The sequence below is a fragment of the Siphateles boraxobius genome, unplaced genomic scaffold (assembly GCF_051911475.1).
Source record: "Siphateles boraxobius isolate OS27281-9 unplaced genomic scaffold, OSU_SipBor_1 8, whole genome shotgun sequence".
In the NCBI taxonomy this organism is placed as follows: Eukaryota; Metazoa; Chordata; class Actinopteri; order Cypriniformes; family Leuciscidae; genus Siphateles; species Siphateles boraxobius.
In genome coordinates, this window is record NW_027509208.1 from 1342238 (window position 1) to 1414326 (window position 72089).

The following is a 72089-nucleotide window of genomic DNA, read 5'->3' on the forward strand; positions in this document are numbered from 1 at the left end:
CCTTCTACAGACAAACTCCAACATACCAGTAACTCACTTATCCAGAGAACATCAGTGAGACAATGAGAATAGATGTATGTACATTGAATGTAGGAACCACATTAGTTGAAAAACAGCACTATTTCTGAATAACTAAACTATATTAAGTACAAAATTAGTTGTTCCAATTTAGCAGACTTTAACTGTACCAATTTAGTATACTAAAAGTACAATTGCAGGGTATTTATATTAAAGCTGCAGTCCGTAGCTTTTCCTCTCTGTCGCCATCTCTGTTCGAAATCTGCAATTGCAGTTATTAGTGGAATTATCAACTTTACGTGGTTTGTGCCTCGGCACGGCACAGCGCGGATGAACCGATGTTTTGAGGAGACTGTACGGCTGTAAGTCGCCGCCGGTCTGGAGACTGGCATTTGCAATCACAGATTATACTTTTTGGAAGTATGACCAACATATGAAATTTTCACCGGAAAATGTCATCTGAACAAGTAAGTAACATCCACATGTGTTCTGACCAAATAAGGCTGCCCCGCTGCCTTCGACTTCAGGCAGGAAATGCAGATCCGCTACCCTTGGATTGCACACTACGAACGGGGCCTACGCCAAAGAACTTTATAAATGCTTGCTGGGCTGTTAATAAATATATGCTTTTGTTACATCATTTTATCTCCCGAGTCTTTCTGGTAGAAATCTCCACCTCCAACATCCTCACGCAATATAGCCTACAAGCCGAGACTCTTCTTTATGTGTACAGATGTGACGTAATGACGCAAAGACATGCTTGAATTTCTCGGAGAAATCCACCAGTACCACTGGAATTAAAAACATTATTACAAGCTTACCGTTTTGAATCGAGCTGAGGCAAGCAGAGAGTTTTGAACACTGGCTGGTTATGTTGAACTTGCTCAAATTTATTTTGGATAATTTTTAACCCAAAAAAGTTACGGACTGGAGCTTTAAGTACATAAATACAGTATGTATTTGTAGTATACTTAAAATAAATGTATTTAAATTATATTTTAGTATATCTATTTTCACTACGGAAGAAGCACAGTTGTGATGATGTTGCAAATAGCCAACAATTGCTTTAGTGGAATTTAAAGGGTTAGTTCACCCAAAAATGAAAATTAAGTCATTAATTACTCACCCCCATGCTGTACCAACCCCGTAAGACCGTCGTTCATCTTCGGAACACAAATGAAGATATTTTTGATTAAATCTGAGAGGTGGATCACTGCTACATAGGCTGCCTGAGGGAATGAAACTTGACGGCCCAGAAAGTCATTAAAGAACATGTTTAAATATTCCATGTGCCTACAGTGGCTCAACTATAAGTTTATCAAGCGACGAGGCTACTTTTTTTCCTTTTTTTTCTCTATTCACAAATCCAGAACAGGATCACGTCCAAAATCGCATATTCTCTGTAGGTACTTCTTTTGTGAACAGTTAGTATTCTACATACTGTAGTATGATTGTGTGTGAATGTAATCTGAACATACAGTAAGGGTGATGTTTAGTTCTAGTTCAACAATGTTGTACTAAAAACTGAAAAGTTTTTACTTTGCGTTTTTCACGAAGTAAATGTTGTCAAAATGATCCGTTCACACGGATCCCCGAAAACGATTAAAAACGCTGTATTCTGCTGCCAGGTCAGTAGTTGGCGATGAAAGAAAAGCCATGCACCTATAGACTTATCATTTTCAAAAACTTCCACTTTGAAACCCGTTTTCAAAAAGTGAGCGTTTTTAGGTCCCCAATTTTCTATGGTTACCAATGAGTTTATTGATTAGTCTCACCTGTCTCTTGTTCAGTTCCTTGTTACCCCTGAGTATTTCTAACCCTCAGTTGCTTCAGTTTTTGGTCTTGCATTGTACCTCTTTTACATGTTCTCCAGAGTAGGCTACTCCTGTGTGGATCTTCCTCATTGTTTTGTGTTTATTAAAAGAAGCACTGCAATAGATCCCTCTTCTCTTTATTTGTTTACCCAACTGTGTCACACACTACATTCGTCAGGTTTTCATTGTCATGTGACTTACAGCTTCAGTTGCGTTGCCTCACTGCCATTCACAACAACCGGTAGTAGTTTTTGCCAGCTGTGTTATGAATACTGTGAATTTGGACATACTACTCTTTTGCATACTGTTTTTCACATACTATATTGTAGGGACGTATGCATATTACTACCTGAGCTTCATGCTCTTCCTCCACACCAATAGATCTGCTTCCAATAATTATTATTATATAGTCTGACAATTGAAATATTAATCTGAAAAATATATATTGTTTTAAATAGAACCATCATTTGAACCTTTAGGCAAAATAAAAAAAAAATACTAAAAGAAAGTTTACTTGGTAAAAAGTCTAAACAATCAATGTTTAAACTCTTTTTTTCTTCTATTCCTTTCTATTTTGATCATTCCTCATGCTCTGTCATTATTCCTCATGGTTTTATGTTCTTTACATTGTGAATTGAAGCACTCAGCAGTGTTAGAGCAGTAGGTGTGAGTTATTTGGTCAGTGTCTGTGATAACCCACTGTGACAGCTTGCTAGTTGCCTCCTGATAACCATTCTGAGAGCTGGATAATGACCACACACACTATGTGTCTAGAGAGTAAAATATCTCTGAGAAAGAAAGACAGAGGGTTTCAGATAGAGACAAAAGCCTTTCTGTCGATTGCACGAACTTACAAGAGGAATGAAACACCTGCTGCTGTTATTCAGTGATTACATTTCATTTTCATGCGATGCCAAGGCTGGAGTAATTGTTGTCCACTGAGACACAATAAAGCTGGTTAATATGTTTCTCTATCTGGACTCTAGCCCCTTTCCTTCGATACAGTGGAAGTTAATCCACCTTGGTTGAATGATGTTCAAGGTTGTGGCAGGGGCTGCTCTCTCTATTTAGCATCACTGAATTTGTCTTTATCAGGCTAATGCAGAGTTGCAGTTTCCAGCCCTCCGGTGAGGCAGTGTTTTCTCTCTATATCATGAAAAGTTTACAATCTTTTAAGCTCAACACACTGGATATTTTGAGACATTATAATTATCTTAAAGCTTCCGCTAAGACAAAATAGTCCACTATAATGTACAAAAGGATTGACTATTGGCAACAAAGTGTACAATCCAACTATATTATTACATTAATATTAAATTGATTATGTCTTTTAAGGTTATTTTCACTTGTCAATAACTGGGATGCAAGGTGGCTTTGTGTTAAAGGAGGGAGAACGAGTCCGTAATGTGTTACGAGAGGCATGAAGTAGCACCAGCAAATTTTAATGTGTGGTCATTTAACATTGGCAAAATAAAGAGTTATAAACCATGAACGAAACCTACCAGCCACAAGGTGAATCACAACATTACACAATTATTTGAAGCAACAACAACAAAAAGTATTTGAAAATCAGACAAAAAGACAAAAGTGCAAGACTGTGCACTTAATGGATTTGATAAGAGGGGAAACTACAATACCATGATTATATCTTGATATTTTAAACAAGATTGTTTAAAAAATAAGAAAGGCAGACTGATTGCTTCAACAAAACTATGAACAATCTCCTTGCACATAGCAGGTCTATCTTTAACAAGTTAGAAATTATCTTTAAAAATCAATACCCCTATGGAGAAAGTGAATGGGGTTTTTACTTCTGGAAACCAGAAATCTTGTTTTTGGCTGGTTGTCATGTCCAAAAAGTAAAGACAAACACTTTGATATCACCACCATAGAACCACAGCGATTACACAGCACATTTCAGAGAAATCAACTTATAAAAGGCTCATATTTGTTTCTTCACATTAAGCTGTGATAAAAAGTATTGTCAAATTGAGAAAATTACACACTTCTGACGCACACTGCTGATGCAATTTGTAGTTGAAAGAAAGGAACCTCAATGATATAACGTTTTAAATCATAAAGAAGCTCTTCTGTTGTGACGCATCATTCTTAACCATCAGGATTCCGAGATTCCCTAAAAATAGACTATTGACTAGTGCAGCTCTCCTACACATATCATTAGATAACATGTCTGAGACAAATCTCTCTGCTCTCACCCCTCTCATCTCCATCTTCCCTCATAATGACTCATTCTTACTGAAACAAAGTAGGCATGTGGAGACTCGTGCATCCAATTCAGTGCACACTTTTTGCATGTCAGGAAACACATAATTCTTTAAAGCTTTTAGGTTCAAACTCTGCGTGAAAAAAAAACAGTGGTGAAATCAGGAGGCATCTTAAGCATCAGGAAGTTGTGTGTAAGGAAACAGCAGAATCTAATTGGATGTAATTGCTGGGTTAGTCTAGACTACAGCAAGCGATGAGGACATTTGAGCTGTGCCATGTCTGAGTCTCAGTATTCTCCCAGCTCCTGCAGAGCTCAGCCTTCTAATGAGAGGAGGAGGACAGTCTGAGGAAGTGGTAATTGGATCCTCCCTGTCATGTCGCCTGGGCATGTGTGGCGATGGGGCTGTGCTTTATTTAGATCCTCTAGGCAAACAGTCTCAGTTCTCCACTTACTAGCAGCAAACACAGAGCTTGTGAAAACAAACCACTCCTGACCATCTTGAGCTCATTTACTTGCAGAACAGAAGTTTGCTCTCTGCAACAGCTATGCCATTGCATTATGGACTAATGAGGCTGTGGTGACATGCTAATTGAAGCAGACGGCCTCTGCAATCCGTTTGGGATTTGTCAATTTGTGATGATCATGTTAGCAAATACCTTAAATACACTTGGATCACTCTTTACTTACGACCAGGAATAAATGCAAGCAGCAGGCCATTAATAAAAAATAGGGTATTTATTGTATATCGATGTGCTAGATGATGTATCTCACAAGTGCTTCGTATTGGGGTAAATTCAAGCGAAACAGAAATAAAAATGTGCGTTGTTCTCCAGTGTGAGCGTGTATCACACTCGGTGAGTGCCCCGCAAGTTTGTGTGTCCAGCTGCCAAACTCTGTTCTGGAGCGCATCGGAATGATTGACACTCTGGGGAACCTTGAAAGAAGGACAGAAGAGGAGATCAGCCAAGGTACAGTCACGAGAGACTGGGTAGTCTAGACTGGTTACTATGTATGTATGTCAAACTTTAATATGAGGCTCATCATTTTTTTCCAATTGAGGCTGTCCAAAACATTATACTGTCTGATTAGGCAGTATCCGAAGGTAGGAAAGCATCAAGTTGAAGGCAACCTTAATGTATCTTGTGCTTTATTAACTTATAAATTAAATGTATTTTAATTTCTAAACTACACATTTTATACATTTTTTTTTTTTACAATCTAAGACTGTATTTGTACCAAAAAGTTATTCGTAATAATCATACAAAATAATATTACAAACACGTTACATATCAAGATTATGTTTTGGATGTAATGAGTAAAGTTACGTGATACTTCTTGAATGTATAATACAACACCAAAACTACTTTTTAACTGTCTACCTTCCACATAATGCAGTTAAGTAGACTTGCCCATTGCATGAGAAAAAGTGTTTACACCGCAAAGCAACAAAACTAGGCCACCCCCATTATAATCAACAAAGCTGTCTACACTGCAAGTTGTCAGGAAGACAAACACAGCAAAAAACACCACACACCAAAAAAAAAAAAAACCACGCAAGCCAGAAAAACCCTGCAACGTTGTCGATTTGGAAGAGGAGTCGTTTCAGTCAACTGATTGTTAGAGCTAAAGGTAGAAAAATAGTAACTAATACATTATTTACATAAATAAATGTAACAATTACTAATTCATTTTAATTTTAGTGAATTTAATGTGCTTTTGTCATTTTTAAATATTTATCTTTAATTTATTTGAGCAATTCTTATACTTTAGCTTAAACGTCTTTTCAGTTGCATGTTCTTGTCTTGTTTTGTTAGAGCACATGGCTTGTGATTGTGTTTGCTGGGCATGTGCTCTTTGACGTGAGCACATGGCTTGTCATGTGTGTTTCCTTGTGCCATGTGCTCCCCTGTCTATTGTCTAACCCTGCCCATCTTGTTACCTGGGGCACGTTCAAGCTCAAACCTCGTGCGCAATGTTTTGCTACGGTTTCCGGGTTGAACGACAATGTTTCCTGGAAACGGTGTGCAATGAGGTTTGAGATACGTTTTCTCTTGTTTGGTGGGTCTGTCAAAAATGTCAGCCCAATCAGCAGCAACATGTATATAAACAACGTGGTATTAAAGGGTCATGAAACCCTAAACCAAATTTTCTGAGATTTTAACAGGTATGTGGGTTGACAGAGCCGTCGCATAGACTGTGCCAACTGTGGGGGCCACTAGGGGTCCTCGCAATCCTGCTACCCCCCCCCCCCCCCCAACAAATTAAGCGGGTTTTTCATTGTCGTTACGTAATGCGTCCTCACTGAAGACGGGAGAGGGGGAATGCTAAAGCGAGGGAAAGCCAACATGTCAGCTGCAAGAGAATGTGACCAATTTGGCAAGCACGAATCAGGTTCTGAGAGGCAGAGGCCCATTTAAGTTGCATTTTTCAAAAAGATTGTGAGCAAGACTTGAGCTGAAAGAGGGGGGTTTCATGACCCTTTAAAGAGACAGCTCACACAATGGGTCCAAGTCGTTTACAAATGTGTCCGCTGCAGCTCGGTATACGCAACAACTGAAGATATTAGAAGACATGTTTGTCGTAAGTAAGTTTTATAGTAAAAATATTGCATATCAACAGTGATCAGCAATAATGATGAGCCTAATACTCACAATAAAAATAAAAAGGTCATACAGATCATTACACAGTCTCGGAGGTAAGAAGTGGACTAACCTTTACCTGAAATGCGAGGCAAATGTTGGATCACAATAATTAGGAACCAGTTTCCACACATCCCTTCACTCGATTGGGATGTTCTCTTTTATTCTGGATAATAATCAAGGGCAGTGACTGTAACATTGAGCGTATTTTGCAGTATTAAACACGTATTTATACCGATTTCATCAGGCGTTACCTGCCTTGTTAGGTCCATTTTTAGGGTACGTTTACATGACAACGATATGTTTAAAACAGAGAAGCTTTCTGTGTTCAGACGACACCATTGTCAAAACAATCCCCATTCACACGGATCTGCGAAAACGACTAAAAACCCTGTATTCTGCTGCCAAGCCAGCAGATGGCGATTAGTAGTGGGAAGTTTGCATCTATTAACCGACTCGGATCTTTGAATCTCGTCAAATTCCCCAAACACATCAAATGTTGATCACATTTAGAATAAGAAAAAAATTGCAATGCAAGGAAAAGGCCAAATTATAAGAAAACTGAAATGATTCATTCATTTATCAGGGTCTTCAGGCTATGCAGTCTGTTAGTTTACCTCAACTCCCGAAGCCGTTCGTTCATCCCGTCACATCCGCATAAACTGATTTATGCAGTTTGTAGTACCGTTTACAGAATTGATTAGTTCACGTTTAGAGTATATCGATTTCGGGTTCAAGTCGTTCGTTCATCATGTAACAGCCACATAAGCTGAGCTACGCAATCGGTACCGGATACAGAATTGATTAGTTCATCTTTTGAGTCTTCAGTTCAATCCATTCGTTCATCACATGACAGTCCCATTGGCTGAAGCTATGCAGTCGGTACTGGATACAGAATTGATTTGTTCATCTCTCGGGTTTGAGTCCTTTCGTTTTATGTCACGTAACTGCATGTTGTTATTAGGCTATATATAGGTATCTTTATCAAAGTGATTTTCCCCATCATTGATCAAGTTTAAAGCATTACCAACTCTTTAGTACCACATTCATATGAAAAAAACATGAACATGACAGAACTTCTAAAAAATATAAATGGAAAGAAATAAAAAAGCTATAATTTGAGACCAAAAACGCAGCGTGTAACTGTTGAAAAGAACTGACTACACGCTTGTTTATGAGAAAGTTTGGGAATTAACAACTCATTTATGCGTCACATCAAGTCTTGTGACAAAAGAACAAAAGACTCTAAGTGTCTTAACCGGTACTGCCAGCATAGCCTCTATGGGACTGACAGGAAGAACAAAAGACTCGCACCCTACCCAAACCCGAAGACTTGAGAGATGAACTAATCATTTCTGTTTCCAGTATAGAACCTATAGGATGTTGCGCATGTGCGGTCAACACAAAATGAAAGAATCACTCTCTGAGACAACTCGATAGTCCCGAGTCATATTAAAGATTCGTTCAAAATGAACGAATCGTTCATGACCGACCCATCACTAATGGCGATGAAACACTATAGACTGAACACATAATACGGATGTGCATGACATCATCATCTTCAGAGATTTGCGTTTTTGTCGTTTACATGGAGACCGTTTTCAAAATCTTGCACTTAAAAACCCGTTTTCAAAAGTTCACGTTTTCAGGCACCCAAAACGCATTAAAAGTTGTTAGTTTTTAGTTGAAAACGGTGTCGTGTAAACAGCCCTTTATTCTCCTTGTGTTTATTGTCCTGTGCGAGATCGACATGATATGTTAATCATTGAACGTTCCCTCATGCGCTGTTTCCCTGCGTCGAGTTTCCCTGTTTTCCTCGGGAAAGTTTTATTTTTTGCATTATTGCATTAAGTCTTCGACTCATCCCTTACCACAACCCTGACAGATCATATAGAACATTAGTACCAATAATTTCTAGGGATGTCCCGATCCGATACTCAGTATCGGTATCGGCTCCGATACTGCCATTTTTGCCGGATCGGGTTACTTCGGGTATCGGTCAGACGAGGCCGATCCAAATCCGATATTGTGCGTTTAATATTCTGTGTTATTGTTAAGCCCCACAAAAGCATAAAGCACCATAAGGTTTTCGTGCACTATATTATAAGTGTTCTAAAGCCATACTATAGTATAATGTAAGATAGAAATGAATATTTAAGTCATTAAATTCAAGTTCACGTAAACGTTTCCCTCCGCTGCAGCTGCGAGTCATTCTCCATTCAGCGTTCAAACAGCGCCTTGCGTTCGGTTAAGACAGTCAACGATGAAACGCTCTCCAAGATGATTCAATTTTTATATTATTATACTTATACTATCAGCCCTATGGTTTCGCATAAAATTACTATCTTGCTGGACTGTATTGCTGTGCCTTAATCATGTTACTTTCTACCGTGTGTCTGTTAGATCACAACACTGGAGAGCACAATAATTCTTCTTCAGGCGTACATTAACTGAAATTTAAAACTGTTAAAAGAAAAGGCTCGATAAACTATTGCATAGATAGATACTGTATAATACACTATGCATCATTATGTTTTTCCTTTGTGCTTTGAACTTGTCAATGCGGACTCGACACGCTGCGCGGTGTGACTCTGTGTTGCTTCAAGCGCATCATTCTGCGCTCGGGATGCGTGCTTTGTGCCGCACTGTATTGCAGCCTTTCATAATCATATCATAATACTTTTGCACAATGGAAGATTATTAATAGCCTTTTTTGTTCTGTCCTATCTATCATATGTTGCTGCCTCATTAAACAGCTGTGCTATACATTTAAAATGTCTTAATTTTATAGTAGACTATATATAAAATAATTGATCATTTTGATTTTTGTTATCTAGTTTTTCATGAATGTATTTTACAACAAAACAAACAGCAATGTGTAACGTTTTACCAGATTTAGTGATACACTTATTGTCTCTTATTTGTTCCCCAATAAATAATGTATTTTTTCACTAAATGTTCAGATTTTTTACAATTATTGTGCACTTGTGATTTTTCTATACTAAATTTTACTGCTGAGTTATCCACGAATCTAGTTTATAATAGAATTTTTGTCATAGGTTATGATCATATTTTTTTTTGCTTTGTTGTTTTTCTTTATAATGATGTTGTCTGTATTAAGTAGATTGTGTTTAACACACAAAAGAGTGATTATCAGTTCAACACACAGAGTTATAGAAATTCTACTTGATTTAAAAAAAAACTGCGCTGGTATCAGATCGGTATCGGTCGATACTCAGAATTTTTGGTATCGGATCGGATCAGTTCAGAAAAAATGGTATCGGGACATCCCTAATAATTTCTAAAGTCCACTTACAAACAAACAAACAAACAAGCAACGTTTTGATATTTACAGTGTCTTCAGGGGAATCAGCTAACAAGCACCTAAATTATAGTTGACTTTGCATATTAAGCTGGGTCATCACCATTAAGTATTAAAGAGTTAACATTTAACTCTGACAGTAATGAAGTAATTTCATTAAGTCAGGATGTTCTGCAATCCAAGCATACCTGGGGTGTGCGGAAGAGACAAAGGGAGTGGACATAGCAGAACAGCAGGACACAGATGTAGCCCCTTCCTGGAGGTACACACTCGCTCTTTCTGCCTCTCTATCCATCTTTGATTCCAGCTGAGCTCTGAAAGGTGAGGAGAGGCCAAGGAGGAAGGATCACGAGAAAGGCATCTCCCATCTCTGAGTGTGTGCTGACAGTTCGCATGGGCTGATCACCAGCATTTTACTGCTCTCGATGCCGTCCAGAGCCATCTCGCTGTCCACGCAGAAACGAGACGCCAGGTGCTCCAGGTGAGTGCCAGATTTTTGCCAACGCTGCAGTAACACAGGAGACAAATGCGTGGATAAGTACACATTTGCTGCACACAGTATAAAATATCATGCATATAATGTTTAGCTTACATTCATACATTCGTAAGCCTCCCTGCACAACAAACAAAATGTTTTCTGATGCTACAGTATGCTGCATGTCCCAGACACTGACATGACAAATGTGACGTGTGGAAACACTGACATCGGCCTGAGAGTAAAGCCTCTCCTGAGGGGCTGTCTAACACAGGGACTGATACTCATAGAGCTGATGTCAGTGGGTTCCTCTGGGAGATTTCTAAGTGCGGCCTGATTTATGGTCTGTCACAGATGTCTCCTGTGCTCTCGTCTGGAGTGACTGCAGTGGAGGTACCTGCTTGCCGTCGCTGATGTTGCACGGCACAAGCAGGATCTGGGAGGCAGGGAAAGTGGTGGAGACGGAGAGACAGTGCTGCTGCTGGCGGATTTGCTGTCCGTGGGTGTAGATCCACTCCTGTGCAGGAAAGAACACAGGCTTTTCTGATGCTTGAACCAACATATAATGAAATGAAAAAGCAATAGCAATTTTCTATAGATTTCAATAGATAGCATGGCATTACTGACTAGAACAGTAAACAGACTGACTAACACAAAAGATCTTCCAGGTGTTTTGTGACAGATTGGACTGGAAGCTAAATAAACCTCAATGTTTTTAAATCAAGTATCCTAATTTTTAGTGTAATTTTTACTATTCTTAACAGTAATGTCACAGGTTTACTTCACAATCCATCTTTATTAGGTTTGCATTTACATTTACATTTGTGCATTTAGCAGACACTCTTATCCAAAGCGATTTAGCAATAGAGGAAAATAAGCAATTTGTCACATAGAGCCAACAATATTCATAGTATACAATGCCAGGTTTATTAGAAAACTAGATTAACAAGCTAGAGCATTCCCAGACTTGTTCATTTAAAGATGTCTGTTCTAATCTATCACCTCCACTTAAATGGTAAACAGAGAGAGAGAGAGATCTTGGAAGAAAACAGATACTTTTTGCTTTCCTCTGAGAAGGTGGTCTCATTTGTTGTTCTGAGACATGTAGAGAGAATGACACACGAGGGCAGTGTGAAAATGTGCTTTTGTGAGCCATGTTGATGAACTGCTTTCCATCTGGGGAGTCTTACAGACGCTTAACAAGGTCACACGCAGCATGCATCAGGGAAACATGCTCTTGTGGTGTTATGAACACACTTAAGTGCTCTGAAATCACTTTTGGTGCCTGAACAACACATCTACTGTCTCTCATCGTGAAAATTTTATTTTTCAAATGTTTATACCAAAATAAAGGCTTTATGGCTGTTTGTTCATGGCTTTGGTTTAACCAAATTATAAATTTAATAAAATATAAAATATAAAATTATTAAACATTGATTACCATTAAAAAAATGTATTGTTCATTTTAAAATACCCCATACATTATGATTAATGAACAGTGGCAAAGTTTAAGTTATGCAAATTTATTTGAAATTTATTGCACTTTAATACTATTTCCTTAAATTCAAAATTCAGTTCTGTATCCTGTTTGCTGCCTCAATTAAAATTCAGGAGCTGAATAGACTTTAATAGCCATTCATGGATTCAATTCTGAATGACGCATAACGCTGTTTTTTTCCAGGCTCATGTGTAGGTGAGGGAGCCATGAAGGGTGACAGTAGGGCAGATTAGCTGCTCAGAGACCAGAGGGCACCTCTTTGTTTAATATAATTACACAGCAGTGCATAAATGTGACCTGAATTAAATCCCATTACCCCGCTGTAAAAGCTGCCCTTTCAACATGCCCCTGGTTGCATAGCAGTTAATGTAATCTAGCATCTCAGAGTAGCAGCCTAACTGTGTGAGATGTCACCGATTCTTGGTGTGAGAGTAAAAATACACACTACCTTTGCTCCTTTACTAATCTTAATAGAATATAATTCCTCCAGCAATGGCAGTACCAACACTGATTGATGAGGAAAAATAAAGCTGCTCATTTAATGCTTTATATTATGCCAGAAAGTCTTGTACCTGGTTGGCTACTGGTATGTCTTTGGTGTTGGTGCAGGGTGCGAGGGTGAGCACTGGGACATCCTGAGCCTCAACTATTCGAGACTCTAGACAGTTCTGTCTCTGCCGAATTACACCAGACTTGGCATCAGAATCATCAGGAACTCTGGATTTGGAGATAGAAACACCATAGTGTAATGATAATAAATACCCCATATAGAGAAAAAAAAATGAATTCTATTATTTAAATACATTACATGTTTCTCCAAGAAAGCAATGAGTATCAAATTAAAAAGTCAGCATGAAATAAATATTCACCCCATCAATTTTGTAAATGCATGTGGTAGATCTGCATGTGGTTCATCCATGTATATGTGTAACTTTATTTTTTTTATCTTGTTATGTTTAACCAAAATATTATAACGCGATCTTCCAGTGAAAACAACAGACTTCTCTCTGGTGATGTATCCTGGACTTGTGTCAACTTTTATTTCCCAAATTAATAAATATAACACAAATAAGAATCGTCATTTAAGAAAAACAAAACAACTTAATTAATTCTTAGTAAATCTGCCATAGTGGGTGGAAAGTCTTTCTCTCAGGACAGATGAGAACAGATGGTCAGCAGCTAGTCTACAACAAACCAGCTTTAGACACAGAGAGGCCATAAATTGCCATGCTAAATAATAACATGGCACTTTACTATGGCGGCAAATCAATGCCTAAAAGAACCGAGCGCACAACTGATGCTGGCGCGTGCGGGAAATGACTTCCGCGAGAGGATTACAGATCCACTCGCGAGCTCATTCAAACCCTGTGCGGACACATGACATCTCCTCTGCACGCAATACAAGCCCTCGTGTGCGCATGAGCATTCCCCACGCTCTCGCGCTTGATCTCGCTCAAACAATTTTATTTTTGGCAGTCGAGGGGCGGGACTTACTGTTTTAATAACCTCAATTGTCATTGGTTACTTCCCCTTTTCCGGAAGCGAGTTGTGATTGGACCCGTAATTCACTTCACTTGAGACATGAGACATCTTTTAATTTGTTTTATTTATTGTGGTTTATTAATGTGTAATGTGATTTAATGCATTGTTAATATAGAATAGATTCTTACCAGATACTTTATTAACAGGAAGTCTTAATAGTGATTGCATTGTGTTGTTAAGAGATATTTACAGACTGTAATGACGCATTTCCATGGTTATTAGCATTGTAAATCTACCAACATTTTTATAATTTTTTTATGTAATGTAAGTGGTTCATTATATTTTCTATTAAATGTAAAAGGGATTCTGGCTTCTCAAGTTAAGATACAGTACACAGCATTAATTATAGCCTACAAATGCCTTTTCAGAATTTGCAACAGAATACAGAGGAACACAATTAAACCCAGCAAAGTTTTAAACCCAGCAAATTAGATATGAAAATATTATATAGTGATCTTAATCATCTGACTTTTTGTAAGCTAATAACTAATAAGAGGAAGTAAGCAAGTACAGTACACCGCATACATGATTACACCCCATCTGAACATATCTTAAAAAAAGGGTCTTAGATGTAAAGACAAATTTCTAAATTTGTTGGGTTTCAGAGGGGTGTAACCATTCATGCAGTGTACTGTATCTTAACTTGAGCAGCCAGAACCCTTTTTACATTTAATAGAAAATATAATGAACCACTCAAAATTGACATAATAGTAATACACAGGATGATAACAAAAAGCTCTTGCTTATTGATATAAACAAGTAATTTATCTTTCATTCAAAGCCCTTATTATATTTACAACTATTTAATGGACACTTTTTACATTTCTGAGGTTCTCAGAACCTATATAATTTTGGTTGGGTAACTAAACGTAAATAGTGGTAATGTAGTGGTGAACTACAGCAAATATGACTTTGCATTCCCATTTTTCTCCAATTTCTTTTGGATATGTTAATGCCAATAACACAAACCATAGTGTTATAAATATAAAATGTAAAAATTCATATGAATTTTGGTAAATTTACAATACTAATAACCATGGAAATGCGTCGTTACAGTATGCAAATATATCTTAACAAAATAATGCAATCACCAGTAAGACTTCCTGTTAATAAAGTATCTGGTAAGAATCTATTCTATAAATCACATTACACATTAATAAACCACACTAAATGAAACAAATGAAGTGATGTCTCATGCCTCAAGTCAAGTGAATTACGGGTCATTGGACAGGCGTCCAATCACAACTGACTTCCGGAAAAGGGGAAGTAACCAATGACATTTGAGGTTACAGTAAGTCCCGCCCCTCAACTGCCAAAAATAGAAGGGTTTGAGCGAGCAAAAGCAGCAAGCGAGAGAAGATCAAGTGCGAGAGCATGGGGAATGATCATGTGCGCGCGAGGGCTTGTATTGCGTGCAGAGGAGATGTAATGTGTGCGCGCAGGGTTTGAAAGAGCTCGCGTGTAGATCTGTTATCCTCTTGCAGAAGTCATTTACCTCGCGCACGAGATCCAGAATCAGTTGTGCGCTCGGTTCTTTTAAGCTTTGATTTTTCCGCCATACTTTACAATCATCCATCACCACCCGCAGACACTCAAACACACACATCACACTGACTCACTTGAGCTCTGGGTAGACATTGTCCAGATACCACTTGAAGGATTTGCACTTGAGACTCTTGCGGAGCTCCTGCCTGCCGTGAATGCTGATAAGACAGGGAAGAGAATGAGCGGAATAAGAGATGAACTTTTCCCTAATGCCTCCCCATTATAGATACACACATAAACACACACATGCTATCAGTCACTCACTCTCCATAGGACTTCCCCCGAGCAGCCGGTCGAGCTGAGTAGTAGAACAGTTTGAACTCATCCATCCAAACCTCAGCAGTCCTTCTGGTGTTCCTGAAACAAAGAGCATTGAATGTGAACACCGAAATGTGCTAAACACTTTCCTCAAAATACGCACTTCAACCTCAAGAAGATCATTAGGATGACGTGCCAATTCATAAGTACATTTACTAAAAATATTGTCTATACAGCCAGGTATTGAGCAGACAGATTCTGAAGAATATCTGAGTGGAAAACTCACAGTCACATTCTAGGGTATTGTGGGTGTTTGTCAGGTAATTGCTATGCAGTTGCTAAGGTATTCAGAGTTTTTTGTTTTGCACATTGCTATGCAGTTGCAAGGATGTTCTGGGTGGTTCATACTGGCGAAAGTCAAAAGATTGTACCTCTCTCAATATTCTGAGCCCTAGATATCACTCATGTCTCTCCCCGTATGTGAGACTTTCTTTTAAGTCCAATTGCTTAAAAAAATTGCACAAGTCACAAACTGAGCTCTCATTCATGTCTATGGCATAAGCAGAGCAGGATGAATTCCACTGTTAAGTGTAATATTATTAAGGGGTTTATTGTGAGGAACTTTAAGAAAGCATCTACTATAATACAGTTACTGTGAAATTAATATCAAGATACTTTAAATTTTTAATTTTAAATTGATCGTTTTATTTAATCAATTTATTTATTTACTTCATAATACTTGATTTATTTAAAGTGTGGCATGATTGATGCCAACAGCTGTATAAATTATATTTAGAGGGAGTGGAGGTGTTGTATAAATATCAATGATTTGTTTCTGTATGAAAACTGACAATATTTTGCACGACTCAGTTCCTCAAGACATTTTATTGCAGGCTATGAACTAAATCTACACAAACAAACCATAGCTGATTGTAACATATCTAACAACTAACTTTGCTAACATGTAAAAGGACATGGTTTTAAAGAGTATATAGGAAAGCCAGCTAATGCCTTCAGCAATTATTCATTAGAGCCTCTGAACTATATAAGGAAACAGATTTTGTTGACTGAGCACACTGCATAGCAATTCAGATTCAGAAAGAATGTTTTGCTTTGCTCTTAATATTTCATTCGGTTTCATACTGAGTTTTTTTCCCGGGGGCAAAACGTGATAAAAGAAAACAAATTTTACACTGCAGATTTTCTTCCAGGCAGAAGTTGGAGTATTATCTCCATCTTTCGCAAGAAAAATCCAACAAATAACACAGGAAAACATTCAACAGAGATAAAAATAAAAATGATTAACATATTCAAATTTACAGGTTAAAACCCCTCAAGGACAAAACAAAGTCTTCCAATGTTAAAAAAAAAATGTTACATCCTTTATCAGCCGGATTATTTTATTAAAAACTCAGATGGATAGGAATTTATATTATAAGTATGTGCACTGCTCAGGACTCTTACTTAATGTATGTGTTGGCGTTGCCCTCTGGGAAGATGTAGGGATGTTTCTTGCGGAATACGTGGCCGACTCTGCTACAGGGAATTATTTCCAAGCTTCCTCCACACATCCATACTCTGAAAGAAATCTCTACAAACACAATACAATAAACACCAATACAAAAAAATTAAACGTTATGCATTAGAGCATAATGCTCACCATTATGCTCACCAAGACTGTATTTATTTAACCAAAAATTATAAACCAAAAAAAAAAAGATAAAACAATGTCTTTACTGTCACTTTTGATCATTTTAATGCATCCTTGCTGAATAAAATTATTAATTTCTTTAAAAAAAAAAGTAGTGTACATTCATAGGTGGCTCTCCTGACACAGCATATAGCAGAAAATGTTCAGTATAAAATATATGTGCATATTATGTCATGTAGAGAAAAATAACTTGCTGACATGTGTATATGTGATTTACAGTAGCCCACCAGTAAACAGCCTTACTCTCGTGCTAAGAATTAGATCATGTGGCTGAAATCTCCTGTCTAAATATACCACTGCCCAACGCTCATTTGCAATTATGAGCACAGTAGCATACTTGAGTCTGAAAAAAACAGAGCTGCAACAGCTCCAGTATAATTCTGTCTAAATACATGGTTAGTGATGGGTTAACTCAGCCCAGAGAACCATCCAATTCCCCACAGTACATTGCTCTTAAGGATTTTACAAGGTCAAGAAAAGAAAACCCTTAAGAGTTAAATAAAAGCACCAAATAACTGTAGATACGGTTTGAGAAAATTGATTCCAGAGATCAATAGAAGCTATTTCTACGTTCAAATGTCATTGCGAGCCATTTCCTCTCGGTGATAAGACAACAACACTAAGTTTCCTCCGTCAGTACTCGATCACGGGAGAAAAGTGATTGAAGGTTTATGTGCCATCAGACAGGTGCTCTCATGCATAGTAATAACTCACCAAAGTTCTCCCCTCCCCAGATGTCCATAGCTGTGTCATATTTTCCCAAGCGATTAAACCAGGATCTGTCAATCACAAAAAGTCCACCTGCGATGATGGGTGTTCTGAGGGTTGAAAGAGTGAAAAAAGAGTGAAACATTAAGTCTCTCTTGACATTAAACACTTCAATCCAGGTGACTGCTTAAAATACTGCTGTCACTCAGGATTGATGTCAGAAAGCATTTCTTTTTGAATGTGGTTTGGCTGAAAAGTCTTGGAACGAGAAAAGAGGATAAAGGGTCACTGAAGTGGGGGTGTGTGGCCCATTTCTCATTCTCCTGATGAAGCTCACCTTGCCCTTCAAACTCACTGTACCCAGAGAACTGCTTCAAGTGCTAAGGAAGGACACTAGAGGAAGTGACTCCGGTATTATCAGAAGCATTTGAATAGCATCAGCCATAATCTCTCATTGTGAAGTGATGGGACACATCGTTTCCTCTGCCTCTCCTCGGGGCCACTCACGTACTTTCATTTCAGATTCATTTACTTTTCACAAAGCTATTCTCATCTTATTTTAGTAGGCAGAAACAAAGCCCAAAAGCTTCAACAATTGGGCTCAGTGTATGAGTGTAAAGTAGAAAAACCTGTGAAGGGCTGTAAAGATGAGAGAGTGAGAATGAATTTTAAATAATGCAATAAAATTCATTTCTAGGATAAAAGGTATGCAAATAAATGAAATGCATACGTCACTGCCAGATTTGAAAAGATGTAATAATCCTAAATCGAATCACTTGGAAGGCATGATTGGAGGTGTCCATAGCTCAAACATGTGGGACCATTTATGAGTTTAAACAGACATTGATCCCAAGTATGCCTTAGCGAATACCTCTAATAATAACTATGTTATGGAAAGGTCATAGAAGAACATAACCTTTAAATCTACTTTAAGTGTCAACAAACCCACTCTGGATGCTAACTGCACACTCCTGGTGTGTTTGGATTAATTTCCTATACATACATTAGCATTCAAATGTTTGGAGATAATACGTTTTTTTTTCTCGTTTTTTTTTTTTTAAAGAAATTAATACTTTAAATCAACAGGGACACATTAAATTAATGAAAAGGGACAGTAAATACATTTATAATGTTACAAAAGAATTTTCTTTAAAAATATGCTGTTCTGTAGAACCTTTCTACTCTTAAAAAATTCCTGCAAAAAAATATTTTCACAAAAACATTAAGCAGCACAACTGTTTAAAACATATTAATTAGAAATGTTTCTTGAGCACCAAATCAGCATATTAGAATGATTTCTAAAGGATCATGTGACATGTTGAAAATTCAGCTTTGCCATCACAGGAATAAATTATATTTTATATTAATAATATTTATAATATTAATAATAGTATGTATAGTAAAGTTATTTTACACTGTAATATTTCATAATATTACTGTATTTTTGATTAAATAAATACTTCATAATAATTACTGTATTTTTGATTAAATAAATACAGCCCCATGAACATAAGACAATTCTCTCAAAAACATTTTTAAAAAATCGTACCGACCACAAACTTGTAATGACAGTGTATGTAACACATACACACATACTCTAGCCAAGAAAACAACTCGCTGTCAGTCAGGGTCATGCGGTCTCTCTCACATATCATCTTGATATACACACCACTACTTCCCATCAGTGTCAACACACACACACACACACACACACACACACACACACACACACACACACACACACACACACACACACACACACACACACACACACACACACACACACACACACACACACACACACACACACACACACACACACACACACACACACACACACACACACCTCTCAGTCACTCAGTTATCATCGATCTCTTCTGCATCTGTTGGCGGATGGGCTGTGAGAGACCCAGGCCGGTGCACAACACACGCAGGAGCAGACGGGATCTGAGCCGCTCTCAGCCTGACTGCATGCTTATCTGAGCTATTAACAGCCTTCATTGCAACAGCCTCTGAGAGAGCTAGGAACAATGTGGATTACACCACAACATTAGGAGAGAGATTGAGAGAGAGAGAGAGAGAGAGAGAGAGAGAGAGAGAGAGAGAGAGAGAGAGAGAGAGAGACGATTGAGGAGAAGGAAAAACAACCAGGATTTAAAGGTTGATATTGCATTGTTTAAACATTCAAAAATGATGAATTACATAATTTTATAGCAACTCAATATTTTAATTATGATATAATGCCTCAGTTCTTAATGATCAGCCAGACTGAACTTCTCAATGAAAATCAATGCTCTAAATGCCCTTTTCTCCCTTCAAAGACATGAAATTAAATGTTCCTAATAAATGCCTCGGCTCTAACTAAGGATGATTTTCAGCAAGTTTCTTCTGCAGACTTTTTGATTGTTTGTTTTATTTAAAATGTAGTACATTTTTCTACATCTGAAATAACTTAAAAATAATATTAACCAACCTATTTTTAATATTTTCTGAAGAAAATGCAAATGATGCTTTCCCATGTAAATTAAAATTCGCCCCCACGATGTAAGTGTAAAAGAGGATCCATTCTTCTCAATTTCTGTGTATTTGAGACCATGCCAATTCTCACCAATCACAAAAAAATAATCATCAATTATAATCAAAATAAAATTTATCAGTACATCAAACTGAGACTGAAATGATTCACTTATTCTAATCAAACATACAGTAAATATCAAAATAGATGAGACCCAATAGATTTTTTGGTAACACTTTACGGTAAGGGTACATGAATTATCATGAATTCATGTATAAATTCATGCATTAATTCTGCATTCATTCATGCATTAATATCTCATGAATCATCAGGAACTAACACGAGTTCAACGTTTTTCCTTCATGATTTCATGGATGAACAACACCTTAATTAAAACATTAACTAAGATGAGCACATCATCATGAATTATGATTTACTACGCATGATCATTATGTTTTCTTTGTTCTTTGTCTAGGTCAGTGACCTAGTCACCACTTTAGTTGAGGGGCCACACACATGATGAAGTCATTGGTAGATAATGCTTAGTTAATGATGACTACTGTATTGGACAGACCCCAAAATAGACCAATCACAACTCATAGCACACAAATTCTGTTAACATTCAAATACAGTAGTCATCATTAACTAAGCATTATCTATCAATGACTTCATCATGTGTGTGGCCCCTCAACTAAAGTGGTGACTAGTCCTTTGAAACACTGATGAACAATGTGCTATTAATGGTGGCATAACTGTGAACAAAGAAAACATCATGATCATGCGAAATAAATCATAATTCATGATGATGTGCTCATCTTAGTTAATGTTTTAATTAAGGTGTTGTTCATCCATGAAATCATGAATGAAAAACGTTGAACTCGTGTTAGTTCCTGATGATTCATGAGATATTAATGCATGAATGAATGCATAATTCATGCATGAATTTATATATGAATTCATGATAATTCATGTACCCTTACCGTAAAGTGTTACCGATTTTTTTTTGTCACGGCATTGCTATGAAGTTTCTAAGGTGTTGTGAGTGATTTAAGCATGTTGCTTTGAGTTGCTAGAGTGTTGTGAGTGGTTTCTAGGGCGCTTACAGGTAATTATTTGTTGGCCCAAGTGAAAAGAATCTCTATGAGATTCTGGACCCTAGATGTGTGAGATAGGCTATGGGTCCCGTTCTTCTTTTAACGTTTTTAGATTAAAGTTAAATTTTGGATTAAAGTTAGATTATTATAATATTAAATGATACTGTATTAATTTAAATACTTTTTAGTCATCCTGTGGCCCTCTTGGAAGCTTGCCTAGGACCCCTAGTGTCCCCTGGCCTCCTAGTTGAGAACCAATGTGCTAGTTTAATACTTAGAAACCGCTAACCTTTAGTCCAAATGCAAACAATGTTTACAGTGATGCTAACAAACGCCATTAATAAAATGAATAAAATATCATTCATGATTCAATCAAACCCTGATGGATAAAAATCTCACCCTAAATCATTTTCAACTGAAAATTCTGTTTCACTTACTGTAATTTTACAGAAATTAAATGTGAATGCCATTTCAAGTTGTTTTTAAACCTTTTAAACGCTTTTCGAAAGTAATTTGAACAAACAAATTAAAAAAAACAAGAAGGAAGCCCAATTGATGTTAGACCAATCCTTTGTCCTCATTTAGCAGAATGTTTTTTTTTTTTAAATCCCCTTTGCTTCTCTTCACCTACTTAATGGGCTCTGTAGGGTCAGCTCTTTTGGCTCGCTTTTCAGCTGATAGTTGCTCCCATTTAAAATGCAAACTCCAGTCGAAGCCTGCGGCAGAGATGGAGGGAGAGACAGGAGAAAGACAGAGAGAGATCAATAAAGATCTTTTTGCTCTTATTTCTTGTAACGTAAAATTTTGAGTCATAAAAAAAATATGAGTCATAATTATACAGTACACCTTAGTGGCGATGATGATTAAAGTGTACAGCTGATGATAGGCTAGGGCTTTCATCATGGATAATTGTTAGATTTGTTTCTTTGTGACACCGCTGATTGGGGAGTATGACCGACGCCCCTTGATGTCAGGGGTGGGACATTGTGTGGAGGATTGTAATTGCAGTTTTTACCTCCTCGCAAGTCTGAGGAAGCAGCAACATAGGCAAACGTGTCCATATTAATGATGTCAATCACAGGACTTGCGACAAAGGTCGGGTCCTGAAAAATGAAAATATTACAAATTGAGACAAAAGAGCACAAGACACTTGAAAGGGTATGTGGATGGCTCGAGTCTCTATCTGTTCAGCTTGATTTCACAACAAAGGAGGTGGAAAATCAGCGAGAGCTGGGATTATGTGTGTTACTAAGAGTGAGTGAATGTGCACACACACTCATCCAACATCATTACACAAGACACTCTGACCTCATCGCTCAATCCTCTCATGCCTCACAAAATAGTCCTGCTGAAGAAAAGAATACTTGAGATGTGTCAGCACTAAAGGCTTTCAAACTACTTCAAACTGCTAATGAAATGCATTTTAAAAAATGTGATTTTATTCATTTTGTTCTAGGTAAGAAAATCTTGTCACTTCTGAGTTAACATATGAGTTCTGAGTTCACACTTGAATTACAGGTTAAAGGGTATTTTTCACACCACACAATAGATGGCAAGCTTTGCTTGTGATCAAACATAACTAAACGACATTTATTTCTCCATAAAATGTGTCATATTGCTCAGAGAAATTAACAACAGTTCTTCTCAGTGTTGTTTTTTGTGCCAATAAAAGCTAAATGCCAATTGTTTGTGAATAAAATCACCATTTTATTGTTGTGAAAAGAATTGTATTGATGTGGAAAAAAAACATTTCAATTTTTGCTGTGTCGTTTAATGTTGTGCACTACTAAGATATTTCAAATAAAAGTTTATATATAGATTTTCTTCAAAATATTTTTAATTTTTGCTGCTAAAATATGTCAAATGACATATGTCAAATGACAGTGCTGCTAACAGTCACACAGAACAAAGCGGCAGGATTTCCGTGCTTGTGCTTGGCAAGCGGTGCTGCATTCAGTGCCGCCTCCATTCTGCCTGCTAACTCTCTCCCATTGAAAATGAACTGAAAAAGGAGACAATACCACAGAAGCCAGGCAAAAATACTCAAAAGATCACGGCCACAATAAGAATGAGTGTAAAATTGTACCTCTTTGACCCTCTGCAGCAGTGGAGGCAGCCAATCTTTGTTGACCTCACAGTGACTGTCCAAAAAGGTCAGAATCCCGGCTCCTGCAGCATCCGCCCCTCGAACCCTGGACCGGATCAGTCCTGTGAAACAAACACACACACACAGAGAGAGAGAGAGAGAGAGAGAGAGAGTGGGTGATCAGGGGCAATGGAGAATTCAAGCAACACATTACATCTGTTGAGAAGCCTGTTAAACTGACAAATACTCTCATCTCAACAATCTCATTCACAGAAAAAGATATGAGAAGAGCCATTTAAATCTGATTAGTTGAAGGGACAATTAAAGCCTTATGGTTATTATCGAATCAGAGCAAGAAGCTTTTCCATGAAGTCAAGTCTGTTAAATCGGTAGAGCCTGACTGAGGATGCATAATAATTGTAAACGTGCAAGACTCGTGCAAAGTTTCACGCTGCATGGCAACTTCAGCCAATTAAAAATCCCATTTCATCCGCAATAAGGCTGTATTTTCCAGATGGGTGAGTGCACCCTCTACAGAGTTGTTGAGAGCAGGCTGTGTTTGTGTGTGCATGCATATCGGGCCAGTGTGGCCCCTCTGTGTATGCGCTGGGCAGATGGAGAAGGAAAGAAAGAGTGAGAAAGACAGACAATGAAAGAGAGAGAGAGAGAAAGTGAGTGAACGGCAGTGATTACATTCACCTACAGCTAATAGAGTTAACATAGCAGAACCGCACACCCTGTTTGTAGCTCCGGGACGACAATGAGGTTTAAATGCCTTAAACCTTTTAACAATTTTCTCTTGTACAGAGTTGGCTGCACAGGGGTTTTATGCATTAATCAATGCTGTCTAAGCGACAACGTGTGACAGTGTGTAATGGAACCTCGGAGCACTGGAATAAACAGGGAGGGGGCAGGAAGTGGATTATCATTACTAATAAGAACTTTGCAATGTTACTTTCTTCACATTTTAGGTGACAGTGATGAGTGAATGTTATATTATCATTCTTATAAAAGCTGCAGTCTGTAGTTTTTCCTTTTTGTCGCCATCTCTGCTCGAAATCTGCAATTGCAGTTATTCACGGAATTATCAACTTTAGTGGTTTGTGCCTCGGCACGGCACAGCGCGGATGAATCCAATGTTTTGAGGAGAATGTGCGGCTGTCAGTCGCCGCGCCGGTGTGGAGACTGTCATTCGCAATCACAGATTATACGTTTTGGAAGTATGATGAAGTATGAAATTTTCACTGGAAAATGTCATCTGAACAAGTAAGTAACATCCACTTTTGTTCTGACCAAATAAGGGAAAAAAGCATTACAGTAAATCGCGCTGATTAACCATCGCTTATAATATCACGATAAACTTTGCAAATTATACTTTGTTCTCAATTTTTTTATGTTAACATCAGCATTGCGTGACTACATTTAATGCCCTTCCGATATTTATCCTTGTTTTAGCATGGGCCGGTTGCAGTCTCTTTTTTTCTGTAGCCACTCCGAAGTCTGAAGTCTTTTGCATTTTACAAAGGGTAAATCTCCAGTTGTCACTGGTGATTGTCGTTTGAACCTTTCTGGATCCGCCATCAAATTGATAAGTTTAATTATATCAAGTGCGCGGTGAGAAAAGGCTATAAATCTCCACCTCCAACATCCTCACCCAATATAGCCTACTAGCCGAAACTCCTTCTTTATGTGTACAGATGTGAGGTAATGACGCAAAGACATGCTCGAATTTCCCGCGGAAATCCACCAAACATTATTAAAAGCGTACCGTTTTGAATCGAGCTGAGGGAAGCAGAGAGTTTTTAACACTGGCTGGTTATGTACTGTACTTGCTCAAAAATTTATTTGGGATCATTTTTAACCCAAAAAAGTTACAGACTGCAGCTTTAATATGATCATTATTAGTGGAGCTTGCAGCTGCTCTTACTTTGGTTTAGGGAACAAACTTCAAAAGCCCTGGTATTAAACTTTCGGGCATAACTAGCTAGGGATGCGACTGATTAGCTTATTTGCATCTTATTTAGAAGAGCTGCACTATTAGTTGTATTAGGGATTGGACTTTGCCTGGCAGATGATGAAATTAGCAAATAAATCCAACAGATGTAAAATGAAGGAGGGAATCGAGCCTTATCTATGGAAAAGAATATCATAGCAACTTGGGGACTTTTGACGGCCTAGCAACCATTCAGAACCAGAGTTGTTATTGTTATCTAAAACTATTAAAAATTGTTTTAGGTAATTAGAATAAAGCTGAACTAAAATAAAATAAAAATATAAGATGAAAAACTTAAACTTAAAAAAAACGTAAAAATTTGAAAGGTTGCCTTGGTAACTAAAATATTAAAACTGTAATAAACAATTATTAAAGCTACATAGAAGTATAAAAAATAACAAAAGCAAGTAACAAAATTATATATATTTTTTAACTGAAATTAAAATGTTAACTGAAAATAGAAATTATTAAAAATCTAATTAAAAATCTTAATAAATACTATAATAGTATATAAATAATACTAAAATATCACTGCTCAGAACACCTTATCAACCACATATCAGCACCCTGCAATCATCCATAACACCTTGGCATTGTGGCAGCGAGTTTTGCCTTACTCAAAAATCTAGTTATTAACATCTGAATGCATTTTTGCCCAGTGACATTAAAAGCATAGTGCTAATAAACTAAATGAGAAATTTAAATCCAAATTGGACATGGAAATTTATGTAAAGCTTGACCTGCTTAATTTACCAAAAAGGTAACCAGCCATAAAGATGACTTAACCTTTTAACATCCATAATGTTGTTAAACCGTGCTAATAGGATTTCATTAAATATTAAGTGGGCATTTTTACCAAAGCCAATCTCTAAGGGCTTGGACAGCCATTCCGAACAGCGGCCGACATAAAATCTGCCACAGGCTGTACAGCAGTGGCAAAATCAATATTTGCTAAAACGGTTTAAGACCAATGTTTTCAGTTAGATGCACATCGAAATGCTCTGCTTACAAATGGACTTTTAAATGTTATTTTTTTTATATTGAGAGTTTAAATCTATGTCTATGTGACCTGCTTGCCAACTAATCCATGTTCCTTCACTCTCTTGACTCAATATATCTGTTCATCCGAAACGCGTTCATTGAACTCGTTCATATTTTGGGTGAACGTGAACTGAACGTATTGTATTACTGCCTGATGAACGTTACTGTGAACTCATTCTGGTGTCTGTGAACGGCATGCTCTCTCAGTTTAACTTCGTTGAATAGAGTGCCAGATTTCTATAGAGCCTTCCAGGCAAAAACCCGGCTAAAACACACTGTAAACTGGCCTTAATATGTAGCAGAAAAACACCCAATCTGGAAACACAAGCCACCAGTGTCGCACCGCCGCATGCATCATCAACACAAAAAGCTGCAAGGAGGCGTCGTATGATCATTTAAACGAGTTTTATGACAAGGTCGGTGAGGATGGGAAAAATCTTACATTTCTGTGCAAACTTTGCCCGCCGATAAAATAATTGCTGTCTGTGGTTCTATATGGGCTGTGGCAATTTTTTTGAAAAATAATAGTTTGCAGCAACATATGGAAAAAAAGAACTACGAAATAGTTAAAAATTTTGAAGTATGAGTTCATTTTAAAATTTGTGAACTGAACTTTAAACTAATTCATGTAGAAAGTGAACTTTCCCAGCACTGGGTACGGATGACAGCACGGGTGCGTGGCGGGGGAACTGTATGCTCTGTTTTCCACCTGTGCAACCGGTACATGTAAGGAAGTGTGAAACACAGAGCAGAGCTTCAGTCAATGTGCAGTAATCTTCTTCACAGTCTGTTCAGTCACTCTCCCTGTAATGCACCACCTGCTGTTAAAACACTCGCCGGCACACGGGCGAAAATCAAACAGCTGCTTTTAGAATCTGCGATGGTATTACAAACAGGCATGTTGCCAGCACAAAATTAAATATTTAATTTGTTGTGTTTGTGTGTAGAATTATATTGGGACTATTTTGAAAAGGAGGTCTAAATTGTTGTGTAATGACGTAAGTTGGGGGAGAACGGAAGTGAATGAGTAAACAAGATTGATGTTCAAGTTCACAACTCCTATCTTGAGTAATGAGTCATGTGCCTCATTACTTATTAACTCCTGAAAGACACCACAACTTGGCGACGAGGTTTAGGCACTTTTTTTCCGCCATCATTGGTCACGTAGATGGCGGTTGCTAACGTGCCTTTCTCAAGTTTTGCCTCAGTCAGCCTGCTATGCCATTCAGCACATGTCTGAGGATTTTTGAAAATGATCTATGGGTTATTGATGTCATAGGGAATGCCTAGCTAGGCAAACGACGGAGAGCTGTACTGCTTCACTGCCTTGGAACAGAGGGACAATGGATTTTCTACTCATTACCTAACACAGGTATGACGTATAAGGATGCAGAGGATGCATTAAAAGCCAACTGCGTGCCACAAGCTAACATAGTAGCTGAAAGCCATGCCTTCCGTAAGCGCCGAGTTCTCCTTGAATGTTTAAATTGGAAAGGCATAAAAACACGCACAACTGATCAACTTTTTGTGGCGATGCCGCGCCGGTGTAGTTATTGTTGAGTTTAGCCCAGCGCTTTCTTTATTGTTTTGTGCCTGTCTGAATTAGCACAGAGTGCCAGTTTAATAACATAAGGCAATGTGTTCTGTTTTGGTCTGATCTCCGCCCGCATGCTATCAACACTTGGGTGATGACTGTCATATTAGAGCATACAACCACTATTTTGAGAAGGAAGTCTAAACTGTTGTGTAATGATGTAAGGTGTGGGAGAGCAGAAGTGAATGAGTAAACAAGATAGATGATAGATACTTATTAACTCCTGACAGACACCACATAATTCATAGGGAAAGGGAGAGTGACAGAGACATCATCAGAGGCCTACCTTCTCTGCGTTTATTGCGAAAACACTTTACTTTGGGCAACTTGGTGAGAAGAAGGCAGTCATTTGCTGAAAAGAACAGATAGATTTACAGTCAAACCAAAATTTATTCAAACACCTTCAACATTTTTCACCTTCTCACAGTTTACTCGCTATAGTTTAGAAAATGTTAATAAAATATGACAAGAACTTAGAGTTATTTCACTGGTTTTGTTTATCCTTCTGTTAGACTGTCTCACAAATGAATAAGTTTGAATAGCTGTCAGCTGTAAAATTTAACTACACAATTAGATAACACCAATTTAGGTAAAACCAATTACCAAGCAATGCTTAATTTTGTTCAGACTGTGGTGTAAAAAGGTCACATTAGCAATAAAAGAAAAAACACTTAAGCAAAATATGGTCAGGTCAAAGTGTCTGAATAATGTTTGGTCCCAATTTTTTTACAAATGTTACTGGTAGTCCACTGTATGAAGAATTTGGGGATATAATATGTCACAGTTTACTTAATAAAAAAATAAATTATGTCTTGCACCCACTAGTAAAAAAATATTTAAAAAATATATATCTGGTGTCTAAATAATTTTTGGTTTGACTGTAAATGTATTTATTTATTTAAAATATAAATAAAATATATTAATGTAACTAGAGTGCAGTCATGACATTAGAATATAAATTTTGTACTTTATTTCTAACATATATAATATGAAAAATGCTGTAATACACAGTGCTTCTACTCACGATCTTCGCTAAAGTCGTCCACCAGTATGATCTCATAAATCAGATGCACAGGAGTCCGATTCAACACACTGAAGAGAAACAGAATTAAAACGGTCTGAATTGCTGTCAAGCAGAAAACTGTAATACAAATCTCTTTAGGCTGTAGGCTATCAAATTAATCTTTCTTGAGGTCTATATCAGACCCCTTTTTTAATTCAGCAATTGAAATATAGTTGAAATAAAATAAAATATAAATATTAGATAAACAACTCAAACTTTAAAAACTTAAACGACTATAAGAAATGTTTCCATGCCTACTATTGTAACTGAAATTAAGTTTAAAGTAAAGTACTAAAATTACTAAAACAGAAATAATAATGAATTTAAGCTAAATGGAAATATTTAATTAATAAAAATTCTAATTAATAACAATAAAAAAATGACAAAAAACAGATAACAAAATTACAAAAACTTAAAAATGAAAACTGAAATTATAAAATAAAAGCTGATTCAAAATATTCAGTTTAACATATGACATGAGATCCATTTATGAAGAGAAAGCCTTATTAGGTATACCAAAATTGAATTATTAATAAGTAATTTGTTTTACTATTAGATTGACTACATATCTTCAGAAATAATGTTATGCATACTACTATCAAACAGGACCATACAAAATGTGCAGTTGTTTCGGACCAGTTTTAGCCATTTCACCAGAAATAAATAAACAGTTATGTTGTTAGCCAGGTATGGAGGAGATGCAAGGGTGATGTGTATATGCAGTGCTGTGCAGTTGAAGAGCACAGACCTCTTCTAAACCTCTTTTCTTTGTCCTCACGCTAGGTGACTGATTGCATTGCACTCACGCTCACCTCACGGGTATGTTTCCACATGTCTAAGTCAGTGAGACACATTCATCTCAGCACTCCCTGTACTGAACATGCGCACAGATACAAACACTAATATACACAAGTAAGCACATGCACAATTCAAATTCACTTGGAATCTCTACAGAGATTGTCACATTTTTAAGATCGTCACATTTCAGTCATATATTATTATAAAAAATACTAATATATATAAACTATATTAAAAAAAAAGATTTTAAATTGAATTTGCAGCATTTTGGTCATTCGACCTCCCTGAGGCTTACCTTTCTTCTCTCAGTCAAGAATTTTTTTAACAATCAAAACACTTTGCATACATACTAAACTGATTTTCATTAAGATATTTTTACTTTCAAGTGACAGTAACTTTGCTGGCTAATTTGTTTTGATTGAAGCGGAATACTATCCCTCCTATCATTTTACACCTGCTTAATGACTAATTAAAAATCAAAGCACTTTCAAAACCAATTTCTGCTGCTGTTTCCTATCACTACTGTACTGACTGTGGGAGTGAATGTCAGTCTATTGATTTTTAGTTTCGTAGGTGGCTTTGTAGGAGCAGGGTATAGCGCATTGGCAATGACGCCCAACCAAGGCTTTGAAACCAATCTGAACTATAAAACAGGGTCATACAACTGGACAAGTCAATGTGGCTCTAAATTGTGCAGCATTTGTAAAAACACATTGACTAAAAAGTTACTGCAACTAATTTTCTACTTTAGCAGTTATTTGAGGATTCACAATAAAACACTTTTGTAAATTTATGGGGAAAAAATGATTTACTGCCATACAAATATAACCTTGATATGATATTACCAATGTTATTTATTGCCATATTGAAAGATATAGTGTATCCTGCTATGTATGATGGAATGATTTTAAAAGTAGTAACTCATTCATTTTATACCAATTTATATAAGTTAGCATAAACTCTTTGTTGCTTTCAGATGCAAATAATGCAACATAGCTGCTTGTCATCCATCACACTGACAGGAACGTTAAAAGTTTTTAAGGACATTCTGGCAAATAAATTCATGTCCCTTCTTATTTATATCCTGAACTGCTTTTTTTTAGTCTACAGTATGAATTGCTTATCTTGAAACAGGAGGAAATAGCGCCAGTGTTCTGTAGATGTCGCCAAGGTTTGTTCTGACCTCACTATACCTGAGGGGTGAAGAAAAACAAACAGCCTCTCCGCATACCTCCTCTCACATCTCTCTCGCTCTCTCTCCTTTGCCTGATAAGTAGCCACAAGGACAGTCTGAGGAAACCAAGAAATGCTCCAGAAACTTCTCTTCCACCTCTTAGGATTCCCCTGTAGTAATAACCTCTGTCAGCAACAACACCCATCAAAAATTGCCTGGGGTCTAAACTTCAAACCCACTCTGTGTGAATGTTTAGTTTATGAGAGCATTCATGTGAAGGGATTTTTGAGTGTTCATGTGCATGAGAGAGAGATTCCCCACATAGGGAGTAGGTAATTGAAAGATAAGGTTTAATAAAGCTTTGACAACAAGGTGTCTACCAAATTTAGTCCGTCAAAAGGATATGCTGACGTTATTGTCAAATATATAGTTAAATGGTTGGTAACTTTAACAAAGGTTGAGGGTTAAAGAAGGGTGAAAGTCATTTCTGTTGTGTACAAGAGCTGCCATGACTAACGTGTGATGAGAGTAGTTTAGATTCCACACACTCGAGGGCAAAACACCTCAAATCACATCGCTTCACCGCAGCCTCAAGAGCCAAACTGCACCTGGATACTGCTAATGCAGTCATATTTCATCCAAAATAAAAAAAAAGATAAATTGGTAACACTTAGCATTAGTTACCTACATTAGTAAACATGAACTGATGAACTGCACTTCTACGGCATTTATTTATCTTTGCTAATGTTAATTTCAACATTTACTAATAGGCTACTTTATTGAAATCAAAAGTTGTATTTGTTAATATTAGATAATGCACAGTAATTAACTAAATTAACTACCTTATTGTGAAGTCTTACCGATAAATTCTATTTTAATTTTCATATTATAGTTAGCATACAGAAAATGCATCTATTGCAATGATGCTGCAGGTGCTTGAATCAATATTTTTTATTCATGTAAATTCATATCCTGGGTATTTGACAATACTCAACCCTAATATTTCTAGAACCATTAAGAAAACGAAACCTATCCGTTGACGTATTTGCATTGTTTTCTCATTAGTGAAAAACTGTTCATTTATTTTATTTATTTGACTCAACATAAATTTAAGGCAGTCCAACAAATACTTAAGAATTTCAGTAAAATTTAAAGTATAAATACTACAAAGTAGATATTCGTATTAATACTTCTGCTTTATGGTAATTAGAAGGTAGGGAAAATAATGTCTTAATATATTATTAAGTACATGCACAAAGCTTTACTCCAATAAAATAACTGCTTAGGGAACTGATGATTAAAATGGACTCCTTGTCTCTTGTGGCCAACTCTAAGCTAGACTGAAGCTATATTGACATGTGCCCTGACCTGCAGCTACAGTAAGACTTGCTCAGTGCTCCATCAACCTACAGTAGGTCAAAGGTCAGGATTGGAAGTGAAGTGAAGAAATACTTTTAGTGGTAAATAACATACAAAGATGTCCTTTGAGGGTACTTTCCCAGTGAAAATCTATTGTACCTCTAAAGAATTTTTTTTTGCATATTTTGTCTGATCAAGGGGAAAGGAAATAATAGTGTCTAGTTTTATGTACCACAATTGGGGATAAAAGGTACATTTTCTTTCACAAGAAAAAAAAATGAACAAACATGCATGAGAATGGAACAGATGGAATAATGTCCGAGCCTTACCTCATAACTGTGCGCAGTAGGGTAGATCGTGCCTCATTATGGAACGTGATCACTATGGTGGTGGATGGCAGGTCGGGGTCATAGTGCAGTGTTGTACACCTGGGAGAGACAGAAGGGAGCCAAAATAATGAGACTCTGTGGTACTAATTAAGCATCAGTTTAACGTGTGGCAAAACCTTTTCTAAATTTACACATACTTAATAATCAAACTTGAAGGAGGTCAAGGCAGCCCTTAAAGGATAATTCCGGTATTTAGCACTTTGAGTCTGTTTTCTAGTTTGTTTTGGATGAACTAGAGTGGTGGACACAGAAATTTTGACGATGTGTCCTGTCTCGACTTTTTGACTCTTTTAGAATCGCCTTTGACCGCTTCAGAGTGGTTGCACAAACATGTCCTTAACACAACCCTTAACGTTCGTTTTCAAAACTCTGCAACTCATCGAGTGGCTAGTGGTGTTCGTTGATGTTCAAAAACAAGTAGCATACCGAAATACAGTTTCTGTCGTGTTTTATTTGGCGTTTTGTAAAATCGCATTGATTTCTGTTGGAGGACTCATTGCTCGTTGATATTACTGGGCTACCGCTATCAAGTGGTCGGGAGTGTGCTAACGCTTCAGACTCAAATATCGGGCAGAAGTTTATACGCGGTTGTGAGGTATCTGAAAAAATAGTTCCACTGTAGCAAATAACACGGAATGAAATCATACATTGGGCCAATATATATGTTTTTAATCATCAACGAACACCACTTACCACTCGGTGAATTGCACAGTAGAGCTGCATGATTATCACAAAAATCATAATTGCCGATTATTCCCTTGAAATTGCGATTATTATTTACGATTATAACAAAAAAAAAAGTACTGTCCCACTTTACTTTACATACACATCAATTTTAAGAATGACTAATAGTAAAGACTACAAATAGATAAACATTAGGACTATGCTAAAGCAATCAAATAGCAGTCCCAAACTAGTGTTTGTTAATACAATGTTGATATGAGCCACCACAGTCATTTAAAAATATAAAAAATAACACAAAGTGAAAATAAAGTGGCATTTTGGGGTTATGGAAACGACAGTTACCATGGTAAATACACAATACTAACAAGAACTGTTAATGAAACAGCTCCTGGTAAATAGAATGAAAATCATACCTGCATGCAAATCATTCTCAGCTAACACGTGATTTATTGGTATTTTACTTTTATTTCGTGACTTACTAATTTACATTGCAACGAAGTTGCATGCTCGTAGTTTCTTTTGCACTTTATACAGTGAAGCGATACACAGCGCGCGCCGTCGCATTTGCGCGTGCAATTGAAGAGTGCACGCTACGAGCACAGTATAACGGGACGGGACAGTAAAGTCCGTTTTTCTGAGGTGAAAGTCTATTTATTTCAGCGTACACTTATGTCACTGCCTGGTATGTCATATTGCGCTGGGTTTTCTGAAGTAGTCATGATTCGCATCTCATAACATAATTATGCTCTAAACACACACAGGCAGAGTGGATTTTCTTTTGTAATCGCAGCTTTGAACGATTACGTAATCGTGGCATTCGTAATCGTAATCGCGATTAGAAATTCGATTAATTGTGCAGCCCTATTGCACAGTTTTGAAAACGAACGTTAAGGGTTGTTTTAAGGACATGTTTGTGCATGCCGGTAGACAGACGCTCTGAAGCGGTCAAAGGCGATTCTAAAATAGTCAAAAAGTCGAGACAGGACCCATCGTCAAAATTTCTTTGTCTGACACTCTAGTTTATCCAAAACAAACTAGAAAACAGACTCAAAGTGCTAAATACCGGAATTATCCTTTAAAGTTCAAACATATGGCGAACAACAGCAACTGCTGAAATGCGTAAAGCAACTGTTTTAAGGTGGTTTAGTAACCAGTGAGCATGTAAGGATAGACGATATAAAACAGGGGCCATGGTCAAGAGAGATGTTGCCTGTGTTAACAAGCCAACAGCACCCCATTGTGTGGAGGAAGAGGGAGCATGTGGTTAGAATGGTAAAGACAGCAGGCCGAACCCAGAGGAGCAGGAGCATCAATAATGGAGGATCTGATTAAAAATAAAGAGCATTTTCGCTTCACCCCAAGCAGGAGGAGTGGGCCAGCAAAAAGCACTTTGCTTTGAGGATGAACATTCTGACTTGCGGTAAACACCAACCATTACCCTGCATCACTCCACCTCAGAAAAACAGGAGACTTTCGGTTTTGGTTGTAAAAAGTGTCAGTGGACAAGAAAAAAACTAAAGATCAAAATGACCAGCTAAGTATATATAAAACATATGGCCAGATTCACTAACAGCTTACTCCAGCGTTAAAGCCCTTTTGGCATTAAAAAAACACTGTCAGGGACACACTGTCACGGTTCATGAATTCACTGACTCTTTCTCTCTCCATGTATATGTGTGTGTGTGTGTGGCCGCTGATCACCACTAATCTGATCATCGGTGCCAGCTGCATCTGATCAGTCATGCCTATTTATACTCATTGTCATTGTCTTCTGTTTGTCAGATCGTTGTGGATGTCCCCGGTGTTTGTGTTTTGTCCCCTGAGTTATGTGTTGGATTATTTGGATCTTTCTGATCGCTCTGCCTTCTTCCATGGAGGATTTTGTGTTTGAGTTCCTGAGTTCGTGCATAGGTTCGTGTTGGACCCCTGGTCGCTCCTTCATCTTCAACGGAGGATCGGGTTGCCCATTCGCGACCCTGTGCTGCCAAGAGAGAATGTTTCCCGGCACCTTTCTTCATCTGACCCATTACGGCTACTCTCACTTTGTTATCAATAAACTCCTTTGTTACACTCGCAATTGAATCATAATTACTGGGCATGACACACACAGTGAAAACAATTGCACTGAAAAAGGCGTGGACAGGGTTATTTTTGCGGCTGAACATATTGCATATGCATTTGTAGGAGTTTCCCTTTCAGATGCAAAATTTATGAGAGGAGAGTATTTAAATGAATCATGCAAGGTGATTTACTAAGGTTTACGCTAGTCAGTTTACTGGTATTTACACCATTATTTAACGCCCAAAAAAGCACGTCTTTTGGATTGATTTATGACTGAGAACATTTAAATTAGGATTTATTTAATCTCTGTGTGAAAAATTGAATGGCAAAATCATTTCCTGAACCAAACAAAGTGGGTGGTCATTGTATTGTCTGCAGTAATGGCTTTAGTAAAAATGAAATATGATCAAGCATTATCTTTATACAAGCACATACATCTGTGAACATCACTAAATCACTACATTTTTCATCACAACTTCAGTAAACGGTCTCATATATATCCACTATTCCTATAAAACCCTTTTTAAAATGAGTTATATTAGTAGCAGCACTACTACGGGCGACGAGAATACTTTTTGTGCGCAAAAAAAACCCTAAAATAACGACTTTATCCAACTATTCATTTTCTTCTGTGTGGGCCTCTGATGTGAGTTCACGAGAGAGCCATGACGCATGCATGAGAACTGAGAAGAGAACGCAGACGGGTCTCGATGTAGTGTTTAAAATGGCTCTAAAGTGTGCTTTTCCTGAATGTCCGAATCGTGAGAAACCAACGAGAAAATGTAAAAGTGCCTTACCAATGCCGCAAAATGAATGGCTTACCTTTAACACATTTCCATCAAATGATCGTGAGCGTCATCTTCTCAGTTCTCGTGCATGCGTAGTGGCGCTCTCATGAACTCACGTCAGAGGCCCACACAGAAGAAAATTAATAGTTGAATAAAGTTTTTTTTTTTGCGCACAAAAAATATTCACGTTGCTTGATAAACTTGTGACACTGTGTCACTTGGACTTGTATGTCACTTGGACTATTTTAACGATTTTTTTTACTTATTTTTCTGGGCCGGCAGAATCAAATTACCTTGAAGCCTATGAAGGAGTGAGACAGCTCTCAGATTTCATCAAAAATATCTAAATTTGTGTCCCGAAGATGAACGAAAGTCTTACGGGGTTGGAACAACATGAGGGGGAGTAATTACTGACAGAATTTTCATTTTTGGGTGAACTATCCCTTTAAATAATGTTTTTTTTTCCAACCTGGTGAGGCACCGTGATCTCTGCTGCGTACAAAGGTAGTCTTATAGTGCTTCTTACACAAACCACATATAGGATATTCGACTCGAAATGTGTTTATTAAAAAAAGTTTACCGTTAACATGTATCTAAGCTAACAATCAAACTGTAATAAGCATAGCAATGCAAAGGACAAACATTACTGGAGCAAAATGGTCAATTAGTTATCTCAAAAGGCATCAAGGAGCTTGCGAATTAGGTTTTAGAAGGCTGCCTACGTAGGCAGTTCACTTGGTTTTGGACCAGAGCCAATCTGCCTGGAAAGCCTGCTATTCAAAGTGACTGAAATTGACTGTTTAGCAGAGTGTAATTTAGGCTTTTCTATATTCTTTTCACTCTAATGCGATCATTTACTGTAAATATTGAGTCAAACTGTGAAATAACATGTTATAGATTTCACCATTCATTAGACAAGCCATAGTCTCTAAAATGATTCTAATCAGAGCATCAGTGTTCTGTTGGAGCAACACATACTGTAAAATGCAGATGTATTTACATTTAATGTCAAAACTTAAGGGGGTTAAACAGTCATGATACATTTGCTTTGGAATAAGGTACATGTATATCCTGCTTTTGCTTATTCATTCATCAGTACAGTAAGATGAGCCTTAAACACACTTTATGAGCTAAGGGCTGCGTTCACAGCTTTATATGCTGTTTGAAGCCAGCCTGGGAGCGGGATCCATCGCTCAATGCAGCCCAAGGTCTTTTGAGATAGGGGGATGCTTTAAACAGCAAAACACAGAACATCATTAGGGTCTCTGTCAGAAAACAACATCTGGGAGAGGGGAAGCATTTTGCTGTGTACTTGATATTTCGTTAAAATGATGGATGTGTCCCTGAGAAAATTGGGAACTGGGAATTTCGTCTTAGCGTTTCTCATTATGATGTATACAGCTCGTTCTCCTTAAGATTGCTACTGCTGGACAAAATCACAACATATGGCCACACCAATGAAAATAGTGCATATGACAAATAGGAAAAGACAGGAAAAGCTAATTAAATAAGCTGCTCTAGTGAGTAATTGCTCTGCATGCTTTGCATATGCTTTATTGTTTGATATACGAAGAACAATGATAGGAACCGACGAGGAAGTTTAGCACGAAAATATGTATTCATGTCTCAGATGCTCTGTGGAGATGCAAACGCCCTTCAGGTGCTCCTTTTGTTATACACACAATAGGATGTCTAAGAGCTCTAGGGAAATGAGTGACACTGCTCCAACCTTGGCGAATGAAAAAAGGCCCAGGAGGCAATATGCCTTTCATTAAGCTTGAGCTACAATGAGAAATAAACAGTACCAAAATATCCAAAAAGAATGCCTTATTGATAAGGCAGTTGAGACCTAACATGAAGCAGAAAACTGGAGATACTGTATCATGGTTCTTCAAGTAATGAGCATGAGATCATCAGTTTAAAGAGCCTGTGCTTGATTTGGAAGAATGCTAGTGTGAGGACACTGTCCTTTGTGTTTAATTGGCTACTGCTGATGATCTGAGGCACTTCCTCTCAGGCCTGCCACATGCACATGCCCATCATTACTAAGCAGTGGGAGCAGATACAGAGGAGTTGACTCTAATTAGAGAAAAAAATTACACTAATATGAAGCCTAAAATGTAAGTCATAAAAGCGTCAAAGAAATATGGTCAGTTATGTTTCTAGAAGGTGCAACTGTTTCGTTACATATGTTAGTATTTCAGTGTCCTGTCATGTGAGTACATTTTCAGTGACTCAGTGACATGCCATATGACATTCACCTGAATAAATTACTTCTATTTAATTTTTCATGACCGTGTCCTTGCAATGTTAAAAATGTCTGGGGTGCTCAGTATAATGGTTTCCTATCATTGCAGAGATCTATCGATTGCAGTTGCTAACACTGTATTGATTTACGAATTCATAGTTTCACCATTGCCATGTAGGCTATTTGAACGTCATTATACAGCAGCCATAACTCACAATACAACTGAATTACAGTAACATTTCACTCATAAATGGCTATAAAAGGGTCCAGTCCTGCATTCATCAAGAAACGAAGGAAGATTTACAACATTAAATGTCGAATCTCTGCCAAATGTGGACATCTAGGAAAATTGCTTATGTTAGAATGAAACAATTTTACAAAATGTAGACAATCGCATATTCAAATGTATTCATCTCACTCAATGACTCACTTATAAAGACAGTCAACTTGTATTATTCTTGAAAGAATCAAGGTTTTGAATGAATCGGTTAAATAAATGATTACAAAGACAGTCACTTGATTCGGAATTGAAAGACTCAGTGTTTTGAACAAATCAACTGAATTAATGATAGAGAACTAACTTATAAAGACCAGCATTCAATCAGCAGAAAGAGTCACTGAAAAATCCCTACCACTAAAGCCTTGTTCACACTGTCAGTCCAAATCCGATTATATGTGTATCAAATTGAAATCTGATCTACATGATTGACTGTCCAGACTGTGTATTGCAACTGTTCAGACCCGATTTGTGTGTTCCATGACTCTCTTTCGTTTTGCGCAATATTGAAATGAAGTTGGTTTCCACAGCAATGGCGTTAAGTTGGTAGGACTAAACCAAAAACCACATGGTTTCAACAATTTGCATTATTGTCTTAAGACTGTGAAAATGTGTAGCTGCAGCGCTGGAAAACTAATAAAGCAGCGACAGAAACGGAGGCTAGCATGAACGGCTTTATTCTGCCGCACAGTGAAAGAAGTGAAGACATCTAATCACTGGACCACAGAGATGTCTCCATTATATTATCATTTTCTGTGTGACCTGCACATTGACATTGATACCAACACAATGCAACCTTGTTTCTGCAACGACGTCGGACGTGTTTACGTTTTACGTGGCGTGAGAAAGTGCACATTTACGATATATGAAATCCGATCAGAGTAGTCAGAAATGAGATTGAAATAGGATTTCAAACCACATGTGAATGTAGCTTTAAACGGATTTGTAAAAATCTGATTTCATATGATTTGTTGCCGTTCACAATTGCCAAATATGATCGGATTCCAATCGGATATGCACAAAAATCGGATTTGGACAGATTGTCTGAACAAGGCTTAAGTTCGGGTGCTGTTGGACTGTTATCAGCACTCTATTTGGCCAGTCATTTGAGGATTCAAGGCCTGAAACTAACTGTTGTATCAAATGTAACAATTTAAAATTGGAAATCCTGTTTATATCCTGCTTTCTGCAAGAAGGTGCAAAGTAAAAACGTAAGTGTCTTTCAAAGAAATTCATCAAGTCAGACTGCCGTGTTTTAGTAATCTTAAAAACTACAGGCCATCTTTGCCATGGTTATATTCCACCCCCTCCCTGGTGTTTAAATCACGGTGACTCGGAAGCCTCTTTTTGAATTGAATAAATAGCAGCTTTAATGAACAACATTTGCAAAGCTCCTGGTGCCTGAGCTTATCTGTTATTAGCCCTTGAGAAATGAAAGTCCTTCTGAATTGAGGTTCATGCTAATTTCCTCTGGTGGTGGCTCTTTTCTCTGAAGCAAAATGAGGTTCAGGCACCAGGCTAAGTGAAAGGACCAGGGTCTTGCCACAGATGGCTGTCAAAGTTTCATTCTGCATTTGATTGAATGCTCTTCCAGTTCAGCCTGAGATGTAGCATTTTGCCTTCCCCATACTGATAGGACTAAGCTCGTCTGAAGACACCTGAAGGAATGTGTAAACTGATAGAAAATGTTCAGTGCGGATGGTCCATGTTACAGTAGGTTTCTTAATGTACTCTAATCTGATCATACAGTATGAGAAAATGCACCAAGATTCAAAAGAAGCTTGTTAAAAGTGAGAATCTAAATCCTGGAAGGTGCTATTTATTGACTAAATATAGTCAACAAAAACCTTGCGTCAATACTGGCGTTCAAAGCCACAATCAAACATTGGCTCCAGCTGGAACGGTAGAATTATCCTTTGTTTGTCCAATTTCAGCTAAAGTTAATTAAGAGGTAAGGTTGGCACTTTGATTGCATTTCCTTGGAAATTTCAATATTGCACTACTGGTCAACAACCGAATGAACAATGAGTGTGGTGTTCCTACTGTAATTACAAAGGCATTTGAGTCATGTAAGAGGAAGGAAGAAACGAGGGCTACATAGAAAATAGTTGACACTGTGAAAGAGAGAGAGTATCGCATTAGAGCACTGTGCCTGCATAATGAGCCGCCTCCTCACCTTTTATCTGAGATTCTCTCAACAGTCTCCAAGCCCATGCAAGAATTATTTTATAGAGAATTATACTGTAGGCTACTGCTTTAGAGGTCCCAGCAGCTCTCTATATGATTTCTTATATAAACCTGACATATACCTGCATATTTTTGGAGACTGTGTGTGCAACTGAGAATAAGCCATGGTTAGGTTTTAGTTGACAAGGCACATTCATCAATAATATTCTCTGTTGACAAAACAGTGGTTCTGTGGTCCACGTTATTAAATATGTCTGCAATTTTCTGAAAACTCAGCGTATGATGTTTTCTAAACCCCAATGAAGTTATAGTTATTTGTTACTATTACAAGCTGTAACTTAACTGTAATCTATATAAAGCCTAGTCTGCTACTAAAGTAATACATAAATAAATAATACATTAATAAAGTTGCAATAATAATAAATATTGGAATATGCATATTTTAATTTTAATCTAATAAAAAAAAAGATTCAAACTAAGAACTTGCATTTATTTTGCAGAAAGGCAAAAAAAAATTCTACAGATTTAATCTGGGCTTAAGCTAGTTACTTAAAAACAAAAACTTAAATGACTCCTTATTCTCCTATTTCTGAACCCAAGCAATGATGTTTTGAATGTTATGATGAAAGTTCTTGTTTATTCAAGGAATGCAAATAAAAGATTCTTCAGTTGTGACTTTGACCCTGTTTAGACCTGGATTTAACCTCTGATTACACATGGACAGCACTAATCTCTCATACACATTTAGAGGTAGTCAGAAAAGCATGTGACAGTATCATGTCTGTAGAGTAAATATTTGTATGTCCTGATGTGTCTGGGACAACAGTGAAAGACTGCTTACTCATCCACTGCAATAAAACAAAGATATTTAATTTAAACTAGTTGGATAAGTGTAGCTTTAAAAGAAATACAATACATGCAAATTCTTGGGAATCCCTGTAAACATAACATTTGCAGTGAGCTTAAAAATTCAAGTATATTTGGAAGTAACAGTGTGTTGACTTTTTCTTTTTCAACATAACAAATTCCTCTCAATGAATATGAAAACAAGGGGTAACATGAGAAAATCTGTCACAGCAGATCACTTGCAATCCGATTACCCAGGATTGATGTTTATACCAGGTGTAAACAGGGTAAACATGAAAAGAATCCAGAAATAGCTGAAAAATGAACTATGGCACTCCGTCTGACTGAAGTGACATGCACTAATGAGTGAGCGACCTCCTGCAGTGCTGCAGAGGGAGAAAATGTACTGTGGCCAAGAGCGTCCCATTTCATGAGCTACAAATACCACGAGGTCATGTTGCCACCAAGAGCTGCCAAATATCACAAACAGCGGTCTCATTAAGAAGTTTATACAAATACCGGTGCAAGTGAAAGCATGTTAACAACGAAATTAATTGCTGAATATCTGAAACAGCGTTTTCGGGGCCTGAACGCTATTGAGATTGAGGAGTCACGTGCCGATGTGGGCGGGGTCTGAGCCGGTCCGCCATGATGGTAGGAGACGCTATCGGTTGTCAGGGGCAACGCCATCAGAACTTCACAGAAGCGCGACTAAACATTCAAGAGCTCTTTCATTTTTGCGTATTTATTATTTTCGCGCATTTATTATTTCGGCGGGACAGAGACGGATCTACGAACACGAGAAAGTAAAGTAATGCAAAAAGATAAGGCGAAAGAAAAGGGACCTTACAAGAACAAGCTCACACCAAGCGCAAAACAGCGGTATTTGGAGAAGCTCTCAGGCATCCAAAACATCGACCCATACGAGCTCCCTGCAGCGGAATGGCACAGAGACCTGGACCATTTACCTCCATGCACATATATGGACATCGTGAATTATCTTGTTTTTGGTGTAAGTTACTACACAATGCAGGAGTTTAAAAGCCACAAGTCTTTGGAAAGTTACGAGGCTTTCTGCTGTGGCTGGGTGCAGGACTTGGCCATCTACAAGCCTCCAGGTGGTGAAAACAGCATTGTACTGGCAAAGGTACGTTTCTTCACATGCGTTTTAGTGTGTTTTAATTACATTGCATTTAGCAGACACTTCTTGACCAAAATGACAAAGTAATTAACTGCGACTGTTTCGTAAACACTAGATTGTAACGAGATGTTCAATGTACACAAATGTTTCCAACATGTTTTGATGTAGGCTAAAGCTGTGTATGTTAAGGTATTTAGTTTTAGTAATAAAATAGTAATTTAGTCATTTGATTTTAGCCCAATGACACATACTGTACCTGGTTTTGGCAAAGTGGACAAACCAGTTCTGGGTTGGCTTGAAAAGGTTTTGGATTTTTTATCATATGTTAATTTGAAAATATATATTGTATAATTTGACTTGTTGTTTATATTTGTTTTGTTTTTATTGTATTTATATGATATTTGTACCTTTGTAATTTAATTTTTGCCATGAAAATAGCTTTGACTGCCAATGGCATTAAATAAAATAATCTGAATCTGAATCTGGGTCGGCTAGGGTAGTTAAATGTGTGATTGCAAGATGTAAATGTCCTGGTTAGATTAAAGCCATTAACAGTGTGAATGCAAGGTGTATGAGATTCAGACGAGGCTGCAGACAGATGGTAATCTAAAGTGTAGAATGTAACTTGAAATAAAAATGGGCACTTCTGTCTTAAATGCTTTTTACTGTTTCCCTAATTTATTTACCTTTATTTATTTAACAGGTCCTGCATTCACGGCGGCTCAGTGAGCCTCCTCTTACTCCATGGGTGATTTTAACACCATCGGGGCAAGTGTGTTCAGCCCACTGCACCTGTATGGCCGGCGTAGCGGAGTCGTGCACCCACATTGGAGCTCTGCTCTTCATGGTCGATGCCTGTGTCCGGCTAAAGGAGAAGGCCACGGTCACAGATGACCCGGCGTACTGGAAGCTCCCAAGCAGCATCAACAAGGTGCAACCAGAGGTTGGTCACCAGATCAATTTTATATCTGCAGCAGCCAAACGCAGATCTCTGGACAGACAAATTGATGGTGAGACCAACGATAGTCCAGCGCAGAGAACACGTATGGCCAGAACAACACCACCACCAACACCAACACCAGAAAAGCTGGCAATATTCTACCAGCGAATCAGCATGACAGGCACAGGATCTGCCATTTTGAGTGTGCTCCCTGACTACTGTGAGCTGTTTAGAGATCCTGTTCTGCCCATTCGGAGCCTACAGTCTCTGGTTAATGGAACTGGCCTTAATAGGAGTGACCTACCTGCACTGCAACAGCACTGTCAGACCATAAAGATCGTTGCAGATGTGTCTGAGGAACAGGCAGTGCAGATGGATAGACGGACAAGGGGACAGCACACGTCATCCCTTTGGTTTGCTGCACGGGCAGGGAGAGTCACGGCCTCCTCGATGCATAGCGTCTATGGAACAGACCTCAGTTCTCCAGCACTCTCCATCATAAAAAGGGTGTGTTACCCAACTCGTGGGCCAGGAACAGCTGCCACCAGTTGGGGAATCAGACACGAGGAGACAGCGAGGCAGGCATACACTGCCCAAACAGCACACCAGCACACCGATCGACAAGTGCAAACCTGTGGTTTTTTTGTCAACCCGGCCTTCCCACAGGTAGGAGCCTGGCCAGATGCCATTGTAACCTGCACCTGTTGTGGGAAAGGCTGCGTGGAGGTGAAATGCCCAGCAAAATACAAGGACTGCACAATCCTTCAAGCTTGTTCATCAGATGACCGCAACTTCTGCTTACATGTAGTTGATGGTCAGGTGCACCTTAAAAAGAATCACCAGTATTACACACAAGTCCAGACCCAACTGTTTGTGACAGAGAGCTCCTACTGCGACTTTGTAGTGTGGACCATGAAGGATACTGTGATTCTGCGCATAGCTCCAGATAGTGATTTTTGGAATGCACGACTACAAAAGGCACAGGACTTCTTTGTGATGGTGGCTCTCCCTGAACTTGCTGTGCAATATTTCACTATCCCACCTACCTCTCAACCATCATCTGGTCACAGCATGCTACGAGAACTACAACAGCAACAGCCACAAAAAGTAGTTGGGAAGAAGCCTGCCAAAAAAGCAGCCGAGAGAACAAAGGAAGTGTGGTGTCTATGTGCCGGACCAGAGGAGGGTGAAATGGTGGCCTGTGACAACGAGAACTGCCCAGTCCAGTGGTATCACTTCAGTTGTGTGGGGCTTGTGGACAGACCCTCCGCTGACACGCCATCGTTTTGCCCTTCTTGTGCTGAATAGTGTTTTTTTGTTTGTATGTTTTTTGTTCTTTTGCACTAATAACAGTATTATTATTTTATTATTATTACTTGTTGTCCATGTTTACATGCTGGAAATATTTATACTTTGAATGCACACGTTCTTTTGTACTTTTTTTGTGTTCTTTTGCACTGTTTTTGTGTTCTTTTTAGGGCTGCATAATGATTAATCGCGACGAATCGTTAGCAGAATAAAAGTTTTTGTTTACATCATATATATGTGTGTACTGTGTATAATAATTATGTATATATAAATACACAAACAGGCATGTATAATTTTAAGAAAAAAATCTATTTATATATTATTTATAATATAAATGATATTTAAATATAAAAATGTAAATATTTTTACATGCATGTGTGTATTTATAAATACATAATTATATTACACAGTACACACACATATATGATGTAAACAAAAACTTTTATTCTGCAAACGATTAGTCGTGATTAATCATTATGCAGCCCTAGTTCTTTTGCACTGTTTTAGTGTTATTTTGCACTGTTAACTTTTCCAAGAGATTAACCCCCCCCCCCCCCCCCAAAAAAATCAGTTCTCAATAAATATTGTAAAGCCATATCAAGTTGTTTCAAGCATTTATTTCAAAGAAATTAAAAAGTAATGAACAAGGCACTCAAACAACACTTTTGCACATGTTCGTTAAGGCACAACAAACAGTGACAATCTTATCTAAAGGCATTAGGTTTTCACCCTCACATTTGACAAGCATGTGCACAGGTAAGTGTAAGAATTTGAATTTGTTGCGCACAACACCAATCACCCTCTCAACGTGAATTCTGAGATGTGCTATTGCCCTACTCTCCGCTACATCTTTCGCCTCCAGCTGTGCACGACCCTTTGTGAATGTAGGTATTTTTACTTCAGCACACATCATGCCCACACTTTCTCTTATATTAAAGCCCCTATCTGCCAGCACAATGTCACCTGGTAAAAGTTTGTTCAGGAAACCACTGTGCTCAGTTATATGCTTGTCACTTGTGCGCCCACCCCACCCGTTCGATATGAAGGAAATGACACCCTGGGGCGTGATCACAATCAGGTACTTCATTGTGTATGCGTGTTTGTATTGAGAGAAAGTCTGTGCCATTGCCAGTACATTTGAGGGTTTCTCGATGAACACCTCGAAGCAGTCCACAATGGCAGCCACATTTTTCCCAAATGACTCCACAAACTGGTGTGGCATACTGGTCAATAAGCATTCCCTGCTTGGCCAGTGCACCAATGGACACAGCTGTGCGTACATCACTCCAAGGGTATGGTGAAAGGCATCGGCGACTGTTGTCCTATGTACTCTAAACAGATGGCTGAGGTGCTGTATTGGAAGGTCTAGTCTGAGGCGCATTAAAGTCAATAGGACAAGCTGGAAAGGTGAGAGCTTCTTCATCCTACCTTGAGGCAGATATGGAGTGAGGGTGAGTAGAAGTGTCTGGAACAATGCAAAGTTTGGAAGCCCCGTGTAATACTTTACTGTGTTATCATCACCACTCAGAAAGTTCTCATTCATCCTGTAGTCATCAAGCTCCCGCTTCAGCTCTCTGTTTTCTTCCAAGAGATTGTTAATAACATCACGTCTAGATGTGCAGAGTCCACATTCCATGTCCTGGGCTGGCGATGGTGGCGGCTGCTGGTGGTCCTGCTGGTGGTCCTGGGCTGGCGATGGCGGCTGCTGGTGGTCCTGGGCTGGCGATCGCGGCGGCTGCTGGTGGTCCTGGGCTGGCGATGGCGGCTGCTGGTGGTCCTGGGCTGGCGATGGCGGCGGCTGGTGGTCCTGGGCTGGCGATGGCGGCTGCTGGTTGTCCTGGGCTGGCGATGGCGGCGGCTGCTTGTGGTCCTGGGCTGGCGATGGCGGCGGCTGCTGGTGGTCCTGGGCTGGCGATGGCGGCGGCTGCTTGTGGTCCTGGGCTGGCGATGGCGGCTGCTGGTGGTGGTCCTGGGCTGGCGATGGCGGCTGCTGGTGGTCCTGGGCTGGCGGCGGCGGCGGCTGCTGGTGGTCCTGAGCTGGCTGTGATAGCCGCTTTACTTGTCGCTGATATCTCGCTCCATCTGTTTCTTTAACGTCATTGTGGCCTAACCGCAGGGATGGTGTCCAGTCAGGGTGGTTCTCCAACATCTCATATGATGGTTTACCTACAACAGAATAATTAGATTATGAAAAATCTATGTAATCAATGCTTTAAAATGGCAACAAGGTAGCATAATGCCATGAACATAATCTCAACTATTTTTTAGTCATTTCATAAATAATCTCATATAATGGTTTACTACAAAATAATAATTAGATTATGACAAAAATATATGTAATCAATGCTTGCTTTACACTGCCATCACAGAACACATGCAAAATAAAGATAAATCCTGAGAGGGTAACGCTAACGTCAACTCATGGTATGACAAAAGAGCTCAGGGGGTAAATTACACAAGACAAAAAAAGGTTAGTGAAATTGTGGTGTAGAGAACACTACAGCGACCACATTCCACCAACAAGGTGACAATGTCATGAGCAGAATCTCAACTACTTTTTAGTTAACATTAATGGTTGGCCATTGAGCATTTTTGAAGAGGCAACAGTTTGTTAGATAGTTAGCTAGGCAGCAACTTCAGATGCACTTCAGGGTTTGCAACAACATTAGGTAACCTAAGTTCATTTCGTAGCTTTAAGAGACAACATAAAGAAATTTTTTAGAGAACGTACCCGAGTGAAAATGCAGAGAACACACTCTCATCGACTGGGGGGTGAGATCGAAAGTAAGGTCCTTTCTTCTTATTGCAGCCAACCAAGCAATCCGGCGTCTCCTCGTCAGGTCAGAGACTTGCTCTCCCTGATGCTGTGTCCATTTCGGTAACCTAAAAAAACTGTATTCCATTCTTCCTATGTTTTCCAAATGTATCGTGTGAGGTACTGGAGCAGTTTTTAACGCAGCAGTGACTTCCTGGCATGGTAAAACAGTGTGGAATTGCGAGAACCTCCTCTACTACCGAGTTAACAACACACGTAAACAATCTTGTTTTGCCGCCGAAATCCTGCCAACATGGCGGAGAGGGTGAGAATCCCGCGAGATCCCGTGATATCGAGGGGAGGGGCTCTGTACCATGACGACAACTCCTCACTCTCAATTGAAAATGGGTTTCAAAGTGCAACATTTTTAAACCGATGCCTTTACCGTCTCCATGTAAACAACAAAAAAGTGAATTTATGAAAACCGTGACGTCATGTGCATGCCTATTACATGCTCACCCATTTTTTTTACATGTTCGCCGGGTGTTACTTGACAAAGTAACATTGCCAATTGCTGGCCTGTCATGCATAATACAGCCTTTTTAGTCATTTTCGCAGATCTGTTTGAACGGGGATTGTTTTGACAGCGCTGTCGTCTGTTTTTAGTTCATTGTTGTAGTGAAAACATACCCTTAGTTTATATTATACATTTGTTAGTCATTGCATATGGAAGAGGGTGAGAAAAATATGTTTGTGGCACAAGTACACTGAAAAATTTTAGTTTTGTGTGCAATCACTGAATCACAGGAATTCTATCAAAATCTGTTCAAAAGTTGTAGGTCAGTATGATTCCTATTACTATTATTATTCAGCAAGGATGCATTAAATTTATCAAAAGAGACCTTTATAATGATACAAAAGATTTCTATATACAAAAATACTGTTCTTTTGATTTTTCTAGTCAAATCCTGAAAAGAAAAAATTCAGTTTCCACAAAATTTGTGTAGCACAAGTTTTCAACATTGATAATCATAAGAAACGTTTCTTTAGAACCAAATCAGCATATTAGAATGATTTCTGAAGAATCATGTGACCCTAAAGACTGGAGTAAAATTCAGTTTTGCCTTCACAGGAATAAAATACATTTTACAGTACATTAACATGGAGAAGTTATTTTGAATATTTCACAATAGTACTATTTTACTACAATTTTGATCAAATAAATTCAGCCTGTGTAACACCGTGTCCTAACCACATGCGAAGCAATAAGATCACAGTGACAAATTATTTGTCTGTTTACACCAGACCAGACGCGACTATGGGACGGGATAAAAATCACAGCCAATCAGAAGAGCGGGTGGTAGGGCTCTCTCAGCAAGCTCACAGAACTCGCAACGAAATGGTTAAGTACATCAAATTCATGAATATTACACCATTTTAACATTATTAAAAATACATACTGAGTTACTGAAACAATCGTTGTCATAGCATACACTTGTCTGTTAACAATGAGCGTTCTTGTTCGTTCTTTTATTTATTTTGAAGATCTGAGGTGAATTGTTTCTTGTACGGCTATAAAAGACACACAAAATGATATTCAAACTCACACAGATGCTTTTAACATTAGATAAAGCGCATAAACAGTACCTGAGATTATCATACTTTGTTGGTCCGGCTTTGTTGGTCCGGCCAAAAACTCTGATTAACATGGAAAAGATACCTTTTGTCACGTGTCGCAGCGCTTGTAGTTAGGACACGGTGTAAGAGACTTCTTACAAAAACATTACAAATCTTATCCACCCAAACTGTAGTGTAAATGCATCTAGTATAGCATACTGACCTTAAAGAACCTGAACCACAAATATTTTTATCTTAGTACATCTTTCATCAGTTTCTAAAAGTTTTCAAGAACTCACAGATGCACCTTTATTAATTTCATATGAACCGTGTGGGTATTATATATAGATCACACACACACGCACACGCACACGCGCAGGGCTTACCTGTAATGCCGGGTGTCTCTAAGTGCTCTGTTGCTGGGGATTCGCTCGCTCTCTCTTTGATTGAAGGCATACAGACTGTAGGGGTCCTGGCCTGGCTTCCATTTGTGAGCATTGAGGTAACTTTTCTCTTCAAACTCTTCCAGCAGGTCATCCCACTCAGCATCTGAAATCTACAACATAATGTAAACACAGCAGTCAGATTTATTGTAATCATTTAGTCTATCCATTTTTCGCTGTCTGTTGTCTTGTTCAACAAAAATACTGGAAGTCTAAGACACTTCAGTTGCATAAGTTAACCGTACAGGTCTGACCAAACAAAAAGCCTAGCATCTCAGTGTTTCAAATCTAAACAAAAACAAACAAACAAATTAATGAATAAATAAATAAATAACATAAATAAATAACTGCAAAATCCACTTTAAAATGAGCATGTTCAGTTAGTGAAAAGAAACGTTCAATAAACTATTTAAAAGAGTGGGGAAAGTAAATAGAGTGGCTGTAAGCAATATTCCCAATTATCATAAGAAAGTCATTAATATTTCAGTGTTCTACAGCACCATCACACCAAAACCCTTGAAATATAAAGCACATGGCAAGCAGTAGCCTCATATATTGAGGGTTGAACACACTACGTCTTGGAATCCATGGAGGCCATATCAATCATTATTTAATAAATGTCCACATTCTGCACCGACAGCAGTATGAGAGTTTCCATGTTTTCTCACTTATTATTTCCTTGAGCTTTTTTGCTGATGTTAGACCATTAAGGGGGCTGGAGGCTGTTGGTTATGGTTGGGGCAAGTGATTACCCATGCCAGCAGGTTGCTAGTTTCTCCCTAGACGCCTGTATGAATGCTGACTGATGATGTGCTTCCTACTGATGATGCTACTACCCTCCATGGAAATAATTTCAACTAGCATTGGTATTTGTGTAGAGATTCTGCTTAAAATAATAGAGAGGGTTGTTACTATGAAAACACACATCATAAATCAATAACCCATGATCATGACCGGTGCAGTTTCAGAGGTATTGCAAATTAGGACTTAGGGGGTACAGAGAGTTTTTTTTTTTTTAAAGCATAGATTTTCTCAAAATTTATAAGCCTTAGTGAAGCTTGTGTACAGACATGTAAAAATGTTTTAAAAAATAATAAAAATTATATATATATATGAAAAAAAATACCCAAAAATAAAAAAAATACCTGAAAGTCATCAAGCAAAAACCAGTTCTCACTTTGAATATTATCAAGACACATAATTTTTTACAAGTTAAAAGAGTTAAGAGTTCACCAGTGAGCTCACATGCCTTTTCACATTATTGCGTGTGTGGTGGGAATGTCATGGCCCGCTGCTTTACAACAGCCACAACAGCATCTGTACAGCCAGTAATAGAGGTAGGTAATTGCACATGTCTGTTTCTTTAGACTGTTTAGCATGATAATGGCTGGGCTTTTAATTCAGCTCGCCAATTCAGTTTCCCTATTCGTATTGGAATCTGATATATTGGCGATTTTTTTTCTCTCAAAACTGTTGGTTTCTGTCTATCATAAAGTCAAGCTGATATTAAAATGCAGAGACACATTTTGATAATAAAAAATAATATGTAAATAATATCTATTTTTCAAATCAATTCTGAATAATTAGCGTGCCCCCCCCCAAAAAAATTTTTCAGCCGTAAATCAATTATAAATGTTAGACAGATTATGTCCATAACCTGTCTAGCAATGTATGTTTCTGAAATATAATTAAATAACGGTCTGTATTTTGAAAAACATCTATCTTGTTTTTGTCATCTGACGCAGCGGCAGAACCGTGGGAGGCCGGTATGCACAGCCTTTTTCTGCGCTGTCGTCTCCATCGGTTTACAAACATGTCTCCATTATATTGTCATTTTCTGCTCGTCCGGCACTTTGCAACAACACAGCTCGTTTCGCCAGCGAATTTCAGAATTTTTCTTTTAACAACGTCTGACGTTACGTTTTACGTGGCGGCGTGAGAAAGATATATAAACCATGCGAAATCCGATGAGATCACACATATGGATGTAACTTGACACAGATTTGTAAAAATCACATTTCATGTGATTTTTTGCCATTCACACTTAGCAAAATCTGATCGGATTTCAATACGTACCAAAATCGGATTTGGAATGACAGTGTGAACGTAGCCTTTGTATGTCTCCCTTATGCTGGGTACACACCAAAAGATTTTATAAGATTTTCAAAATGTGATAGACCACAAACATGAGGACAAAAAAATCCTAGATTTAACCGTTTTTGCTCCTATAGTGTGTGGTGTGCCATGATGTGACAAAGACAGCACACCACACATGAACAGATTTTCAACCAGAGTCTCGACTGCGAACAACACAGGAGATCTCGCAAAATCTCGCGAGATTTCAGAATAAGCATATGTAACCCCCTTTTCACCCGGGTCCCACTCGACCCGCTCCGAGCGGGCCTCGAACCCGGGTCTCCGGCATGAGAGTCAGGCGCTCTAACAAGGAGGCTAAAGACTGCAGCCCCTAGCATCTGTCGCTAGAGCGCCTATTGAGATCAGAGCAGTGAGGTTTTACTCGCACAGCAACTACTAGCTGGCCTCCGTTACACATAGCAGACCATCTGCAGGAAGAAATTGCGATGACAGTGTTTAGAATGATTTTCACATAAAATTCACGGAAAAAAAAGAGAAGGGTTTGGGTGAAGTCATGAAGTCTCTCTCTCACACACATCATGTGTACTGGTACACCTATCCTTATATGGAAGGGTTTTTATATTGAGCTAATTACATTTTCTATTCCCAACCTATTCAACACAGAAAACTTTCAGCATTTTTACATTTGAATAAATATGGGTCCTCATAATGTAGGTCAAACCACACACACACACACACACACACACACACACACACACACACACACACACAAAAAAAAATCTACTCTGTTGCTATTTATCTGTTGCCGGTAATAACATTGCAGAAATTATTTCTGACCAACTCTTCTCCTTGTCCAGTCTATTACGGTAGGTTTTACACGACGCGTTGTACAAACATTCATGCTGTTGCCACAAATCAACAAGCTGATCCTCCATCTCTGCTGTCCACATCAATTTTACTTTGTGCTGCGCATTACTGCGTTTGTTATGCTTCCGTCTTCCATCATCTCGCTTTCTGATTGGATATCGTTTCGTTTCACGAGATAATCTCCAGAGCGTGCGCATGTTTGTCCTCGGGGTTCCCCCACACATCAGGATTTTTGATCGTAAATATTCAACATGTTGAATATTTAGGATTCACGATTGGGGCGGCTCCGACGTTCTTCTGAGCAAGTTCAGACACTCTTAACACACCTCACACCAAGGGAAAATCTGATAAGATAATCGGGACATAGCTAGGATTGTCGGAAGGGGGGAAATCGGCCCAAAATCAGCCCGATTATCTTTTGGTGTCTACCCAGCATTATCTAACACACCTGAGCTCATTAATAGAGACTGCAAGACCTGAAGTGGGTGTGTCCGATAAGGCCTGGGACAGACGGTTTTCAAATCTTAATCAGTTTTAAAACTGCGGGAGACCACAAACAGAAGGGCAGTTTCAACCGATTTTTAGCATTTTAATCCTCTGAATGCACACACTAGAAGATTCGTCTGAAAAGTGAGACACACCTGTCGATTATAGTAACATTTTCACAGTGAGAAGAGATCTCAGAGAGACTCACAAGATCAAAGGTGACTTGAGAAGAAAAAAAGACGGATGACGATCGAAGTCGTCAGCTGGTTCTCCTGGCGTGAATTTTGGGAACAAAACTTTTGTCAGAGTTGTAAATATGAAACATTTTTGATATGTATGATTTGGGATTGTGCGGGCTCCGACGCGATCCGGAGCAGTAAGATAATTGTAATGACAACACTTGATCTTTTGGACAAGAAGTTGTTTGCAACAAGCATCGAATCGGGCCACAGCCCCCGTTCGCTTGGGGGGTGCAAATTGGGCTCAAAATTGTGCTTAAAATCTTCAAGTGTGGCCAGCCTGAGGAAGCCATACAAAATGTGCAGTGCTGGGAATGATCGAGGACAGGATTGAAAACACCTGAACTGTGTCCAAAATCTCATACTCTCTTGAGTAGGTTCTTATTTTTAATTAATTACTTCACAACCACTAAAAAAAAGTGTTTTTATAGTATGAACATGTTTGAATGTAATTCAGAAGTACCACATTCACCATGTTGTCATCATCAAGTGACCTTATCAGTGTCAGTTGCGTCACGTCACCACCATTCACAAAATCCTCTCCTGTGGCCTCATGGGATAGTAAAGTGCCTATAGTATGCATACTTCAGAATCTTACCGGAAGAAGTGTGCCATCCGAGTTTGCCTACTCATTTATGAATACTGTGAATTCGGACATACTTCTTTTGTCACATACTGTTTTTCGTCTACTATATAGGAGGGAAGTACGTGATTTCAGATGCAGCCTTGGTGTAGACAATCAGCACCTATAGTGATAGGCTAAATATCTATAACATTTATCTCACAAAACAAATCTTTTAAAGTAGGCAATTTAAAGTTCCAAACTATACTTTTTAAAAAAAGGGATGAATTTAAAAGTACTACCACAAAAAACAAACAAAACAAACACGGTAAACCCTTTTGGGGGGTAAACTAGGCACTGAGGTTACCTAGTTTACCCCCCAAAAAGGGTTTACCGTGTTTTTGTTTTTTTGCAGTACAGTGGACGAATCAACTACACAATCCATAGTTCTTTATTAAAGATTAAAATTAACAGAGTCCAAATTCAATTGCTATTTATTTTCAGATATCATAATTAACACTCAAATAAAAAATTATGTGTACAAACATTTAAACTACACAAGAGATAAACAATTCAAATGCACTCCGACCCTGCCGCTTGCGACAGCGATTTGTCACGCCACATTTCATGAGAAAACCAGCAAAATTTGAAAGCTTATTGTTAATGTTTAAAGCTAGTTATTGTTATGTTCGAGCTAAAGATTAAATGACAAAAGGTGAGAGCGCAAGTAAAAATGTAACATTGTTATTCTAGACACTTTAGGATTGGGGCACAAAGACACGCCGCAAAATGAACTCTTTTAATGATTAAGCATACTTAGTGATAGAAACAGAATTTAATTAGCGCTTGAAAAAAAGATGACAGGTTCTAAATCAATGTGTCAAATTTCCTATCTGCATAACAATTTTATTCGCCTCCAAAAAGGCAGCGTTCGCGCACCCACCCCCACGCTCCCCGCTGAAATGATTAACTCCTTGATGCTCCACAGTCACTGATCAGGGCATTTGAGCTGTGCCACGTTTGGGGCTCAGTGTCCCCCGGGCTCCCACAGAGCTCAGCCTTCTAATGAGAAGAGGAGGAAAGACTGAGGAAGTGGTAATTGGATCCTCCCTGTCCTGTCGTCTGTACTCTGTATGTGTGGTTGTGTGGGTCCTTTTTATAGAGCATTCTACACCACCAAAGCCTCTGCCCTCTTGCAATGCACAAAAACCACACATCAGAACTCTCCTAAGGCTTCTTTTGAATTCCAGCTCCTTTTTTAAGGGCCTCAGCACACTCTCAGCAGGTACAGAAGTCATGCATGACTGTAAAACTGGTCTGCGGTAGGCTATACTGCATTAAAATGATTCATTCTGATGTTCTGTCAGAATTCATGTGCAAGCAAATGATGAGTCCATCAAACACCATCTGTCCGGTCTAACACCTCAACACCAGTGACACGAAGCCACCGTGAATATACCACACAACAACACGGTCTACTTGTGTAATCTGTATTGTGGGACATATCTGCCATGAATCACGGTAATAGCAGATGTCATGGGTGATATCTCAGTCCTCCCTTACCATTATAAAGATAATGCATCACTCTGCTGATGGGGGAGTATCTACCCATCGAATCTGAGTGAGATGTCAACACCATTTGATGAATGGTTTGAACACACCGGCCACCGTGACACACACCGCATTCACCTCAACAGCCGATGTGCCAACCCTGTATTTCATATTCCTCCTCGCCAATAACAGCTATTTCAGGTTCGGCCTTCCCTGTCAGGGTTATTACAGAAAATAGATATTGAAGCAAACCGCAAATGGAAACATGTTGTTCAACACAGAATACTAAAGCAGACATTTCTCTGCCAGCACTTAGTTTTATTTAAAGACGGAGTGTCTGAAAAAATCTATCACACTGCGGTTTTCAAGGCCACATCAACTGTTTACTTGTTTTTAGTTTTACATGCTCGTCTCACACAAGGGCGTACGTACATTAACATAAAAACTTGAGAATAAAAAAGTAAAATCCATCACTACTCAAGCATTCACCAGCTAAGAATATTTTCTGTTTCTTCTGAGATGAATCCAGTCATTATACCATAAAAAGTCAATCATTGTCTCGATACAGATGTAAGGAGCACATGCTAACTGTTTTCATATTTCCGTGCCTATAGAGTGTTGTTCAGCGTTGTGATATATTGCAACATATATCATGTTTCATACCCCATTACCCTCAGTGATACTTTATTGTCATATACCAGCCGCTGTTTCAGTGAAAAACTGACTTACAAGATGTACAAGAATTTGCTGCAGATTTACACATCCTACAGTAACAATACAGCAAGTAGACCTTTTTATTAAAGCAACAGATAAGAGCATAATCTCACTTTATAATGTTGATATTCATTGACCTTCTGTTCCCATTACTTTCCATCTTAGTCGGGACAGATATATTGAACAAAATAGTGGAATTATTGATTGATTGAGTGAATTTGATAGATTTAAGTTCTTTAGTATCAGTTTTGTCTCAGATGTTTCTCCTTCAATGCCTTACGATGAATAAAATGGATTCAAATCAGACAGCTGTTTACAATAAAAAAAAGAATATAGATAAAATGAATGTGGATGGCATATAGCTCACATAATTTGATTTTGTAAGGAATTTGAGTTCAATCTCAGACTGGTATATTTTTTTGCAAACCATTTGAGACTCCTTTGAAACTCCAGAATAGGAGAACCACATGTGAGATCAATATTTGTCAAAATAAAATAGTACAATTATGAAATAAAGCCTAATAAAACTCATTGCTGCATGTCTATGAGAAACAAATGACAACGGAGATCTGTTTCGTGGTAACGTTATGTCTTTCCTGTGGGAAGTCAGAAAGTGGCTGAACAGTTTCTAGAGCAAATGTCATGGGTACAAATGGTATTGGCTCATCTATAGCCTTAATTACGAACTATTTAAATATTTACTTTACACTCAGTAATCTAGATTGAATATCTGCTTCCTCATAACGTTCAAACTAATATATTGAAGCTGTTTCCATGCGTCCATCATTCTGACTGATAGCAATTAATGTTTCAATAGGAAAAGAGAAAAAAAACATTATAATAGAAAAAATGTGTCAGCAAACAATGTGAAAAGGTTATCGCCAAACACATTGTTTCGTCTCCCAATTGAAAAGTAGGCTATAGCAATAGGCTAAATTTATCCTATTTCAGAAAAGGATTTCTGAAATGTAACGTTACTCACCCAACAATAAAAAGGATTCTATAACGTTATGCATTGGACAGTTTTGTTCTTTATTATCGGCTCAGATATCAAAAAAGTGACGCACCCATACAAATATTTTTTCTCAGAGATAGAAAATTAAGGCATTAAATAGTTACTGAGAGATCTTAAAAAACAATAAACCAACCAATTCAAGGCATTTGTTCTTTGAGGTTATGATGTATCACTCACCTCTTTTACTTTCGGTTGCTCGTTTCTTTGGTCAGGTAGTATTTTCCGGCTATTCAGCAATATGAAATAGAGTAAAGCGGCTATCCAAAACAGCGCTGCGAGAGCTAAAGTCAGCTTTCGAGAAAGCCTCTTCATTTTCAAAAGGCCGTTAACGATTCATTTCAGTTTGAAAACCATTCGCGCGCTCCTCTCTCAGCGAACGAAAAGGCGAATTGTGTCCGCGCGCTGCGCTCGCGCACTTGCCGGTAGTGCCTAATATCCAGGAATGAGGCTGTTGCTCTCGTGCGCAGCGCGCTGACTTGCTGAGACTGTGAGTGACGCTGGACGCTGTCCAGGGCGATTAAAATCATCCTGTGTAGCCACCGACAAAATGTGAATGAGTTTAGCACCACCTACCGCGGAACGGAGCTTTCACGGACCTGCCTGTTCCTGATTCGCTTCTAATAATTGACTCGCTCTTAATTTCTCTCCGTTATTTGCGAAATTGGCTTACAATAAGCAGGGGTCCCATTGCCATGGAAAGCCTGACAATATCAGAGGATTTTGTCAGTGGCGATTTCTAGTACTGGAAAAGCCATGCAAAAGCATAAAAACTTAAATGGAAAATCATGTAAACATAAATGGCAGGAACATGAATGGAAATTCATTCCCACTTCAGATAGGAAAGGTCTGTTTGATTACAGGCTACATGAAAAGTAGGCTACTAACGTTGTTTTGATTTTAAGTGTAATTTAGGAATCACTTTATCTGAATTAAAGGAATATGAAATACTGTGTTATATAAGAATAACCACAATAATAAACCAATATTGAAATCCTGATTTACAGAAGTATCAGTCCACAACCAACAAAGCAGAACAGGTAATTTTGTTTGTGAGTACATACTTTACTTGCTATAAAGTGCCTCAAAGAAAATGTATTTGATGCTCCTTGAATACATTTAATTTACACGTGTACATTTTTCCTTGACTCCCGGATGTTGCATAGTGCCAGTCAATCAGATTGGAACAAAGGATTGCAGCTGGCTCTTGACATTTTTTTAGCACAACATGCATCAGACAGCCAGTATATATAGCCAACACACTGTGGGCGGTCATTGGACGTGCCGTCTGAGGCTGAGATTAAGTTGATCCATCACCATTTTATCCTTGAAACGGGGCACTTAACCTCAGGAGGACTATCCCTGAAATATGTGCACTGTAAGACACTGAGGACAAAAGTGCAGCTAAATGACAAATTATTAATTAAGCTGTGCAGTACAATCAAGGACAAGGATGTAAATCAATTAAATCATCAGCTATATTGAAATATTAAGCTTCTTAGGAAACAAGTATTTCCCTATGATGTACAGAAGTTAAAAGTAAATAATTCACTAAAAGTCACAAATTAAACTGATAAGACCACCTGTAAAGAATAAGTTTGAACGATACAGACCTATTATGCAGGGTCTGTAGTGTCTAAGATTCATCCTTGTTAGTGTCTGCTGAAGCATGACCGATATATCAAAGCACATAGTTGGTTTCCTCTTCAGTCGCTGGGCCTGAGGGAGCACATTAGCATAGTTCTAATTAGCTCTTATCCCATATGCCAAAGGTTGAATATGCAGCTCAGGGAATATTTTCACAGAAACCTGAAAAACTCTTTTAGTTATGCTACCCACTCTCAAATTTGAGCATATTCTCTAGTATTGTGGAGAGTGTTCGTGACACACTTGTTCTATATGTGCCAAGTCAGTGTTGCGAATGCTACCGCAGTTGAAAACCATTAGCTTATTCTTTGTTTGTTTATTCTGCAATTCATCTCTTACACCTATTAAAGTCAATGTGAATTGCTTTTTCAAACCCATTTCCCCACCCCTCACAATTTGACGTCGTTGAGAGTACACTGCCTTTCAGTTGTGGTATTAGGAATAGGAATGCAATGCAAATACAACAAATTCGCAATACAACACTCAACTTGGTTATTTCACATAACTCAGAAAGGAAATCTGAATCTACCGTTCTGCTCAGAAAACTCAATTTGACGTATTTGAGAGTGCAACTGGATATTCAATGAGAAGAATGTAGATTGATTTATCCAATGGAAAATAATTTGGAAAGTGGGAATGAATGGAAGCAGAATGAATGCAAGTTTGTTACAACAATGGCCACAATGTGTGATTCTTGATGAAATTGGATTTATATGTTGATTATTTCATTTCTGATTCTCTCTGTGGCGTCCTCAGCATCTCTGGAAAACCCATATGGATAAGATAAGAACACAAGTGTGTGGATTATACTAGCAGTGGTTTCTTCACAACTCAGAAAGCAAAGCTGAATACTTCACCTCATGAATCTTGCTAGCAAAATTTCTAAATATTTAAAACTTTGGCAAATCAAGATTAGCTCTTTGTTGCAAGTGTTCATATCAATCAAGTAGGCCTACCTTTTTTTGTTTCTGAGAAGACAAACCCAAAATGTTGTCGGACAATATGGAGCTTTTAGCATTTTAGAATGACGTGGATATGTCAGAAGCCCATATTATCCTGGCATTTACTAGACAGATAAATTAGAGGTAAAGAGCATAGACCAAGGATAATGTTACATGGACAGGTCTGTTCTACAAGGCAATCAGCCAGCAGTGAAAGAGGAGCGAAACAACGGCCCCTGAAAAACGAATTACCTTAGCGTGACTGAAAGGGAAACAATAGACTAAGAGGGTGCAGATAGCCAGAAATTCCATTTTGCTTTGTCTAATGGGTCGATAACAGTGGATGGACAAAAAGAAGCCAACAGGAGCGTGAAGAGAGAAACAACATCTGAGAGCATCATTTAGGATGGCTAGTCTTTTAAGTATCTGAACTAGCGCACTGTAAAGTAAAAAAAATCACCCAAATACAAGCATACTCTTCTGTATTCCATTTGAAGCCAGCCAAGAAAAATATCTATTGTAATATTGGATTTAAATAAATAAAAATGCATATAGGTATGTAAATCTAGTAGAAAAGTAATTACTTTTCGATTAATTTTGACCCAACTCATTTATCACATTGATTTGAATATGATAATCATGATCAATATTGATATAAAAATACAGAGAGAAAGAAAGCTTATTCAATTATATTGTCAAAAACGTTGGGCTGACAAAAATATAATATAATATAATATAATATAATATAATATAATATAATATAATATAATATAATATATTATAATATAATATAATATGAAACTTTTAGTAAAAAACGGAGATGACAAACGCCATCCTGCAAAGTTTATTGAAAATGTGGGGAGACTGATTCTGTTGCAGTATTTCCAATGCTTTATCTGAGTGGGCACAAAATAAAAAAATGAGTAAAAAGTAAAAGTGCTGCTGTTTTTGGCAGGGAATATGCCAAAATACCAGCATAGCTAGAAAGTAAACACAGAATAACAGGTGATGAGGCAGTTCTGCGTGTTTGGATGTTGGAAAGGGAAAGCGGAGGCTGGATCGGTGGGAGCAGGGACTTAGTCAGATTCCACAAGTGCAAGATGAATCTTGTCTAGCGAACTGTGAAGATCGAAAAAAAAGCTGACTTTAACAGAATAAATGGTTGAGGGTGAGAAGTCCAAGCATGTTTGTTCAAGCACAGTGAATGCGGAGGGCTTAATAAGGACATACTTTCACACCATCACAATCTGCCTGTTAAGCTACCCAGAGTATCAACAATTAGCGCTGATCCCGTGAGACACAAACTGCTGACAAACATTCTCTACTTTTCTCTCATAAAAGAGAATATTTATGCTTATCCTCTACATTCTACACCCAAATTTTGTATATCACAGGTTATGTATGATATATCACAGTTTGATCATTTCTATTCAGTGCTGTCAGCTTTTTCTGATCCTCAAAGGATTTATTATTATTATATAATGCTCTTTTGACTATTAAACGTGTTCATATATGCACCAAGGGGCAGTAAGTTGTACCTTAGCGTCAGCTCGGCTATTATTCAAGTCAACCTAATGGAATTGCCTCAAATGCCAGACAAATAAGTTCTTATAATTTTCACTATTATAGTGTCAAGTATCACGGTACAATGGTAATACCTCCATACAGGGTGATTGTGCTGGATTATATTGCATGGTGAAATGTATGGTAATAAATTGAGCTGGAATGGCAGAGTCATTAATCAGGAGTAGCACAGTACACCGCAGCCTCAGCGGAGAGAGATGAAGCACTTTTGTTGGTAATGGAGGAGCTGCCAGTGGGGAAGATGGGAGGCTTTCAAGCCAGCCTTCCTCACAATGTCAGCAAAGATCAACAGCCAAGCAGGCAAGGTGCAACTGTAAGAGAAACAATTTCACTGACCTTACACTAGAGAAAAGCATTCATTCACAAATACATGTATACTTGGACAAAACAAAATTAACTGATGTTCAATTTAATTCAACAAGATGATGATTATTTGAGCGAAAGCTTAAAATATATTTTAGATTTCCTCCGCTAAATATGATAAAATAACCCTAGAGCCATCCGTTCTGAATATATGGAAAATGTAGTTTGTTGGAAGAATGTTGGTCAGATTAAAAAAATTTAAATATCCCACATTAGCATGGGACTTTAAGGTCTTTGGGTTAACATCATCACGATTAAGACTGCTATTCTCTCTGGCACGCTTATCAGCAAAGAGACCACCGTCTCACACACATCAAATAATGGTTGGCAAAAAAACAAAGAAGAGACATTCATCTCTCTGAATGTAATATTGTGAGATGTGTTTCTCAGATGTGTACTCACACACACAATCTTGCTCTCTTTGGATGGGTGTTGTCCAAATACCACTTGATGGATGTGAACAGGAGACACTTGCAGAGCTCTTGCCGTCCGCAAATTCAGATAAGAGAGGTGAAGAATGGAGAATCAAAATAACAGGAATATTTTTCATTTATCAATAATGTACACTCTCACACTAAAGCATCCACAAATGCCCACCAATAAACAAATATGCTTAAAATTCACTGTTGACAACAGAGAACAACATAAACTGAGCTGCATAAATAAAATCTAGGCCTAGAGTGAATGCCTGTTCCATAATGGAAGTGCAATATAAATAATGAAACAAATATAAACAACATATTCAGATAATACATCATTTTTTATAATGGAATATATTAATAATTTCATATACTGTATATATATATATATATATATAATTCAAAAATTATCGTTCAGAAATCATTCTAATATCCTGATTTTGGTCACACTTTAGATTTGAATCCAATTTTTACTATTAATGACATTTGCCTCAAACTCCTAATTACTGCTTATTAATAGTTAGTTAGGTGGTTGTTAAGTTTATCTATTGGGTGGATGGCTGTAGAATATGGTCATGCAGAATAAGGCATTAATATGTGCTTTATAAGTACTAATAAACAGCCAATATCCTATTAGTATTATTCATACTAATAAGCAACTAGTTAATAGTAAGATTTGGAGCCTAATTGGTCAAATTGAGACTTCATTCATCCACATTTATAATGTTCATGAAAAAGTTGCCATCAAGGAAAAGTCTGCCTGGTGGTTGTCGTTAAGATACAATGCCGAATTGTTATATATTTTTTTTCCTCTTCCCCAGTGCTGTGTTTTTTTTATCATGCTGTTCTGACATCGCTTTCTGTCAGGCTGAGTAAGTGAGCTCGTAAGAATCTGCCTCGAGAGATAAAATCATCCATGGACAAAGCTGTAAAACCAGAGATTAAATGCGTCACAAATTCCCTCCTGATTGCTGTTTGTCATTAAACACTACATTTGTAAGAGGTCCACCAAAACTATTATGAATTTTTGAAGGTAACAGTGAGGTTAGACAATGGAGATTTGTGATCTGAGCCAATGAAGATGAGTTACAGTCCCTGAGTTGCGTTGGTGAAGTTTTAGCAAATTGTATTCAGGTGGAGGAGGAGAGTAGAGCAGGATGAGAGGTGTAAAGATGAGACAGGAGTGACAGATAAAGGGAGTGAGATGCAGAAAGATGAATGGCTGTCCACAAAGCACTTTGGGAGAGGGATAATATGGTTGAGATGGACTTGGTCTCATTTTTCATGCTTAGGGAAAACAGCAGCAACACTTCTCTCTTTCTCTGTCTTCTCTCTCTTTTCACACCCATCTGACTTTGCAGTACATGAGTCCCCAGTCACTGCATCAATTAAAGGTGTCGTCACTGAAAATAGAGCACAACTTGGTATGAATCCACTGAATGAGTGTCACGCTTTTTGTCAGAGCATCTCTTTATCACATGCTCACTTTGAGTCATCCTCCAGCTCATCAAACTGACAAAAATGCACATTAGCTATCGCTGAAACATCACAATCCTGGGTTTGTAAGATAGCTTTCAGAATTAAACGAGACTACACAGTATAGTTGCATGGCATTTCATTCACTTCACCAGATGCTATCTAGTTTAACCAGGCAGCATCAGAGGTAAAATCAGTTCAAGTCACTGTCATTCTTTACAGCACAAATACGCCTCTTTCTATGTAAATTAGGCTTATTATTTATAGATTGCGCCTTATTTACAAAACGCAGTGCTCTTACCACCCACAGACAGCAGGAGGTAAACAGATTTTTTATTAAAAAGATATGTTTGTTTACAGTTTCTGTTGTTTATGGCAGCATTAATACATAAAATAAAGATCAAATGATGGAGGAGAGTGAAATAACCAGGCATATTTTCAAAAAACAAGCACATTTTGGCTTTTTAAAGAGGTCACAGTGGTGGAACGATGCTACAGTTCCAGAAAAAAGTATGCCAGATTGTGAAAGACTGCTGCATTCTCCACTGGCAATTATAAAAAAAACACACATTTTTGGGAGCATGTTTGCTGTGTTGCCTAGATTTGCATAATTCCTTTAGTGAATTGGGCACTAAAACAATGCAGACAGCATGCAAATAAACAATCAGTGGGCACACTGCATTTTCATTCTCAGTAAATTACCTCTGTATTTTAAAGCAGATTAATCTGTAAATTTAGACAGGATTCAAAATAGATAAATGAAAGCAGGTTGAAATTTTTCAAGGTTGAATTGAACCTGTATGGACTTAATTGGTTTTGATGTTATCCTGTGCTACTTTCTCATTACTTTTCCAACTCTTTCTGTAGTAATCATCACTTCCTCCAGCTGCTTTCTCAACATTGAGTTTCAACCTTATAATGTACTTAGATCACAGCACAGATAAAGGCCACAAGGGCTTGGGGGTTTTATTGCTTGATGAAATGAAAAACTGAGGCCTTTTCCCACTTGACTGACCAACACCTTCCCATTTTCACCCACCACACCAATCACACACACACACACACACACGCACACGCACACGCACACGCACACGCACACGCACACACACGCACACGCACACACACACACACCAATCACACACACACCAATACACACACACACACACACACACACACACACACACACACACACACACACACACACACACACACACACACACACACACGCACACGCACACACACACACACACACGCACACGCACACGCACACACACGCACACACACGCACACACGCACACGCACACACACACGCTATCTCTTCATGCCAACCAGATTCTACTTTCCTGCTTTTTTTTCCTTTTAGAAACTTTAGCCGTTAAATGGGTCACCTCTCCCAGCTCATTTCTTGGCAACCATGTGCTTCCAATTGAGTTAAACCTACAAGAAAGAGAGAAAGAGCGATAGAAGCTGTGTTCCAACTCACAGGGTCCCTACAGTTCAGATATCAGGGATTTCCGGAGACGTATATATACACGTATATATATATATATATATATATAAATTCACATCTGCATGTTCAGCTGTTATTTCATGACATTGCAGGGCGTTCCAAATTAATATCTCGGTCTGGGAGTAGAATATCACTTGTTCCCTATGCCATCTGAAGTGCCCTTTGGACTGAACAAATACACTCCCTACGATTTGGAATCTCAATTAATATGCACGGATATAATCAGAATTGCATCTGAAGAGCATTTAGTGTGTTAAGGACCAGCTAACTGGAATCCCTCTCTCTGCCTAAATTAATCTTTAGTGTAAAGGCTGTCAATAATTGAAGCAATAATTTCTGCTGGCAATGGCTTTAATCAGTATAATGGTTCATTAATGGCTAGATCCCATCTGCCCACTGCTTATGTTGGCAATATCCTTCACATAAACCTTTAAGCATAGTTGCTTTGTATACAAGACGTCCTTGAATCACACCAAATGTTTAACTTCACAAATGTATGATTCTAAAAGTTTGAGTTCAAAAATGACAACTTCTGTTTTTAACAGATTCGATCCCTTTAAGTACATTTTAATAAATTGCCGTGATGCATCATGAATAGTATGCTTTTCTTTTGCATCTGCTCTTACACTGGTCGATGAGCAATACATTTAGAAATACATACACGTGCTGAATAAGAACCCAGCGATGCATGAAGCGCTGGGAGAAATCCACCTTGCGCCTTTCAGATATTGATTTCCCAAAAACAACAGGCTTTGGAGCATGATAGGTGAGCCCTGGAGTCCTGCATTAATCATAAATTCAGATGCAAAGTTAATGCAATGCAATACAGAAAAAAAGTCAGACAGAACATAATGCACTCTCGTCTCCAGCGTTTAATAAAAACAAATGAGATATTGCTGTGCTAGTAATCTAAACCTGTCTAACATGCAAATACAGAATCGTGAGGGTATAATTTATGAAAGGCCTGAATTCTGCTCCACAAAACACTGTCCCATAATGCCATCATTCCTTGTAATGTGAAGAGACACACATTTGTGCTTGGGACAGCCAAATGCCACAGCTTTGTATAGTAGGACAGTGTCATCGTGACAAGACCGGACCTGTCGGAGCCCTTCCATGGCACTGTAACCCTGGCCAATTAAAAATCCCATTTCATCCTCAATAACGCTTTATTCTGGATGGGTGAGCTCAGCCTCCTCTGGTTTACACTGTCTATGGAGTAGGTGCATACTGACTGTGCAAATTAGGCTCGAGTTCTTCTATCTGAGCTGGCCAGCAGGGTAAAGAGAAAGCAGAAGCGATTATCTTCAGCTAAAGTTAATGGAACCAACATAGCAGAACAGGGAATACTGGATGTGTGTGGGAATTAGGATGACAGTTGAGTTTAAACATAGTTAACCTTTAACAGTTTTGTTGGCTGAGATGTCTCATTCAGTTAGTTACAAAAAACATTCATCAGTGTAGAACCTAAAATAGTGTTGCCGTAAAAAGAATGTAGCCTTGCAGACAAAAACAACAAAGTTGACAATCTAAAGTGATTTAGGCCCCCTAAAACTTGTCAATGTTGTGTCATTGACTAAATAAGAAGACTATAGGCCTATTAAATTTAAATAAATAAAAAATATTAATTAAATTTACATAACATAAAAATTCACTTAAAAAAAGTCTTTTGCTTTTCATGAAATAATTCAGAAAAAAATGGATCAGGTCATTTTAAGCAGCACAACTGTTTTCAACATTGATAATAAGAAATGTTTCTTGAGGAGCAAATCAGCGTATTAGAATGATTTCTGAAGAATCACTAAGATGAAACTAGAGTAATGACTGCTGAAAATTCAGCTTTGCCATCATAAAGAATAAATACATTTGAAAATGTATGAACAAAGAAAACAATTATTTTAAATTGTAATAATGTTTGTGTTTCCTGTATTTTTGATCAAATAAATGCAGCTTGAACATAAGAGACTTCTTTCAAAAATATTTAAAACAAATTCTGACCCAAAACTTTTGAATGGTAGTATGTAGTATTATTTATAACTTTTTTTTTTAGAAGTTACACAAGTTACAAAAAATTATTTTGATTTCATGGGTTTTAAAGTAAAAAGAAAAAAGAAAAAGAGTAGCCTATGTCATTTTTCTAAATACATTAGGAAATCTAATTCAGTCATACCTGTAATAGTAATTACCTGCATCTCAGAATAGCACAAAAGCTTAGGTGGACCAAAGAACACAAACCAGGGACATTTCTGACCGCACTTTAACCCTTAGGAGGGCTTTGAGTCGTGAAAAGAGCAAACCTGCTGAGCAATCACAGCATGGGAGGCATCGCACACGGTTTTCATTTAATGGCACACGCTCGTATATTAAGAGACCTCTGGACCGTCGGCTCTGAAGGCAAAAACCTGCTGAGCACAAAAAACATCTCAATCAATACTCTCCTCACAAATGCCTCCGCTAGATTTTCAGCTGAATGTTTGTTGAAGTGTTTTACCTAACTAATGGATTTTTCCAGTTCGCAATCACAACGCGGATTGGTAACAACATTATTTATCTCTCATTATACTGTGTTTCAGACGCTACTCATTAATCACAAACCTATTCAAGTGAGAAGCAAGGGTGAACACTAAATGCATCCAAGATTTTTAGCTTAGATTTGTTAAATGGAGCAGAATCACTTTTGTATCTCTTTATTTCACTCTTTCCTTTCCCACTATCACCAAGAAGAGAAATTATATCACTCCCAACCGTGCACTCTCAAGTCCACCCTGGGTACTTCTCATTTCTTTATTATTTATTTTCTTTATTATTTGTTTCTTATTTGCTTCTTATTTTATTTGTCTTATTTTCTTTACAAGTCCACCCTCTCTGGGATCTGCTGCTTGAGATCCGTTAATACCTAAGTCAGGAAAACCCCTACACAGGAACAAAGCATCTCTCTCCGGCCTTCTGTTTCAACACGTAATCCAAGTGGGATGAGTCTTGCTTTGAACGCTTGTCTGTTTTGAGACAGCTCAGTTATATTATATATTTTTTTTTTTTGGTTGTTCTGTTCGAATCAGAGCCAAAATCATGAAATGATGTGGGGGAAAAGCAGAAATACAGCATTGATTGTACTAGTACAAAAGATGCAGACTACGGCTCCAACAAAAGATTCAGTGCTTTATAAGAGAAATTATGCAAAACGGCAGTGCGCTGAGTTCACACTCTGAAGTGGGAGTTCAAAATCACGAGATCCTTGCAGAGTTTGGCACATAAAATAGAGAAACACATTCTAGTAAAGCAGTTCCTCGAGAGAAAATTACCACAATATAAATAGAAATAATATAAAAGATGTATTGTTCCAATCACAGAAAGTGTAAAATGCAATTATCACATTTACAACGGACATTTTGCAGTTTAATAGCTTATACGTGAACAGGTCGAGATAGTATCCTCTACTGTTATTGTGTTCTTTTTTGTCCATTTTTACAAATCCTGCTATGGAGAATAACAAGGGTTTTTGGGAAGCTAGAAATGCATGGCAGGATGTTGACAGAAATGCCATTTGATCCTGGAATATAACGGTATTCCTTAAAGAGAGGAATACAGATGAGAGTGTAGTGGAGCCAGAGACAGATGAGTTTTTGAGGGGTCCCGCCTCGGGTTTCGCATCGGGTAGGGTGAGTTTTGTGAGCACACACACACACATGCACACACACACACACACACACACACACACACGGCTGTCTGTTATTGATCTAATATGATGTTCTTCTCACTCACAACGTGAAGTGGAATTGTACACGTTGGGTCACAAATAATAAATAAGACAAAAAAATTTGTTGATGTTTGTGCTAATATATTACAGCAATAATAATTTAAATCAAATGAGGCTGGATGACTGTAACGTGTGATGAAATATTATTATGAATGCACAAGGAGCAGAAGCACAGTCTTAATAATTCACTGTAGTGTGCGTATTAGTAACTAGAAAAACACCTCATTCTTCACAGACACGCTATAACTGATTGTATCATCAATCTTTATCTTGCGCTCTGCTTGAAGATCTTAATTAAAATTCACTGCTTTACCGTTACGTTGGAAAATACAGATTTTGGAACAAGGATTTTAGGATTAAATCAAAATGTAAAATTGAAACATGCGGTTCTCTGTGAGGTGAGTGTGATAGTGCTTATCTACAGTTGCTGTCACTTTGGAGCGCAAATTAAACCTCTTTTTCTCTGCTGAGCAAGGGAAAACCTCACTTTTGCTTGAAACTTGTGCTAGAAAATGCTGATGGTTTTGCAGAAAACAGGACGTTCTTTGCCGTTTTTTTAGTTTTTTTTGTTTTTATTTACAGAGAATCCAAAACTTAATGCCTCGCTACCTACATAGCTGCTGACAGCATCCTAACCTAAATGGCGTCATAAGTGACTGCTTTGAAACGCTCTGCATAGCATGCATCATTCAAATAGTGCACAATGTGAGCCAAAGATAATCAGTAAAACCAGTTCATTACTGACAAACAAAGGCAATAGAAAAAATTATAATCAATTATGCTTTTTTGTAGAAGTTCTTTATAGGACAATCAATGCTAATAAATAACTATTATTTTTAAGATTGACACTGGATGCGGTGCAGTGTGACGCAATACAACCTTTTTTTATATTAAGGTAAATTATTGCATTGCATTTATGCTATACCTCTGAAAACACATGAAAAGTGTTCAATCTCAGAATTTGGAATTTCCATCATTATTAATGGGATCGTTAAGGAACAAGAATCATTAAAAGCAATCGGAATTTTCCTTAACAATATAGGCTACCCAAATTTAATAATTTTCTTAATAGTTTACTCATCCTCATGTTGTTCCAAACCAATACGATTTTCGTTCAATTCATCTTCGTCATTTTAAACCGTCAAGACGTTTGGGTGAATAGACTTTCAATAGAGGGACAGAAATCTCTCAGATTTCATTAATAAAATATCTTCATTTGTGTTTTAAAAATGAAGGAAAGTCTTATGGAACAACATGAGAGTGAATAATCAATGACAAAATCTTCATGATTGGGTCAACTACACCTTTAAATTATTCAAGACTCCCATATGAAGGTTAGTAAATGAACTATGAAAGGCTGAATTGGATGACTTTCCCTTTAAAGGTTCTATTTGAACATGAACTAATGCACTTCAGAGTGCCGTCAATGGGCATCATGCGGCACAGAAAACAAACAAACTGAATTCCAGTCTCAATTGCTGGTGTATCAACATGATCACTGCACTCTCAACTGTTCACATCTGCTGGTACACAGAATTTCCATAATGCTTTACACCACTACTTCTATTATCAGTATGCTCCCAGAGAAACATCTGAAATAGAAAACGAAGTTTCAGAGCTAATGATTTCGAAATGCCGAGATTCTAGTGCAAATTTAATGAGCATGTGCTCTTTCTGTTCCATAATTGGCTGCTGTTGCAATTTTAAAACCCCACTCGCTCAACATCTCTGGAAGATCGCCATCAGTCACATTCTCTCGTAAACCAAATCAGAGGAGCTTGAGAGGGAGGAAAACACTCAGTAAAGCATCATCTCTGATTGAGCATAATTGTCCCTCGCCTGAGTAACAGCTTTTGACAGCAAGCTATCTGCACTACACAGCTGCGGTGCTCAAACGCTGGATTTGGCATCGCAGAAAACCCAGGGTAGAGCCAGGCGCCTTTGAGTGGTTGAAAGATATAATGGTGCACAGTACAAAAAGTCATGATCAGTCTTACGGTCCAATTACTGACAGAATTCACACCGAATTCTGGCATTCAGAATGAAAACCAATTAAAACCACAAGGACTTTTTGGGTTTGTGGGATATTCAAACGTTTGTTTTAATACATACTTTCAGTTTTTTTCCAACAAGTTCAGTGGGAGATGGGTTTTGAAAATGCATCATCCCTTAGAAAATAAAACAGAAAGTAGGAATGGTCAGTCTATAGTGAACACATTTGACAGTAGTATTGGGTCTATTGTTTAAAGGGATCTTTAAAGGGATAGTTCACCCAAAACTGAAGATTTTGTCGTCATTCACTAATTATCACGTCATTCCAAACCCGTATGAGTTTATTTCTTCCATGCGAAAGCAATGGAGAAATTTCAACACACTTTTTAATGAGAGAAGTAGCAATGTCTGATTCATAAGTGAATCATTCTTGTGAGTGGGATGTTCTCGGATGTTCCGGTTCACAAAACCAGTATAATCAATTCATCCACAAATTAGACTGATCCTGTTCTCAAGTTCAAAATTGACTCAATGATCTTGTTCCAATGGCTAAAAGCTCACTGTGAATAATGGTTTAAAAATGTCTGTTCCTTCTGACTTCAGAAGACTTGAAATATAGTCATATGAATCACTTTATGATTTTTTTTAAGGTGTGTTTGAAAACCACTTCCAAATGCATAAAAACAGACCAAACAATTTCTCTGTTCATGTTCT

At 38.0% G+C, this 72089-nt stretch overlaps 3 protein-coding genes across 5 annotated transcripts in view; all 3 read right to left on the reverse strand.

The window, feature by feature from the left end:
* Positions 1–4775: 4775 nt before the first annotated feature.
* galnt14 (UDP-N-acetyl-alpha-D-galactosamine:polypeptide N-acetylgalactosaminyltransferase 14 (GalNAc-T14)) lies at positions 4776–59405 on the reverse strand. The gene is made up of 17 exons (XM_077220622.1): positions 59300–59405; positions 57867–59048; positions 50102–50271; positions 32804–32902; positions 29105–29172; positions 28367–28432; positions 23453–23574; positions 22382–22469; positions 21998–22082; positions 17764–17867; positions 16803–16929; positions 15345–15437; positions 15155–15238; positions 12566–12710; positions 10893–11012; positions 10209–10525; positions 4776–4993 (listed from the first exon to the last, which is right to left on the reverse strand). The coding sequence occupies exons 2-16, from the start codon at positions 57999–58001 to the stop codon at positions 10367–10369; spliced, it is 1665 nt and encodes a 554-aa protein (XP_077076737.1). The 5' UTR covers positions 58002–59048; positions 59300–59405; the 3' UTR covers positions 4776–4993; positions 10209–10366.
* On the reverse strand, positions 45946–48333 carry LOC143729772 (uncharacterized). The gene is made up of 2 exons (XM_077221168.1): positions 48075–48333; positions 45946–47509 (listed from the first exon to the last, which is right to left on the reverse strand). The coding sequence occupies exons 1-2, from the start codon at positions 48244–48246 to the stop codon at positions 45996–45998; spliced, it is 1686 nt and encodes a 561-aa protein (XP_077077283.1). The 5' UTR covers positions 48247–48333; the 3' UTR covers positions 45946–45995.
* A 6012-nt stretch (positions 59406–65417) lies between the features above and the next one.
* The window catches only part of LOC143729397 (uncharacterized), a 44185-nt gene continuing 37513 nt past the window's right edge, over positions 65418–72089 (reverse strand). For 2 of the 3 annotated variants that reach the window (XR_013199994.1, XM_077220624.1), the window contains 2 exons: positions 66288–66407; positions 65418–65553 (listed from right to left, as the gene is read on the reverse strand). Coding sequence is in view for 2 of the 3 variants with exons in the window: in XM_077220624.1 (XP_077076739.1) it covers positions 65436–65553; positions 66288–66407 (238 nt within the window). In the remaining variant the exon portion in view is untranslated. Of the gene's footprint in view, positions 65554–66287; positions 66408–67923; positions 68029–72089 lie in introns of all 3 variants that reach the window. The other variant, XM_077220623.1, reaches the window with a different exon arrangement.

What these genes read in the sequence shown, in the direction of transcription:
- LOC143729772 (XM_077221168.1), bottom strand. Translation starts at nt 48,246, where the DNA reads ATGGAATACAGTTTTTTTAGGTTACCGAAATGGACACAGCATCAGGGA. An exon ending in TTCTCTGCATTTTCACTCGG is followed by an intron (nt 47,510 to 48,074) that starts GTACGTTCTCTA and finishes ATTCTGTTGTAG; the next exon opens with GTAAACCATCATATGAGATG.
- galnt14 (XM_077220622.1), bottom strand. Translation starts at nt 58,001, where the DNA reads ATGAAGAGGCTTTCTCGAAAGCTGACTTTAGCTCTCGCAGCGCTGTTT. An exon ending in TTCCTCAGACTTGCGAGGAG is followed by an intron (nt 22,083 to 22,381) that starts GTAAAAACTGCA and finishes TCTCTGCCGCAG; the next exon opens with GCTTCGACTGGAGTTTGCAT. An exon ending in CTGGGGAGGGGAGAACTTTG is followed by an intron (nt 16,930 to 17,763) that starts GTGAGTTATTAC and finishes TTGTGTTTGTAG; the next exon opens with AGATTTCTTTCAGAGTATGG.